This window comes from Anastrepha ludens, chromosome 5 (genome assembly GCF_028408465.1).
Source record: "Anastrepha ludens isolate Willacy chromosome 5, idAnaLude1.1, whole genome shotgun sequence".
In the NCBI taxonomy this organism is placed as follows: Eukaryota; Metazoa; Arthropoda; class Insecta; order Diptera; family Tephritidae; genus Anastrepha; species Anastrepha ludens.
In genome coordinates this window covers 108,075,021-108,128,942 of record NC_071501.1, presented here as the reverse complement: position 1 = coordinate 108,128,942, position 53,922 = coordinate 108,075,021, and the positions used below count along the sequence as shown (strand labels likewise).

The following is a 53,922-nucleotide window of genomic DNA, read 5'->3' as shown; positions in this document are numbered from 1 at the left end:
ACTGGCTTCACAAATGATTTGAATATTCACAGTTTAGAGCGTCTGGAGATTTGCGAACTCGCCCTTATAGGGTGATAAAATCTTCTGACATATTGGCAGCACCGGATTAACCATGTCGGATGGCCTAGGTAACGCAATGCTCGGGTCAATTTATCATCTTCTAAAGTAATATGGCCGCCGTAGCCGAATATGTTGGTGCATAACTACTACTCAGTAGTGCATGGGTTCGAAATCTCGGGTACAAAACATCAAATTAAAGAAAAAGTATTTCTAACAGCGGTCGCCACTCGGTAGATAATGGCAAAACACCGAGTGTATTTCTGCCATGAAAAAACTTCACAAACAAAAAACAAAACATTTGCCGTTCGGAGCAGGTAGGAACACAATCAAACAGCCATACAGAAGGTTCCTCTTACTAGTGAACGAAGCTGAAACTCTATATAACAATAATCAGACCTTGCGGTATTTATGCTTCTGGAACCTAGGAGATGCGTAAGGTGGATTAAGAAAAGCTAAACATATTTGAGCGAAAAATCATGCTTGGACGGGTGCAGATAGATCTCGTCCACTATCGTCTACGTTACAACAATCAAAACCTAGCTGAGCTATACGACTTTCAAATCACCGACTTCATCAAATTTCAGCGTGCTAAGGGTGCTAGACATGTTTTGAGAATGGACCCAAACGAAATTGTAAAAAAGATCCACAATAGTAAGCTTTAGATCTGTTTTGCAATTTCAGTTTAGCTGTTTAAAAGGGGTCACCCAAGGAAAACTTGGATTTTTAAAGCTAATGACGACGGCAAGATCTTTGGACTGAAAAACTGGAGGATACCTGTCAGGGTTCGGGAGTTTTGGTCGAAGTTATTGAGGGAGCCAAGGTCCTATCCGAATCGTGATACCAACAATGATAATGAATACGCGCCTTACTGTCTTACTGACAAGAGGAAGCTTTCAGTCTCCCAAATGTATACAAAAAAGTCTTTGATAGGCGATTTGAGAAGAGAAGAAGTGTTGTTCAGGCCTTTTTTGGATTGCCTTCATTCAAATGCTTCAAATTTATTCATTAATTGGACCACTCGGGTGTGTAATTCTCCATCAAACAATACAGCCGTACGAGTATAACCGACAGAAGAAGAAGTTGGTGCTAACTTTAATGCAAGCAGACGACCATGTTTAGCCGTAAGATTCTAAATAGAGATTACCGACTCAGGTCAAAATACCAGCCGTCCAATTAACAAAACATTATAAGATTATGATTTTTATTTCGATTTCGCGCTAGAGCTCAACCATTTCAAAATATTATTAAATATATAAACCATAAGCGGTCTCAGCGAGACACCCCATACACCGTAAATATAAAGTGAAATTATATGTTATCTCATAAATTTATTTCAAGTGAAAAGTCTCCACACAAATACACACACATACTTATCACACAGCAGATATTAGCTTATCATAGTCCAGAGATCATTTACGCTAATAGAGACAGCGAGATTACTATTTGGCGAATTATGTGGCGTAAATGAAAAATCGCATAAGTCTGGTTTGGTTTTGTTTTGCAGCAGATAAATGCTAAATGCAATAGCAAAGCGGGGGTTCCAACGATTTCGATCTAGCAATACGGACGTCGCAGATGTGGCGCCTGAAATTATTATAACGACATCACAACAATACCGGGGTCGTAAAAATCGGAAAAATTTGCATCCCTAGTAAACATTGTTAGGATTTGTTTCAAGTTAGCTATTCTTTTAGGTTAGCTTCGTGCCTTATTAAGCAGTTGAGTGAATTTCGTGGTAGAGTAAGACTGAGAAAATTACTTCTCAAAAAAGGCTACTAAGAAAGAGGGAGATAATCTATTTCTTATAATTCGGAAGAACTTATCGAGCTATTCCATAGACTTGGAAATAAGAAATTTCACTATCCAATGTATCATTCAATGTCATAAATCGACGTCAGAGTACAAATTTAAAGAAAATTGACCAACAAAGAGAAATTTAAAGAAAATTGACAAGCGAAAAGAATTTTAAAGAAAATTGTCAAGATTTTCAATAAAGCTGATGCCCCTCGGACATCGCAAAAACTAAGCGCACCTAAATTGGTTTATGAAACTGAGTTAAGTAAAATACACTACAGAAACTTTGGACCGAACCCTCAAAACACTAAAAAAAATATAAAAATACTTGTAATTCTAAAGCCAGATATATTAAATATATAAATATAAGAGCGTCGTTTGAAAAGCCCGTGAAAAGTCGGAGAGATGGCACTACTGGCACGTATCGGGGTTATGGTTAGTTAGTAGCATCTCGTGGAAGATAACACACAAAGCTTCAGCCAGATCGGTCTTTTTTTTGTGTTTGGCATTCATCCTCGATTCTAAGTCGGAAGTCGGAGTGATTTTCAAATAAAATCCTTCCCATCACGACTACGTACCAGTTCACTTCTCAACAGATGTGGTCCCAAAATTATTGGAGAAAGGCTTCCAACTCGTTTCACATACCCTCTATTCTTCAGACATGGCTTCCGTGGATCCCGCGGACTATTATTTACTTGTACTTATATCAGCTCCAAGACACCGAGGTGTTCATGGAAATGAAACTACCGGTGAATTGCTAACTGCACAACGAATCAGCGGTAACCGAATGGGTTGGTGCGTGATTACCAATCAGAATTCACAGAGAGAACGTAGGTTTGAATCTCGGTGAAACATCAAAATTAAGAAAAACATTTTTCTAATAGCGGTCGCCCCTCGGCAGGCAATGGCAAACCTCCGAGTGTATTTCTGCCATGAAAAAACTCTTCATAACAAATATCTGCCGTTCGGAGTCGGCTTGAAACTGTAGGTCCCTCCATTTGTGGAACAACATCAAGACGCACAACTCAATTAGGAGCAGGAGTTCGGCCAAACACCCAAAAAGGGTGTAAACGCGCCAATTATATATATATACATATGTAAACTGGAGGAAACTTTTTCGATTTATCGAAGCATCTGGAAAATTCTCACAGGTCTAGCTACCTCCATGTCTCTATTTTGTCCTACAACTTCTTCTCTGTCATTTCTCTTCTTTTCTTCTTGACAATCTACCCGTTTACTTGCCAGAGATTCGAATAGAATGGACTTTTTAGCTAGAGTGTTTTATGAGTTGCCGTGTTTTTTGGCTCGCCTTTTTCAAATTTCAAATTTAATTTTTCTCTTTGTTACCAATTTGAAGAAATGAATGGCGGGAAAAAGATTTCATTCAAACGAGAAGATGATTGCATAACCGAATGACTATTTTTCAGATCGATACAAATCCTATTTTTCGAAAGAAATAAAGAATCTAGAACAACATTGAACGAAGTGTATAGGCCTAAAAGGAAGCTATGTTGAAAAATAAAACAGGTTTATAGCAAACAATTAAGCTTTTTTTTTATTTTTGCACGGACTTTTTAAAAGAGCCTCATAGTGCCGCTTAGAAAGAAAATCAACAAAAGAGTTCGAAGTTAAAAATTTTCATTATCAGAAAAACGTCCTTTTTACGGACGAAAGCGAATTTAATATAGAATTTTTGAATGAAAGCAAGGCCCGCACTAGAATTACAGTGAGGCATGCCGAAGAATCAGTTAGGCCCGAATTAGGCAGGCCTTACTGAGGCACGCCTCACTATTACCTTACCAGGCCCACGTTAGGCAAGGCAAAGATTGGAATACCAGAACAATACCAAATTTGGTTGGCGATACCTTTCGGGTCTTGGGCCTAGTTTGGCTGCTTTATGAGGCGCAATTTTGGAATGCGGTCTGCCTTATTTGCGCCTAATCACCGCCTTACCAAAATTTCTAGTCGGGGCATATTGAGATGTGGAAAAAACTACACCAAGAAGTCGATTTAAAAAAAAAAACAAACCATGTCTGCCTCAGAAATTGCGAATTTGCATTTCATGCAGGGAAATATGGATTAAAGTTGTACTTCGATATTTTCAAAGTAGTATTTATGGGAGTTCTGCTAGTTTGAGAATTCGGGATCAGCTTCACTTTTACCAGACCAATGATCCCAAGCATTTCGTCCATGTCGTGCCAGAGTAGCTATGAATTATTTTCCAAAGCTGGAGCAAACGTTACCTCCAGCACTTAATGCTCAAGAGAACTTGTGGCATATTAAAAAAAAAAATATTTGAAAACAACAAATATTTCTTGACTAACAAAAATCTTTAAATTTGCTATCGTCGAGAAAGAGGCAATAATTAGTTGCGCGGCAAGCTTTGCCGATTCACTCTGAATATCAGGGTGAATAAAAGAGAAAGAGATTTGTTAACATAGGGCTTGTTCGAGGCACGTAATAAAAGCGGCAATGCTGCTGCACCTATGACAATTTACAACACTGTTGCAACTACTCAACTGATACTTTTCTGATGTTCGGCGTTTGTTTTGCATAGATTGATAGTTGTTGATAAAAAAAATAAAAAGTAAAGGAATTTTCTGTAAATGTTTCGCTAGATAGTTTCGAAACGGACAGAAATTTTCTTATGATAATGACAAAGAAAAGAATGAAGCGCACAAGGAAAACAATTTGGATGAGTAAGGAATTGTGTACCAAATGGCTCGCTTTTTTAAAACTATTAAATTATATTCAGAATACGTTTATTTTAGACATTATTTTACTATAAACAAATATTTTACTCACTTTCCCTCTTCCATTGTTGTTGTTGTTGTTGAAGTGGTTGAGTATGACCACTGAAATAATCCTAATTAATGACCGGCACCATTTTACAACCGACGTCCTCGTATAATGATGTATGAGATCTCATTAATTTGCTGCAGGAAAGGCTTACCAAAGGAGCGGAGTCCTGGAGCCCTGGACATTCACATAAGTAGTTAAAAATACTTTTCTTTGCTCCTTCCACTTGACAGCTTCTGCAAATTGGATTGAAGGGTAGATTGAGTCTAGCTGCATGATCCCTACTTTCCAATGGCCTGTAACAGTTCATTCGTCCATTGGATTTTGTATGACGGTCATGTGTTTTTTGGTTGTAATACATGTAGTTAGTTGCTTCCATATTCTTTCGGCTAAAGCAAGATAGTATGAAGCAATGGATGCTTTTAGTGTGTTCAGTGGGGTGTAGACTGCCACCGCCTCTGCTATGTCTAGTGTCGAGCCTTTTCTTGCTAGCTCATCCGCTATCGCATTACCCCGTATGTTTCTGTGACCGGGAACTCATATCAGAGTGATTTCAAGCCAATGACTAAGCATTTCCAGCTCCTCTCTACACTGTAAGACTAGTTTGGATGAAATGGAGTTGGAGCCCAAGGCCTTTATAGCTGCTTGACTGTCTGAGAAGATAGTTACTCTTGCACCAACTTCCTTGTAGAGTTTTAGTGATTTGCATGCTTCTATGATCGCTAACAGTTCTGCCTGGAACACGCTGGCATAGTCAGGAGGACGAATTGACTGGGATAGGTTCAGTGGCTTCGAATGGAAGCCAGCTCCCACACCACAGTTCATCTTAGAACCATCGGTATAGGTTTCGATATCGTGTCTTCCAATCACCTCTCCTTTGCTCCACTCGGCTCTCGGTGGAAAACGTACCGTAAAGTTTTTCTTGAAGTTGAGGTCGGGGACTGAGTAGTCTGATCTGTTTTTGAGCAGCGAAGGTCCCTGTAGGAGGATCTTACTGTGACCGTACAACCTTGTTGTCCAGCTCCCTATGTCTCTGAGTCTCACAGCGCTGCAAGTAGCTATTGTTTTAATGTGTAAATCTAATGGCAATAGATGTGTTAGTACATTGAGCGCTTCAGTAGGACTGGTGCTAAGCGCTCCTGTAGTCAAGATACACGCTGTTCTTTGTATCTTGTTCAGCTTAGTTTTGTTGTATTTCTTTTCTGTTGCAGGCCACCGTAATAGTGCCGCATATGTTAGTATTGGCCTTACAATGGCTGTATAGGACCAATTGGTTAGTTTTGGTTGGATACCCCATTTTTTACCCAACATTCTCTTACACGTGTAAAGCGCTTATTCGCTTTCTTTACTCTGTACTCTACGTTGGACTTCCAGCTGAGTTTGGGGTCTAGGGTATCACCTAGGTATTTTGCCTGTTGGGTTAGCGTGACACTGACGCCGTTTAGTTTTGGGAGATTCCATTGTAATCGAGCAAACAAAAAATTTTTGATGCCGATTTATTTGTATTCGCGCGGAACATTTACCGAATTTTTTACGAACGCAATACTTTCACAAATCATGCAACACTCCGGTTGTGATTGAAGCTCGAACAAGCCCATACTCATAACCACTTTATTTGTATGTTATTTACTAAATGAACTAATTTCAATCTCTACTAAAGAAATATAATTTCCACAAACAAAAAACCAAACGTTACCTGCAAAGCTTGAAGCCTTGGAATAAAATTTTTCATTTACAATTACATTTCTCTCCACCCCCTTGAAGACTTCTTTATTACAAACTCATTCTTAATGCAATACGTTCGATAATACATATTTGAAATTGCGATAAAATCATTCGCTAAATATTTCAATTATGACTGTAGCTGGTACGAGTATATATAAATATATATAGGCAAGTTTATAGTAGTTACAATTCCGACAGTTAAATTATTCAGAGCACTCCTCGCTAGCACCTAAATTCTTCTTTATGTGCAGAAGAGTCACAAGATAATTCGAAGTCAATTTCTAGTTACTTTGATACTTTTGAATATTAAAAAAAAAAAATACTTTTGACTATTTTAAAATGTATGCATAAGCATATTTAAAACCATTATTTTTATTCATTATAGAATTACGTCCACTTTTTAGAGTTTTCCAAATATTTACCTAATGAAGTCTCAACATTTTATACCTGTAAATGAGTAAATTCTAAAGTTAGATATTTAGATATTCGGTAAAACATACACACAAATGTATGTATGTATGTACTTAAATATATAAAATCTAATTTTGTTGACAAATCTTTGACTTTGATGTAGAAATGTTGTAAGAAGCTCTACAAATTTAGCTTGAGTTAATTTTATATTTAAATTAATAATTTTATATTTGATTTATTATTTTTTATTTTATTTTACTTCATTTTATTTTATTATTTTATATTTTATTTTATTTTATTTTATTTTATTTTATTTTATTTTATTTTATTTTATTTTATTTTATTTTATTTTATTTTATTTTATTTTATTTTATTTTGTTTTATTTGATTTTTTTTTTTTATTTTACTTTATTTTATTTTATTTTATTTTGGTTGGTTTAAGGGTGACCCCGCATCGGAGTGCCACATAGACCGCAAGTTGGGTCCGTTGTGTTGCCCTAGAGCTCATTATCTTGTATGATTTCCCCACCTAACCGAGATTTTTATTATATTGTAGATTTTGGTCAAAGATATTAATTCGTTTCGAGAATTTTATGAGAGATTCGATTTTCAGGTCCGAGAGTACTGAAAGATTGTCAATTGTTGGAGAGCCTAGAAAAGCGAGTCGACTTCTGGTTACACCGGGACAATTGCACAGCAAATGCCTGCTCGATACTTCCTCATCTTCGTCCTCGCAGTATCTGCACAGGTCGTTTTGAGGAACCCCGAGCCGACGTGCGTGAGTGCCCAAAAGGCAGTGGCCGGTGATATCGGCGGATATCCTCTAGTGATATTATCTTTTCTAAGATAGTTTTCGCAGCATACCAGATAGCGCATACTTCCGCTTGGAATACACTACAGTAGTCGGGTAATCTAAATGATAGACTGATGTGAGGGGAATTGGAAAAGATTTCAAATCCCAATTTACCGTCTTGTTTTGAGCCATCTGTATATATAATCAGAGGGCCATCGATTTCGGTAAGATTTGTCTTCCATTCTTCCCTAGTTGGGGGTGAACAGGAAAATAGCAAGGATGGTGATGGAAGACTTACATGAGAGTCTATGTCGGAAGAGATAACAGTGTTCCTGTTCATTATGGCCGAATGGCCAATATACCTTTTCCATTTCGATATGGCATTCATGCGTGTCGCTGCTTTCGCTGCAATCGCTTTGCCAGCCAAATCGATAGGGAATAAGTGAAGCAACGTATTTAGAGCCTTAGTAGGTGTTGTATTTAGGCATCCTGTTATCAGGAGGCAAGCTGTTCTTTGGTCTCGATCAATTGTGGCTACTCTACACCGTTTTTCGAGTGTTGTCCACCATACAACCACACCGTAGAAGAGTATCGGTTTAATGATCGAGGTATATATCCATTATTTCATTTTACTTCATTTTATTTTATTTCATTTTATTTTTTTTTTTATTTTATTTTAGTTTAGTTTAGTTTAGTTTAGTTTAGTTTAGATTAGTTTAGTTTAGTTTAGTTTAGTTTAGTTTAGTTTAGTTTAGTTTAGTTTAGTTTAGTTTAGTTTAGTTTAGTTTAGTTTAGTTTATTTTAATTTTTTAAATTTTATTTTATTTTATTTTATTATTTTTTATTTTATTTTATTATTTTTTATTTTATTTTAATTTTTTATTTTATTTTAGTTTATTTTATTTTATTTTAGTTTATTTTATTATTTTTTATTTTATTTTATTTTATTTTATTTAATTTATTTTATATTTATTTATTAAATTCTTTTAATTTAATTTTTAAATGTTCTAATTTTGTATTTCATTTTATTGTATTTTATTGTATTTTATTTCAGTTAGCTTCGTTTTGTAAAAAAAATACGCCAATCTCCTTCGTCTAGTTGCAGGCAAGCCAAGCAAGCAGCATTTGCGGAGACTACAGCGATGGCAATGGCTACGGCTACGGCAACGGCACAACATTTCTTTTAAAGTACATCATTTGATAGGTACGCAGTTATTTGATCATGCAGATCTCATGTACTCAACTGTATTTATTTGCTTTTGTCTTTATCTCTTTTCTATTCACTCCAAAAGTCGTCATCATCATCGTTTTTATCCTCTTTAAAGTCGCACAAATTCAAGTCTTCATTGAAAAGATCTTCGCTTTCCGAGGAATCTGGTTGTCATCTACTTGATAAGCTTACACGTGTGGGTATGGTTACGAATGTCTTGGGCGGCCGTGGTATACGTATTGTTGTTGCCTTCGTCGCTGTCTTTGCCGAAACGCTCGGTATTAGTTGTTCTTGTATATTGCCGCCGCTATACTCGAAACAACCACAACACCAATTATCACAGCGCATCACCAAAATTAGGCCAGCAATTAGCCAAAAGAGTATGGCCGGCCAAGAATAGTATGAGCAAGCGACGAACAGCATTGAAGCCATCATAACAGAGGCAGAGCAAAGAACCGGACTCACACTGATGACGGTGGTGTGGTAGCTGGGAAAGACTGACATCATAGAACTTACGATTATGGCACCTGAAATTGTAGGGGAGAGATCAATAATTTTAGTCACTGCTACTCAACATTCCAAATTAAATTTGTAAATCTGTAAGGGCTTCCAACACTCCATCAGACTCTGCCAATTTCATTCCCAACTAAACACGATAAGATACTCACCACAAAAGTAAATGAACACCGTATTCGTGTGATGCAATACAAAGGCTATGCTGCATAAAATTGATCCAGAAACAATCATAAAAATAGAGAGCATGGCAAATCGCCATGTCAGCAGAGTCGGTAAGCGCCCAGTGCGTTCCATTGGACCAGCCGTTGTGACCTTAGATATAAGAAAAAAATTAAGACATATTTTAGATTTGTTTTTTAGCTTGAAGCCACCTTGATTTTCTGTCGATATTCATCAACTATCGCGTCAATATCGGTTGAGGTATCTGAATCGCTCTTCTCAAATTTCTCTGGGAATTCGAAATCGGAAGGCTTCAATAGAAGACACCATAATTTATTTATTACATCTTCCGTCTGTATGAAGAACTTTAATATTTCATTTGTATGCTGCTTACCGGTGGCTCACGATCCGATAGTATTGCAGATTCTACGTCTTTTGGCTCGCGCACGGGACAAGGAGATGTGGGCTCACCCAGCAAAAGCCATTCCTTCTCCAACTCCTTCTTGGGTTTCTTTTTCGTCTTTGGCTTCTTGATGGCACTTTTCTTGGCTAGGCTTGCATTCAGTAAGCTGCGTTTACTTTTACTATTCGAAGAAGAACTCTTTTCAGGAACTGGTGCAGTGGAGAGACGACTATACGAGAGTGATGAATTGAAATCTAAAATTAGATAATAAAATGAACTTCTGGTTTCACAATTGAACATAAAACATATGACTTACTACTGCGTTGTATATACTTTGGACGGAATGGCAAGTACAGCAAGTAGAATGATCTGAGAAAGCCCGCAAATAGGTGACTAGACGCCATTATATAGCTGAGATGTTGCATGGGGCAGGCAAACGCTAACATAGCGCAGAGGCTTCCTACAATTTTAAAATCAGCTTAATAAAGAGCTTCTCCACACAAGCGTCAAACTTAGTTACCGCTTATGAAAATAGCCAGCACGGGATTGCCGCTGTCGGGACTCTCATAACTTATTTGCTTGGAAAACACCTTCCATTCGGCGGTCGCAAAGCGTACTATGTAGCCGTAGAGTTCTTGGAAAAGCTCCAAGTATGCGGCCGAGCAGGTTAACATTAAAAGACAAGCTATGGCTGGTACGAAATTGTGAAAATTCAGATCGTTCACAAAAGTGAAGATTGGAATGGCATTGTACTCCGCAGCAGGTCTTGAATAGAAGTGCAAGAAATTTGAGTGTAGGGAGAGAATTGTATGTACGGGTATTTTTAAGTTGAATTGTATTTGTATTTCTTAGAATCTACACTGGTGAGCATGACTGAAAGGGTGGCAAATTTTTTTAAATATTTAAAATAAAAATTGAGCTATAATTTTTAATTTTTTGTTTAACCAAAACCATGTAAATCAAACTTTCAAACTTTACAAGAACTTTACAAAAAATCACAAACTTTTCATTAAAATATTAAAAATTAATTTTAAATTTTGAACTTTTTAACCGAGTTTTCAGAAAATTTTCGGATATGTAGTAACATGGCTTATAAATTTTAGTAGAATTAGCGTAAGTTTCAATTGGCTGAAACATCGCGTTGATTTTTAAGATTTTTTTTTTATTTTGGCCCCCCAATGTATGGCCCCCGGATAGTCTTAGTCGCTAGTTATTTTATTGTAATTTATAAAATTACATACATATAGGTATGTCTATACTATGCCTATGCCTCCCCAGAAGGAGAAGTTAGTGGTCACACTACTCAACGCACTTTGAATGTTGAACCATCGAACCACCGAAAAAACAAAAAAATTATTACATAGAAAATATTACAAAAAACAAAACAAATAATTGTAAAACGATAATGGCCGTAACCGATTAACCAAATTCTACCGGATTTTCATTAACAAATAAAGGAAATTTATAAACCGCTTAAAGAATACTTTTTAACTTGGAAATACGACTATTACTCTACAGATGGAGCTGGTATGGGAATGTCTCTAAAAATCCCACTTTGGATCGAATTCGGCTTATATTCAAACCTTATAATGAGAGTAACACAAAGATAAGGTTAGCACAAATTGATAAGCTTTTATTTATTTTTTTTTTTTTGCAACATAATTTTAAATTTTTAGTTAATTTAATTTTTTAGTTTTTTTCATAAAAATATGTTATTCCATAATAAAAACCACGTAAATCCAATTGCCAAACTTTGTACAAGATTTAAAAAAATTCAAAAAATATTCATCGAAATTCCAGCCATTTTAATCAAAATTTAGAAAGAAAATTTGACTACGTGGTTGTATGGCACCTAAAATTTATAAAAAAGTGTAAAGTTTAAGTGACTCAAAATTTTTTTGTATTTAAAAAAATATCGTGAATTCGTCAATGAAAAAATGTAACAAAAATTAAAGTGAATTTTTAAACTTTTCAAACTTAATTAATTAAAAAAAAAAAACACAAACAAATATATTCAAAACTTATCAATATGTGGTGATCTTATATTATTTCCGGCACTTCACTGGCTTTTCCAAAAAAAGTCGCCCGTCGCTTTTCTGATCCATATCAGTTAGATTTAGATATCTATGAAATGAGACTTTCAGCTATTAGTCCATAGATGTCGCTAGGAGTATTTTTAAACCTTCGCAAATGTCTTGTTTTTTTCGTCTGTCATCTGTCAACAATATTCAGTTCATTGTTTGTTACGTTTCATACAACAATGCATTTTTGTCGCTCTTAAAAATGTCTAATCTCGTGCCTTCAAACTACGATTTGCGGACATCGTTGATTTTCTGTTATCAATTGAAGAAAAACGCTTCTCAAGCTCATCAAATGCTTATAGAAGCTTACGGTGGGCATGCTCTAAGTAGAGGACAGTGCTTCAGGTGGTTTGAAAAATTCCGAAGTGGTGTTTTTAGCGTGGAGAACGAGGACCGTGGCCGGCCACCGAAAAAGTTTGAGGACGCCGAATTGCAAGCATTGTTGGATGACGATGATGGTCACACGCAAGAAATGATGGCAGAGCAGTTGGGAGTGACCCAAAAAACCATTTCCAAACGTTTGAAAGACCTGAGCATGATTTTAAATGTCGGAAGATGGGTGCCGCATAAACTGACTGAAAGGCAGCAAGAGAACCGAAAAACCACTTGTGAAATGCTGATCTCCCGGTTCAAAAGGAAGTCTTTTTTGCATAGAATTTCGAATCGTTACGGGTGATGAAAAATGGGTGTATTTCTCCAATCCCAAGCATTAACGATCGTATGGTCCGCCCGGCCACAAGCCAAAAACAACGGCCAAACCAAATCCCTTCGGCCGCAAGGGTTTTCTGGGATCAGCGTGGTATGATTTGGTACGAGCTATTAAAACCAGGTGAAACAGTGGACGGTGCACGCTACCAACGACAATTGACCGAATTGAATAGCGCTATACACCGAAAACGCCCAGAATATGCCGATCGGCGTCACAAAGTAATTTTTCTTGATGACAATGCACCGCCACATCGAACAAGAGCCACCCGGGAATTGGTGGAGACGTACAATTGGGAACCGCTGGTGCATGCGGCTTACTCACCAAACTTGGCGCCTTTGCACCGATGGGCCTCGCACTTTCCGAGCAGCTCTTCAATTCTCACGAAGAAGCCAAAAAACGGCTCGATGATTGGTTTGCGGCCAAAGACGGCCAATTTTTTTGGCGCGGCATCCAGAAATTGCCTGAGAGTTGGGAAAAATGTGTCGCTACCGATTGCTATTATTTTGAAGATTAAATTTGTTACCATTTTTTGTTAATAAACGTTTGAAATTAAAAAAAGCCTCATTTCAAAAAGCCTCATCTACCTGTTTGTCACACCGAAAAATACACGAAAATTGTATGGTTCCGAAATGGGTGATTTTAGCCTATTTTTATAAAGACGAAGAATCCAAAATTGCAGGTAAAAAATATACAAAGCATCTACAATTTAATATCCAACAAATCCGGCCTCGCTCCTTTTCATGCATTTTTTCCACGTTTTTCAGAATGTCATGGCTTGTCCAAAAAGCGATATTTTCATCTTTGTCCATATTAATCTGTTATTATGTCACTCAAATCAGAAAAAACTGGTGTACATGTAGCCAATTACAAAGGGTGGTTAAATTTGAAGAGCCGATGTTAAATGTGAACTACACCTAAACGTCAAATTTTTTTCTACATTTCATTTGATATTTTTCAATTTCAGACTAACTCAATTTGAACCATGGAAAGATGCACAAAAGAGCAACGCGTTAAAGTTATTCAGGCTTATTATGAAAACCGGCGTTCAAATCAAAATGCATATCGCGCACTTCATCTTCAGTGATGAGGCACATTTTCACCTCAGTGGATTCGTCAATAAACAGAATTACCGCATCTGGGTGAATGATAGTTCAAGAGTGATTGCCGAAAAACCAATGCACCCACAAAGAGTGACTGTTTGGTGCGGTTTTGGGCCGGCGGCATCATTGGGCCGTATTTTTTCCAAAATGAGGCCGGTCAGGCAGTTACTGTGAATAGTGTTCGCTATGGTGAGATGATAACGAACTTTTTATGGCCCGAATTGGAAGATATGGATGTGGACGATATGTGGTTTCAACAGCACGGTGCCACATGTCACACAGCTAACGAAACAATGGCTTTTTTGCGCGAAAAATTTGATGGCCGAATAATCTCACGTCGCGGCGATGTCAATTGACCGCCAATATTACATTTTCTTCCAAAAATTAAAAATTTTTGTTTTCAAAGAGTAACTCCAATTGCTCTGTACTGACATCGATCAATTCTGTATTGTTATACCCACTGCGGCGATACTTGTAACGCTAATTGCGTTGTTAACCTTCAATAATTAGTTGCTGCTCATCACACGATATAAATATTCGTTAATTTTGTATTCCTAAAAATTTCTGTAGTGGATTTTTACAAATTCTACGCTATGCGCGCCTTGCGAAAATCTCAATATTCACACACTGATGCTGCTAAATTCAAAATGGGCAATCGCATTGGAAAAGTACCTAGTTATCGTAACCTTAGTCATAATATTATTCTCCTTATTAAGATACCTTATTTTAGTCCTTTTCTTGCTTTTAGTTCAAATGTCAAGTTACACTTATCTTAACTACAGACTGACGTTCTTTTTTCTCACTTTTTAGTTTTATAGTAAATTTTAATTTTACCATGAATATTTCAATTTAAAATCAGTTGTTTTCTTTTCAACTTACTTGTAGTTCATTAATAATGAAAAACCCAGTGCTTTAAGCATTATGGAACAAAAGGTTCTAAGTATGTAAATAATTCCTGTCATACGGTCAAGAAACGAATTTTTCGATGGATAGTCTTTCGGATATGCGAAGGTGAGTAGTCCCGCTGCCGTGAGAAACTGTGAAGCGAAGAAGAGAAAATTATTAAAATATCATATATTATATATAAATTAAGTATGTATGGGTACATATATATGTATGTATTGAACGAGTACTATTTAAGTCCTGCATAAGTAGAGAAAATATTTATTATTTCTTAACAAAGAATACTAAAAAATAGGAAATCGTTTTTGTGTAGCTCTCAGAGGGAACATGTTTTTCATAATTATTTTTGTTTGGTTGGTTTATTTAGTCAATTTTCCAATAATAAAGCAACACTTTGACTACATTTTCCTAAAGTTTCGTTGCAAAATATCGAAAATTGAGCGAGACACAATGAATCTCCAGAGGCCACTTGAAAAGTAGTTTCACGGCGTATATCATAACTCGCATGTCGGCGAAGATGTTTCTGAAGGTATTCCTGGGGAATGTTTTTCCGGCATTTAATTTTTTCGTAATACTTCGGAGCCGAAAACCTCTCTTTCGCTAAATAATCGGTTCTAAATAATAGTTCTGTGATAACTAAAACCAAAAGAAACAGCTGATTAAAATGTTTGCTCAGCTTTTGTTAGAGAAATCAATATTCAAATAAAATATAACTCTTGTATACATATAAACTTAGTTCGGATTATCCGTATGTTCGCCTTAAGCGAGATGGTCTTAAGCGACGAAATGTAGGTCCGAGTATTTTCTCGAAATTCCATCGGTACTTTTTAGTTTTTGCGCCTTAACTGGAGTTCGGTTTAAATGGAAAGTACTGTACTTATATATATACATACAGTGCCGCTCAACTGAACAGGTTTGAAAATTATTTCTTCTATTTTTTCTTCTCTCTTTGTTCCTATGGCATTTTTTCCTTCTTTCTTTTTGTTTTGAACCTTCATTGCAACGGTAAATCAGAGTATTTCTTTAATCGTGAAATTCGCATCTGATTAGATTTGACCACTTGGACTTCTCTTTTTACTTAACTGAGTGTTTGAAAACATATTATTTCTTTGGTCTACTTAAATTTAAAGTAATTGCTACCATTTTTTTTAATATGGGTCGGGGAAAATCTGGCCTAAAACATAATGAAATATGAAAGAAGATTGGTCGAAGCCAAAACGTGGTAAGCAATTTTCTTCGTAATGAAGCCGATTACGGGAAAAAATGAAAGGAGAAAAAAAATATGCTACAACGGCGTCAGAGATGCGACTAATCCTTCGAACTGCTTCGAGTTCCCACCTCTCTGCCAGTAAAATCAGGGATGAAAAAACCTCCTCTCAATGATGCACGGAAGGAAGCGCGACTTCGATTTGCGGGGGATCACATGACATGGAACAAGGAGTGGAAGGCTGTGGTTTCTCCGACAAAAAAAAGTTCAATCTCGACGGACCGGATGGCTACAACTATTATTTTCACGATATGCGAAAAGAGGAATGCTTTTTGAGTCGTCATCACTCCTGTACAGGAGGCGTAATGGTTTGGGGAGCCATATGGTTTTATGGAACTTGCGACCTGCAGTTTGTTTCATCAAAGATGGATGCACATGTCTACAAGACTGTGCTCCAAAAGGCTTTTCCCCAGTTTTCCGAAATTTTTGGACCTATTCAAGGGACGTACCAACAAGACAACGCCCCCATCCATACAGTTCGGGTTACAAAACAGTAGATTAAGGAACATAATGTCAACTTGCTCGAGTGGCCGCCATACTCCCCAGACATAAACATTATCGAGAACATTTGGGGATTTTTATCCAGGACAGTGTATGAAGGGGGAAGACAATTTCAAGACTTGGCGACCCTGGTTGAAGCGATTAAAAAAGCCTGGTCAACTATTTCACTGAAATTGAAAAATATTACGATTCCTTATCAACTCGAATGTTTGAAATAATTAAGAATAAGGGGGGGGGGGCATACCAAATATTAAATAATGCAGAAATAGTGTCTTTTATTATTTAAGTTACCAAGTGCCATGAAATATTGCTGTGAATAATTTTTTTTATAGTTTTGTTGGTCAAACCTATTCACTTGACAGCGCGAAGACGAATATGAGTTATGTTATTCCACAGGAAAGGTGGTGCAAAATTAATCATCTTATCGGAAAATATATAATTTCTGCAAATGGCTATACTTTTACAAAAGCATAAAAGAAATTATGCACAAGGTGGCACAAAATTTATCATATTTGACACTTTTGAAATAGACAGGTTCAGTATAAAAAATACAAGAAATGAAGCGCGACGGGAAACATATTGGAGTCTTTACTGACAATCAGGCTGCACAAAGGGTTCTTCAGAATGCAAAGCAAACCTCAAAGGTTGTTCAAAAATGTAAGAAGAAGCTTAACTCTGTTGCAAGACAGAATAGGCTCGTACTTGCGTGTATTCCAGTACACTGCGGTGTTCAAGGAAATGAAATTGCCGATGAATCGGCCAGCTGTGAATCAGCGCTTACCCCGCAGGTATTAGAGCCCAGGCGAATGACCACAGGGAACCAGTACTCAATTTTATAAAGACGCACAAGGTTATCTTCCCATCTAGGGAAGAGGCGAACACTAACCCAACATGGATAAATGATGACTCATAAAAATGGTACACAGATGGTTCCAAAACGCTCCAAGGAGTAGGAGCAGTAATAGTGGGACCTAGAGCACACAAATCCCTAACACTAAGTACAAATACCACAATTTACCATGCGGAGCTCTTCGCCTTAATGGAAACAGTGGAAATCATATCCAAAAGAGGGTTCGATAAAATAAAAATTAAAACACTTTCGTACAGCCAATCGGTTCTCATCCAATAGGTAGCTCATGAACTCATTCAAGTCAAAAGTCCTAATAGAGTGTAACAATGCGCTCAACAAACTGTCCACTCATAATCAGGTCTCACTGATTTGGGTACCAGGACATGAGGAACACGAAGGAAACGAGAAGGCAGACTTGTATGCCAAAAAAGGGGCAGAAGGGCTATTTATTGGACCAACCCCGACTTTTTCGACATTAACAAAAATAATATAAAAGATGAAACCGAAAAATGGATTAAAAAAAGTCAGAGAACACTGGAACGGCACAAGCGGGCTTAATCACTCCAAAAAGTGGTTGAGCTTCAATGCCAACAGAGCAATGCCATCTGCTCTAAACCGAGATAAAAAGGGCCTCAGATTACTCTGTGGAGCACTTACAGGTCACTTTGCAATAAACACTTTAACACAATGGGGTTATCTAGAGGAGTCTATGGAACATTTAATCACCAACTGTGAAGCATTAGGCCACAGCAGACACAGAATCCTGGCCTCGTACCTACTAGAGGAGGAAGATCTACAATTGCTCCCTCCTAAGGAGCTGGTTCCATTCCTTGATATACTAAATAATTATAATTAAATATTTGGGGGCACAGAATAGATCAATCTGGTCGCAGTGCATAAAGGCCTTAGCCTAACCCGTACAACCATTACCGTTACCATTACCATTGCAAGATTTCTCTTATTAATTGTAGTTATCACTCCGCAAATGGCTTGGCTCCATCAACAGTTAAATTCACTTAATCCGTACACATTGCGTACACCCTTAATAACTGAAGCATTCTTATTTAATATATTTGTTTTGCATACACCGGTAATTGGTCATTATGCAACTGGTACAATTCTACTCCCACTCGAACTAGTATGGCTCTCTTAAAAACGTGCTGATGATCTGGAATATTTACTGAGTGCTTTGGCTGGTCACTGTAGGATACATATAAACTTGTAATATATATATGTGTATGTATGTGTATATATGTATGTATGTATATATGTACATATATATAATACATCTGTGTGTGCATACATAAGTTGGTGTGCCAGTTAACAAGTTTGCATGCGCTCGCATTTCTAAATGCATTGCATTTCATTCATTAAAGCTCACCATAATTTATATGCAACCCACGCGAACTCAGCTCGCTGAGAGATTTGCAAACAGTAAACCACAGGAAATCAAAATAATTACTACAAATGGTCGTAACTCAAAGCCTGACGCGCATTTACATGACCATTTGTCGGATCACCACCAAAAGGGCAAAGGCGTCAGTGTATAAAATCAATATTAGCCGTTAAATAGGGCAGAAACGAATGTGGCGTTGTGGTGCATGGATATACAAATATAGAAGATACGAGCACAAATAACATCTCTCCGTTCCAGTTCCGGTAAAGGGTTGCATTTTATGAAATTAAAATGATTTTAAATACTTAATTATGTAAAATAGTAAAAATGCTAACTACAGGGAATCCCAAAAAAACTTAAAAAGCTCATTGTGCATAAGACACTCGTTCAGCTCTAATTTACACACTGCATTGTGACGGCTGAACTATTTATGTATTTATTAATATATATTTGTTTTTCTTTTGATTTTTTTTTTCTTTTTTTTCTTCCTTTTTTAATTTCATTTTTCATATATTATATTTTTTTTATTTTATTTTCTGTGTTTTTTGAACATACAAGACATTTGAATGGGTTTTCCATCAAACCAACTATTCTAGTAAAGGTCCATCCTTCTCTTTTTTTTCAGTATACTCTACTAAATCACCATAAAAATGGTAAATTACTATAGCAAGCGGATCAATGTTTACAAATTGCGAAAATTTATTTCCAAAATTTACACTCTGTGCTGCAAAATTGCTTAAGCACTTCGCCCAAGTTCCGCACAGTAGTCCTTCTGAATCCAATCTCATGATGCGATTTATGGCTGGCAACATTCATGGTTAAGAAAATATTCATCCAAAATAACTTCATACTCAGCCTACCGAGGAAGATATGGTCGCTGTAAAAATGAATCGAAATTCTTTTGCCCTTAACAACTCAACCTCTATCTCTTCATTGCATGGAAGAATCTGGGAACAGATTTTGGCTTGCGTCTATATGCGCATATGATCCAATTGACACAGGAATTGTAGCAACTAAACGTACGCAACATCCAATAAACTAAAGTCTGAAGAAGCATTGGACCCCTCAAAAGTTAACTTTATGATTAAATATTATATAAAGAATGGACACGAAAAATATTGATCGGGCGAAAATCATTATAACATAAAATGTGTATAAGCTATCAAAACGATTTTTATTTTATTTTCTTCTTCTTAAGCGTACTATGTTAAACAAAAAACTCATATAAATGCTCTTTGTTATAAACAAAATGACACAATTTAGTTTTGACTTCTCGCTTAGGTTTTTTACTGTATCTATCGCTTTTTAATTCCTTTTTTAGTTTTAGCAATTGCCCAATATTTTTCAATGAGTCACAATTGTTTTAACAGTTTGGTGAGTTGTGGTCCTTTTGATCAATATTTACGCTGTGATTTTCATACCAGTTCATAGCAAGACGGCTATAAAGACACGATGCTAAATGGCGTCAAAACAGAACTGCAAATATACAGGTATTTCTTGATTTCTTGTAATGAACGGTTTGCTTTTCATACCACACTGGCAGGTGGCTTCCCAAGCCAAATACTTTTAAGGGAGGGTAGGTAGGTAAAATGGCAAGAGTGCCACAGGCACACTTCAAGTAGCACTTACGTGCCGTTTTGATACCATAATGTGGACCATTACCGGTGCAAGGAAAAATTATTGGGAAGAGAAAACCTTCTACAGCCATCCAGTGCTGTTGATGTAGTGGAGAAGAGAAAAGTGATCTAGGCTGGAGAATTTCTTCAAGTCATCCCCAAAGGGCACGCTAAGGAATCTCAAGCGCCTAGCCGCCAGAGCCGGACATTTGCAAAGAAAGTCTCTTTCTATGTAGGATCCCCATAGCATCTGCAAAGGGGTTGTACGGAATTCCAAGCTTCTCCGCATGAGTACCGATCACCCAGTACCCAGTGAACACCGTAATGAGTTTGGAAATTGAATGGCGGGGGATTCCCATCACCTTAAGCGTTCTGTTTCTATCGTATTGGGGCCATAGTGTTTTCGAAAAAGCACACATCTGCCTTGCGCTTGTCTTAGAAAGAAATTGTGTAGTTTCCCTTTAACAACGGACAAAGGGACACCGATGTCTGAGAGAGGGACAGCTGCAACCGGTTCTGTCGACCCCTTCCTGGCAATCTCATCGGCAATTTCATTTCCCTTTATATTCCTGTGCCCAGGAGCAATGAAAAGGGAGATGTTTCCCGCTCGATCGAGATGTTTGAGTTCCTCCTTACAGGAGTTCACCAGAAGAGAGCTGCAGTACGGCGACGACAGTGCCTTGATCGCAGCTTTTAAGGGAACTTGTCTAACATTTTTAGCTTAAAGGCACCTGTACCTCCTCCTCTCTACTTTGAAGTCTGTTTCATCGTCCATAACCACACAGCCACAGGCATGAATGTCTTGACTGTATAATTTTCATGCACGTGCTTTTAGCACTCTTATTTGGTTTATCTTTTAGATTAGGTGCTACAATCTTTTTATATAATCGTATATCTTCACTTTTGCGCGCTTTTTGGACGTAACCTTTCGAGCTCTATAGACCTGTTTTGTAGCATCTCGAAGTGAAAGGCAAGTTTTTTTCGAAATAATGGCACCACTTCTTTGGCTGTGACTGCCACACAAATCCTTTTTTTTCCTTCCACTTTCAACCGACAAGATTGCATTAAACTTTTTTATCACATAAGTTACGGTACATTTCGGACTACTTAAAGTTTTTACTATGCCATTGGGCGACAATTTACCATTTTCTTGCTTTTTGCGCACGATTTTTTCCGCAAGTTGGCACTTAAGCGAATACATTTTGGTGAATGCTTGTTTTTTTCGTGTCCATTCTTCAGTCTACGAATTTCATTCAAATTTAATATTGAGTGAAGACCGACTACAAAATTGAGCCTGTAAAGTTTATTAATCATAAGCGCTTTATATTGGCATCCTTACCGCAAACCAGGTTTCGTGATTTGCCGTTCTCCAGACGACTTCAATCAAACTCTGTAGACTAAAGTCTAACAAGTTGTAGATTTTATAAGTTAATTACAGATACATCCATGAAATCTCCCACTGTGTGACTTATTGATCTTCATAGGACGCAGTTCTGGAGCTACACTCTATGTCCGAAGTTATTTATTAGCACTAAAAGCCCTAAAAATTTGAATCTAATAATGCAGATTACACACGAGACAATCTTAGAAGTTCATTCGAACGATAAAGTTACTTTCCAGCTGACATTCGAATCAATTGAGGTCGTGTATCTATTCAGCGTATATAGTCAAGTATAAATATCAACATTTGCTTTATTATTATTTTTTTTGCCTCTAAAAACCATTCCCTAGGGTAAGTGCACAGCAGTAGAATTGTTCAAATAAATTTGCAGTTCGATTGGTATTTTGGTATAAGTTACGTGATTTCTTTACTTACGAGTATTCAAATTTACTTACACTATTAATGCCATTTGGTCGAAAAAGATAGCGTTTCCATTCCTGTGAATCAGCTTTCCAAAGAGTCACGGCGCTTACCAAGACGCCCAGGATAACCATTCCAGTCAACATGATCATGCAAAAGACTTTGGAATTCTGTTGTGTTAAAAAATGTAATAAAAAAAAAAGCGTTTTGAAAATTTGTATTTATTTTAAATAGTTGATTTTTATTCTTAAAATTTTAAGGGAGTAAATTCACATGGAATAGAAATATTAAATGAAGTAAAAAGCTCTGAGCATTTCGCGCTGGGTGTCTTTAGTGAGACATATCTCATGATATATGTACATATAAATTGCATTAAGTCACTCTATAGGGTGATTGAGAGGCCGCATTATGGAGCTTTGACAGTTCTGTAGCTAAGCCAGTTATGTGCTGCCGCGCTCCAAATGGGAGGCGAAAAAAGAAAAAACTGGGTCTGGGTAAGACACTGTGATATTTAAAGGGCGAAAAATGCAGTTGAAGTTCAAACCTCAAAGATAATCGAATCTAATCTAATCGACCCAATAAAATATCAAATACAACTGAGATTAAGCAGGCTCTGGTTGGCCAATAAAATTAGAGAAAAGGGCACAGGAAATGAAGGTTGACTAAACAAGTTCACCTACAATTTTAATTTACAATTTTTTGTAATTTAATTAATTTATAAATCGAATAAATCTCACAACTCATGGTTGCAATAGAGTGGAAAAAACGCTCAGAAGAGGAGACCAATAATAACAGGCTCACAATAAATACAATTTGTTGTTTTGCTACCATTTAATTTTTCTTCTTTTCCTTTTTCTTTTTCTCATTTATCACTAAAAGACATTTTTGTGTGAGAAATTTTATGATTAACGACTGTGAGCAATGCAACCTTGACGCAAAGTGAAGAGCAACCGAAGTTAGTTATGAAAAAGTTTTCGTTGAAAATGTTAGTTAGTAGCTTTTATTGTAGAGCAGAGTAATTACAAGATGAAAATGCAAATAAGTGAAAAAAGAAATGAAGTAAACTAAAGAGTAAAAGCAATAAAACTCTTCTTGGGTTGGCGGAGCAGCTCGCCATCAGACTTAAATTAAGATTACCGAACCACTGCAGTGTGTTACAAGCAAAGGTAGCAGCTGATTGGCTACTCACATGTGTATTAACTGTTTAGAAAGTAAATATTTACTCTGTTAGCCAAGTGACGATTAGGGGCCTCAGTTCAATGATGGTACATTCAAAACTGGTCAGAGAATCCCTGATTTCCTGGTCACACAGACCTTTTTGTAAACTGTGAGGCATATGACCTGGCGAGGGCAGGGGCATGTGAGGTGATTTCCCCACGAAGGAAGAGAATTGGAACCCCTTCTTATATATTTATTCATATATTTTTGTATATTAGAATTAATATATTTTTGTAATAATTTTCTTTTTGTTAGAATTTCTAACATTTCACCACACCATCTAAAGATTTTTTTCACTAAAGCTTAACTCAATACTTTTTATCGGATATCCATATTCAGTATTCAAGTAAAATTTGTAAAAAAATGCTGTTTCGTAATAAAAATCATGTGGCAACACCCAATAAATATAATTTTTATTAAAGCTTTTTTAAACTCTTTTCGTCTGCTACTCAAACACTATTTGCGATAAGTCACTATTTTTCAAAAAAAAAAAAAAATCAAGTGGCAACGCTGTAATTTTTTTTTGCTAAAATCATGTATTCAAATAAATTTTGTCAAAAAATGCTGTTTCCTAATAAAAATCAAGTGGCAACACCAAATAGATATACTTTTTATTAAAGATTTTTTAAGCACTTTTCATCTGCTATTCAAGCAATATTTGCGATAAGTCACTATTTAAAAAAAAAATCAGGTGGCAACGCTGTACTTTTTTTTGCAAAATTTATGAATTCAATTAAAATTTGTCACAAATTGCTGTTTCATAATAAAAATTATGTGGCAACACCAAATAAATATAATTTTTATTAAAGCTTCTGTAAACACTTTTCATCTGCAATTCAAGTAATATTTGCGATAAGTCACTATTTTTTTTTTTTAATAAAAACCAGGTGGCAACGCTGTAAAGAAAAATGTTTTTTGGATATTTTTTTCTTGAAAAACTTTCATACCCAATATCTCTATTTTCTAAATCAATTATTGTTTTTTTTTTTTGGATGCAAACAGGTGACAACACCCAGCTGAAATGAGTATTACAAACCGTCTATGATGCATAGGGCTTCTCACGGCGTAAAAACTGTTAAAATCGGGACAGAAACTTTCGACCTTGTTGTGTACATACTATATATGTAAATGTGTATGCATGTATATGTCGAAATTTTTCTCCCATATGAAATGCAAATTTTTCCAGGAAAAAAAATTAAAAAGTTAAAAATTAAAAAATAAAAAATTAAATCTTTAAAATTTAGGAATTTAAGAATTTAAAATTCTCGAAAAGCGAATAAAAATGTTTATTAAATAGTCATATAATAGCTCATATTCGATGTTAGCTTTTATCCGCCGAAACTGACAAGCCTTCGCGAGGACTCACAAATTTAAATCTCGGTATTATGCATTGGATATGTCCAGATTGGCGGTCACCCCTCGGCAGGCAATGCCAAACTTCCGAGTGTATTTCTGCCATGAAAAAGCTCTTCATAAAAAACCATTTGTTTTACGGAGTTAAAACTGCAAGTCCCTTCATTTGTGGAACAAAACCAAGACGCACCCCACAAATACGAGGAGAAACTCGGTCAAACACATAACCAAAGTGTGCAAACCAGTTATTTATTTGTTATACTTTTGTAAAGGTCAAAACTGCAGTATGCAGGAGGCCTTAAATAAAAATTCTATCCAACCCCTTTGAGCGAGTTAAACATTTTTTTCGAAAATTGCTCTCCGCTCACTAATTTCTTCTCTCTCACCACCTTCTTACTATTTCCGTTGTCAACTAAGGGGTTAAGGGTAGTCAGAATTTTCAAAAAATTTAATTTTTTTCTTGCATTTTCTTAAAGTATAATATCTTAAAAAAAATGTGTGAAAATTTGAAGTGAGTCTGACAAATACTTTTCGATTTATTCAGCAATTAACAAAAGGCGCTCGGGCGCTCCGGAATCGATAGTAAAACTTTAAATGCATTTTTCGCAAAATTGTGCTTTTTGAATTGGTGATCAGTGTGACTTAAAAACCGCTGGATAGATTTCAATAAAATTTATACTGCTTTTGTAAAACATAAAAAATTCGTGCCTGATCGAAGGATTTTTTTCAAAAAATTTTGATTTTTATTAAACAATTAATTGTCGGTTGTTTTCTCGAAAATCTGAAAAATATTTCGCCATATTGTTAATTTTGAAAAAAAAACTTCCATCAAGCGCAATCTATTATCTATTAAAAAAAAATAATTACGCTTATCCGATTGATTTTATATGAATCTCCAAGGACTTGTGATGATCACCGCAAGAGACTTCTGGAGAAGCGGGCTCCACACAAACAGCGATACTTTTTACAATTACTATTTTTTTGTTTTTTTGAGTTTTGTTAAAGTCAAGTCGAAACATGCTGTATTCATGTTATGTTTTTATTTTTGTAAAATAAAGCAACTGACTTAGCAAAAAAAAAAAAATTATTGAAAATCATTATTTTTCGGGCCTCTGACTAGGGGTAGCCTTTTTTTAGCCTTTTTACACTTGCGAACACAGGAACCATTTTGGTGTGCTAATTTGTCTTTAAAATCATAAGTGGCTCTATTGACTGTCCCGCTCGTTTAGAAAATATTGCTTTTAATACTCCCTCTAGAATTCTTCACCAATCGGAATTCTTTAAAATTGCTTTTTCTAGAAGTAACCAGGGCGTCAGCGCTCCCATATCTAGAATTTGTGCTGAACTCAACTTAGTCTTCAAGGCTTTAGATTTTGAATTCACGCAATAATAGCTAAGTATTTGTAATTTTTTTTCTGCGGCATAGATAATAGAATTAAAACGAAAGCCTAAGCTGCATTAATTTTTATACTTCAAATGTTTATCTGCTGAAGTTTACTTGGATTCTCTTACATTTAAAACCAAATATAAAATAGAAGATCAATTCGAAACGTAAAAAATGAGTAAAAAATTTATAAATCAAATTAAAGTCTCAACAAATAAATCCAAAAACTGTGTATAAGTTTTGCGAGTTATTTAAATTTTATATCAAAAAATGATTATGCAGAAATTTGCGTCCCTTTCTTAAATGTCCTGGTTATTTTTTGTTACTGTTCAGAACTTTTTACTTCATCGAATAGTATTAATGGCCCATAGCTAAAATGACTTTAGAATGAAAACTATTTTTCTTAAAAAGAGCAAAAAATCTATACTCATTAAGTTCAGCAAGACAAAAATATTATTATAATTATGATAATTTTCTACTTGCCTATGCGCACCCGAATTATGTAAAAAAAACATTATTTTAAGTTATTCAACAGTAAACAACTGCATACCTCCAAGCCCAGCATAAACATGCCAGTAATTAGAAGAACCACCGCAACACCCACAACATCCGGCCATGGCTCATTCGCTGATGAATTGCGGCCTAAAATTATGCAACAAAAATTATGTTATTAATACTACTTAATCACATTGCTACTACCTACAGTGCTGCTTAAAAGTAAGTAAATAAAATTTTAACACAATTTCGTACACATTCACCTACCCAAAATGAGAATATGCGCCATGCCACCTGTCATCGCATCCAAGCAGGTGCTCATTGTACGCGCCAAAGCTGCACAGGCACACAGTACCGCCAACACATCCATCCATGTTGCGAGAAAGAGGCAGGTGAAGTCAAATTTGTTGGTAGCGCGAATGTAGGGCATTTGTAGGGAGCGTAGACTAGACTTGCAGAATGCTGTGAGGATACGAAAAGCATTAAAGAAAGGCGGAAATAAGGTAAATAAAATGTTAAAAGGAATTGGTAGGGTACGTTTTTACACAGGAGATTTTATTTCAGATTTGATTGAATATGTGAATTCAGTGGTTGAGTTTAATTAGATTATGCGCTAGCGATTTTTTGTAGCTTCATATGTATATGTATATGTAAGTATAACTCCCATGACTCACCTGCTATTAATCCATAAATGCAAGCCAAAAAGTTGGCGAGCACAATAGCTGGCGCGCAAGCCTCATTGTAGACGAGTAGATAAACAAGGATGGCGGACCCAACCACCATACGAGCTCCACTGCCATCGAAGAGAACGTTGTGACTGAAATAAGATCAAAATAGTTATTTTAGCAAAATTCTAAGTACTCATAATAAAATATTTTTTTAATAGTTGTGCCATGGCACTGCTTCATTGATGCAATTTAGATAATTTTCAGAACAAAATGTGTTATGAGCCTAATGTTCTTCAAGTAAAGGTAGCTACAAATAAGAAAACAGTCGATTGGCTGATCAGTGCTATGCCAAGCTACAAACATTGTTTTAGAATAAAAATTCATTTTGTTGTTAAAGATTTTTGTGGCGAAAAATTTGTTTGCCGTGTTTGGAAAATATTCTTAGATGTTAACTTTTTTTCAAAAAATAGCTGAGATAATTTTTTTATTCTTACAAAAAAATTTTCTTTCAAAATTAAATTTTTAATTTTAGAAAAAAGTAAAATTTTTCTGAGAAAAATTTTTGTTTTTTGGTTTTTGAAAAACATTTCCATTTGGTGGAACAAAATTTTTAAACTTACAACAATTTTTTTAGAATAACACTGAATTTACAAAGAAATTTTAGAAAAAACACAAATTTTTTTATTCAAAATTTTTGTGGGAAATTTTTTTTGTCATGTCTGGAAAAAAACTCCTCTAAGATTTTATCTTATTTTTTAATTAATAAAGATTTTTATTTTTAGAAAAAAGTTAAATTTTTTGTGTAAAAAAACATTTTTTTTTTGTGGGAAAATTTTTTTTGTCATGTCTGGAAAAAAATTCCTCTAAGATTTTTTCTTTTTTTCAAAAAATAGCTGAGATAATTTTTTATTCTTACAAAAAAAATTTTTTTGTCATGTCTGGAAAAAAATTCCCCTTAGATTTTACCTTTTTTTTCAAAAAAATTACTCAGATAATTTTTTTTATTCTTACAACAAATTTTTTTGCAAAAAAACTATTTTTTTCGAAACAATTTAATTGATTTGTTGGAAAAAAATATTTATGGTTTTTGAAAAACATTTCCATTTGGTGGAAAAAAATTGTTTGTCATGTTTGAAAAACATTTCTCCTGTTTTTCAAAAAATAGCTCACATACGTTTTTTTAGTATATTTGTATTTATTTTTTTTAAACTTACAACAATTTTTGTTAGAAAAAACATTGAATTTAGAAAAAACATAAATTTTTTTATTCAACATATTTGTGGGAAAATTTTTTTTGTCATGTCTAGAAAACAATTCCCATTAGATTTTACGTTTCGTTTCAAAACATTACTCAGATAATTTTTTTTTTCTTCTTTAAAAAAAAAAATTATTTTCTGAACAAAGTTAAATTTTTGGGAGAAAAAATATTTTTTTTTTTTTGTTGTAGGAAAATTTTTTTTGTCATGTCTGGAAAAAAATTCCCTTTAGATTTTACCTTTTTTTCAAAAAATTAGTCAGATAATTTTTTTTCCTTGAGAAAAAAACTATTTATTTTTCGAAGAAATTTAATTGATTTGCTGGAAAAAAATCTTTGTGGTTTTTGAAAAACATTTCCATTTGGTGGAAAAAAATTTGTTTGTCATGTTTGAAAAATATTTCTCCTTAGGCTTCTCTTTTTTTTCGAAAAATAGCTCGCATAATTTTTTCTTAGTATATGTACTTTTTTCAAACCCACAATGATTTGTTTAAAATAACACTAAATTTAGAAAAAAAAATTTCCAAAAAACTTAAATTTTCTTATTAAAAATTTTTGGAGGAAAATTTTTCTTGTCGTGTATGGGAAAAGTTTCCGCTTAGATTTTATCGTTTTTTTCAAAAAATAGCTCAGATAATTTTTTTTTATTCTTACAAAAAAATTTTTAGAAAAAAAAAACTATTGAAGTAATTTAATTGACTTGTTGGAAAAATTTTGTTTGTGGTTTTTGAAAATCATTTCCATTTTGTGGGGTAATATTTTTTCGTCGTGAATTTCCACTTGGATTTTTTCTTTTGTTTTTTTAAGCATTCTTACAAAAATTTACAAAAAAAAGAACATTTCAGAAAAAAGTTTAGTTTTTTTTGTGGGTACATTTTTTTTGATTTTTTTGAAAAACATTTCTCCTTAGACTTTTTTCTTATTTTTTTCATTAAAAGCCTAGACTTTTATCAGTAATCTCTGAAAATTTAATAGTGCTATTCCCATAAGTTTTCGAGTTATGGGAACCAGTGAAAAATCAGTGTAAATCAGTTTTAAGTGCGTGTAGTTATTACGTACGTTGTCCAATCAATGGAAGCATCGCTAAAGTTATAAAAAAAGTTGTTCTTAATTTAATTAAAACGCACTTAATTTAAAGAATAATGGTTTGTATTAAATTAAAAAAAAAGAGCTGCATTATTTACCAAAACATCACATCTCTCATTTTTTTAAAACTGTAGTTATATGAAAATTTTCGATTTTTACCACTATGAATATCAGTCGGCCCTTTACCAAAAGTGTGTTTACTGAGTGTCGTTGAAATACCACAGAATGCGCTAAGACTTTTTCTCCTGCCATTCTGCTCATTTTACCATACATCTGTACGACTATCTTGGCACTCCTAGACCGTTATAAATACTGTTATAATAACAGACGCTTGCTGAACATAGTAATCACTGAAACAATTTCTTGCTTAATATTTGCAGCTGATAGTCGCTAATGGCATATATTTCATCATTCATTACTTAGCAAAGCGTGAATTTATAGACCATCGCATTGAGCGGAAACCTCCTCAGAAGGCGTGCACGGCATTCATTCAAAGGCGTAAAATTCAATGTCAGCCCAGTAGTTTGTTTTCGTTATTAAACACTGCATGCCGCTAATTTGCACTCTCACAGCTACATACACATGCACCTACAGGATTATATATCCTTCGTACTTTAACCTTTCCGCTGTCGACAATTTTTCACAACATCCTTACGGATTTCCCTAATGACTTTTACTAACTCAGTAAAGGCTTCATAATGAATGCCAACGCATACCAGCATCGCCCCCATTCAAGTTGCTCATACGACGTGGACGACAACCTCATGAACGCAATAAATGTGCAATGTGTGTGTGAGTAAAAGGGTGAGTAACCACATAACGAGCGTAGTGTGAGTAAATACTATGTTTGTGTTTCATATTTTATTTTCATTTCTTTGGCTTTTGCTATGGCATCTTTTAGTAGGTTTTTAATTTTAATTACTTGCTTTGTTATATGCCGTTTTTTTAATTAAAATTTAAATTAATTTTTTATTTAAAAATTTAAGTGAATGCAACAAACCTAATTTTAATAAATTCGAAGAAATGGGGATTTATAGGCCTAGCAGTAATTTTAGTAAACAAAATTTAGAGGCTGCTGACTTGGTAAATTATTTACGAAGAAATGATTCACTAAAAAAATCGTGCCATTTCGCGCTACAACAAAGAAAATATCGAGGCTTATCATTAAGAGTCTCATCGACTTTTACACAGCACACTTTCTGTCTTATGTGAACGATTAAATGTAATAGAATACAAAATTAAAATTCAATTTTTTCAAAAAACTAAAAATCAATTATTGAATATTTCTGTAGTTGGTGATTTTTGCTTAAAGTGAATGATGCGCATGTGTAGAGCTCATATTTTGTATTATTTTTATTTACGCTTTTTTCATTTTTATTCTGTAAAATTTTAAATTTTTTTGTAAAGAAGTTATTTAAAAAAAATTTTTTTTTTTAATTTATGTAGACATTTTTTTTTCGTTATTGAAAAACTTTTACCCCTTGATTTGTTTTTTTTTTTATTTAAAAAATTTTTAATTTATATAAAATTTTTTATTTTATTTTTTATTTACTTTTCTTAAATTCTTAACCTCATCATGTTGGTCTCCTTTTCGCGGGGATGAGGCTTAAGTGTTGGTTTGACCCCCATATCATGGGGACCTACCCAACACGAACTAAGAGGGAAGTTCCATATGAGGATTGGCTAGCCATCCACCCGCTTCATGGAAAAATTGGTGGCCATCCAATCATCATATGAAGATCACCGTACCGACGTACCTGTTAATCCTTAACCCTCATCATCGCATCATCTCCTCTCCTCGCCCGCCCCCTAACCCAAGGTGTCATGCGACCCGTGCCTATTGGGTGGTTTGCAGTCAGGGGGTTTTCTGTCCGACTGTATTTCTACGGAGCTACCTCGATACCGGGTCACCTCGGGGTATAACCATGACCTTGCCGTGGTATGGGGCGCTGCCACGGTCGACCATCATGTTCCCCCTTCCTTTTTATAAGATCACCATGTCTGCCACGGTGGACGGTGATCGTAAGAAACAGATGGAGTCTTTCAATTAAAAAACCTCAATGGACAAGCAGTCCTTAAATGCAAAGGAAGCTATAGCTTCCACCCCCAAATCTGGATCAAACCAGATTTCTTTTAGTACGACGGAAGCTGGGATAACTAAACCTAGTGGAAGTGTAAGTACATCCAAGCCCTTCACGGCTAGCCCATTTCGTACGGCGGAAGCTGGTGCTGAGGACAAACCTGGCAACAGCAGAAGCGGCGGTACTTACAATAAACCTACGGCCAAGAAGTCAATTTCCTCTACCACCAATACCGGGACTAGCCCTGGTAAAGGTGGTAAAGCTGAGTCTGAAACGACTGTTACCTCCGCAGTAGCAGAGCCTGCACGGCATGGCTACAAGGAGAGACGTGCTGCCTTCAGGCTACTGGAGCGCTTGAAAACGATTCCAGAGGGGGAGTGGTCTGTTAAACAGAAGCACTCATTTAGCTTGGCGACAAGGGTAACGGAGGAGTCCCCTCGGGGTTCTGAACCGCACCCAAAACGTCAGTTGTCGGACGACCCACCCAGCAACCCCAGCACGTTGAAGAAGCCCCGAAACAATAAGACTTCTCCAGCTACATACAGCGAAGCTGTCAAAGGCTAACAGCTATGGGCGGTGGTTGATAAAAGCAACCCTGACGGCACTATTTCGACTGACAATTGGAAGAAAGTGGAAGCCAGGCTTCCCGAGTTTACCGAGTTTAAGAGGTAGGGCCTGGTTACCAGCGGAGCCATCAGACCCTCAACCTTGAAATGCTTCGGGTATGCAATCCGGAGCTTCCTACATCGTCTTGGAAGGTCACAAAGCTGGACGATCCCAAGGGCGAGTACCGAAGCGCTACTTTCGTAGTCTGCAAGGACTCGGTGGACCCACTGGCGCGATCTGACGGTGTAGTAAGCTATGGGTTTTCGTCCATAACTCTGAGGGTCTACAATAAGGACAAGGCGCCTAATTTAAATCACCCGGTTGGAGCTGAGATAGGCCCCACGGCAGAATCTGGCTCCGGTCCTAACACTGCTAAAGCGCTACGGAAGGCATCTACTGACGGCAGTATCTCTTCCTTGTTAGATAGAGTACTTGATACTACTCTCACTGATGAGGAAGAGCTACTGGCGTCGGATTCAGATGAGCTAACAAAACGGTGGTGGAGAGGAAGCCCAGAAACCATGATGTTACGGGTTCTTCAAACTAACCTTCGCCACTCAAAGGTTGCGTCCGCCAACCTCATAGTCCACCTGGCCAAGGGTGGACATCATATTGTCCTGATTCAAGAACCATGGGTATCACTTGGACTTGTGTGCGGACTAAGGACTCAAAAATATAAACTGATGTATGCTCGCAACAAAGGTAATCCTAGAGCGTGCGTACTAATAAGAAAATGGATAAATGCTTTCATGCTCTTTAATTACAGCGACACCGATCAATTGACCATTAGCCTGGGGAAATGAACGGATGTGGCTATCTTCCTGTTACCTCGCACATGACCACGAGGAGCTACCGAGATTAATATTCAAAGATCTGGTAGCGCAGGCGCAGAAGCTTGGCGCAAAGCTAATTATTGGTGCGGATGTAAATGCGCATCACGAGATATGGGGCAGTACTGATACTAACGCTAGAGGTGAGTGTCTCTTTGATTATCTGATAGGAACTAAACTACAGGGGCGGCCGCCGTAGCCGAATGGGTTGGTGCGTGATTACCATTCGGAATTCACCGAGAGGTCGTTGGTTCGAATCTCGGTGAAAGCAAAATTAATAAAAACATTTTTCTAATAGCGGTCGCCCCTCGGCAGGCAATGGCAAACCTCCGAGTGTATTTCTGCCATGAAAAAGCTCCTCATAAAAATATCTGCCGTTCGGAGTCGGCTTGAAACTGTAGGTCCCTCCATTTTGTGGAACAACATCAAGACGCACACCACAAATAGGAGGAGGAGCTCGGCCAAACACCTAACAGAAGTGTACGCGCCAATTATTTATTTTTTTTTTTTTTTTAACTAAACTACAGGTTTGCAATAAAGGTAATAAACCTACTTTTGTCATTAGTAATAGACAGGAAGTGTTAGACGCTACTTTTGCTTTTGACTCCGTTATTAACAGAATTAGGAACTGGAAAGTTTTGGAAGAACATTCCTTCTCTGATCATAGATATATCTCGTTTGAGGTTAGTAAAAATCTACCGAAACCGAAGCCTGGTAGAAATATCAGGAAAACAGACTGGGAAAGGTATATAGATTGTATCGGGGTTACCCTAAGAACATGTCCATCAGTGGTACCACAAAGCATAGAAGGACTAGAAAATTTGGTTTACAAGATTACCTACAACATGAATGCTGCCTTGGCGGAAGCCTGTCCATAAGAAGACTGAGGGGTAAACCCAAGCCTAAGTGGTGGACGGTTGAGCTAAGCAAGCTTCAAAAAACAAGCAGAAGCGCTTTTAATGAGGCAAAGAAAACACGTCTCGATGAAGATTGGAAAGGCTATAAAGATGCTCTGAGAATCTACAAGAAGGAAATCAGAAATGCCCAAAGGCAATCTTGGAAATCCTTTTGTGAAGAGGTTGAGGGAACAACTGAGGCCTCCAGACTTCGTAAGATTTTAGCGGGAAGCCCTCAAAATTGGTAACTGCTACAGAAAAGTGATGGTACTTTCACTACAACCAGTAAAGAGTCTCTAGAACTTTTACTCGACACTCATTTTCCAGGCTGCTCAGACATTACTGGGCATGACATGGAAGATACAGTACACTGTCGTGAAGTCAGAATAGATGCTATATCTGAGGATCGGCTCTTATGGGCGATTGAAAGTTTCAAACCTTTTAAATCACCGGGCCCAGATGGTATTTACCCGGTGGAACTGCAAAAGGCCGCCGGATATCTAGCGCACGGGCTACTAGCAATCTTCAAAGGTTGCTTTCTCTACGGTCATATACCTCTTAAGTGGAGACAAGTCAAAATTGTTTTCATTCCAAAAGCGGGTAGAAACTCACATACCCATCCAAAAGACTTAAGACCGATATCTCTTTCTTCCTTCCTATTGAAAACTTTGGAGAGGTTGATAGAATTTCACTTAAGCCTAACTATAGATAGAAATCTTATGTCTACGTCACAACATGCCTACACGAAAGGGAAATCGGTAGAGACAGCTCTACATAACCTTATTTATACGGCAGAGAGTTCACTGCACAAACAGGAATTTACTTTAGCCGCTTTCCTTGATATTGAAGGGGCCTTTAACAATGTTGAAGGGGGGGGGCAATTACTGCAGCACTCACTGATCTTAGGGTAGAACCGGGCTTGGTAGGCTTCATTGGCAAAATGCTAAATAGCAGAATCATTGAAGCGGAACTAGGAGAATCGGTGCTCAGGAGATTGGTAAGTAGAGGTGCACCGCAAGGTGGAGTCCTCTCACCGTTTTTATGGAACGCAGTTGTAAATAAACTTCTGTTAATACTGGAATCGGTGGGCTGTAAGGTGATAGCTTACGCCGACTACAGCTTATTGCTGTCTCTGGTAAATTTGTATCTACATTAAGAGACCTAATACAAAATGCTCTAGATATACTTTCTAGGTGGGCAGGAAAGTGTGGTCTAGGAGTCAACCCAGACAAAACACAACTCATATTGTTCACTAGGAAACACAGAATCCCTCAGCTAAGTCCAATTATGCTCAAAGCGGAAGCTCTTGTGATTTCGGAAGAAACCAAGTACTTGGGACTAAACATAGATAAGAAACTGACTTGGAAGTCAAACACCTTAGAAAGATTCAGGAAAGCGAACCTAGCTTTTTATGCCTGTAAGAGAGCTTTAGGTAAGACCTGGGGAATTAAACCTAAGGTTGCTCATTGGCTCTACACTGCTGTCGTCAGACCCATTCTTCTATATGGAAATGTTGTCTGGTGGTGTGCTATGCAGAAAAAAACCTATTCTAATTTATTGAATAAGGTGCAGAGATCAGCGGAACTAGCAATATGTGGCGCCATGAAAACCACGCCATCCATGGCTTTGGACATCATGCTACATCTGCCACCCCTAGATCTCTTCTGCAAATACTCAGCGGCCTGCGCCGCTTTAAGGCTCAAAGCGAGCTCACAATGGAGAACTGTCACACATGGACATTCAACCATTTTAGACTCCTACACGGATATACCCAGTGACTGTGATTATCACCCTCTTTCTCTTTGCTTCGAAAGTAATTTCTTAATGAAAATCCCTTCTAGACTGGAATGGCTTGAAGAAGATCCAACACCCAACACACCCGTTAAGATCTACACGGACGGATCCAAAATGGACACCGGTGTAGGATCAGGGTTATTTTGCGAAGAGCTTTCTATTAGTGAATCCTTTAAATTACCGGATCACTGTAGCGTTTTTCAAACGGAAATAAACGCTATTCATGAAGCCTTAAAATGGTTAAAGATAAACAGAATATCATCAACGGATATCTGCATTCTATCAGACAGCCAAACTGCCCTACGAGGCCTGGATGCATTCCAAACAACATCAAGGAGTGTCTTACGTTGTCGCTAATCTCTAAATGAGATGGCCAAAAAATATCGTATAATATTATGCTGGGTCCCAGACCACAGAGATATACCAGGGAACTGTAGGGCAGACCAACTTGCAAGAGAAGGTACCTGTATGCCAGACAAGTAATTTTATGGAGATACCTCACGCAACTTGTAAGCTTCTCATTAAGGACGCGCTAATCAATTCTGCAAATCAGAGATGGATTAGTGCTAACACCTAGAAAATTGCTAGGCAAACATGGCCAAGGCTAAATTTACGTCTGTCCAAGAGTATTATAAAACTGAGTAGACTTCAATCCAGGACCTTAGTAGGGGCCCTCACAGGACATTGTCTCATAGGAAATCATGCAAGGAGATTAGGCGTATACACGCATGATTTCTGTCGTAGCTGCAGAAATGAGGAGGAATTGGAAACAATTCAACACCTTTTTTGCACCATACGATATCAGGGGTATGATAAGAGCCTTATGAAGTGTTAGTTTTGTTCGTCGAGAGAGGGCTTTCGTACCCAATTGCCTACTCAGTCCAAACTAGCGCTTGTTGGCAAGAGCTGTCTTGCGGGCAGCTTGTTGCGCTTTTGAGAATCACTAACATAGAAGGTTTAACTAAATCGGCACTGTTCTCCTTTCGCACCAGGCTTAACCGCTTTTGGCTCCACCTTGGATGTTAGTGTTGCTGCCAAGAATAAGGAGATATGGCTTATTGTAGACATCTAACAGAAAACAAGAAGAACACAGAAGACACCTAACAGAAACGTAAATGAAACATCGAAATTTTTGCTCGAGCTATTTTGCTCATAGCAGCACTTAAGAACGAATAGACGAACAAACCGACATATCGAAATCAACTTATTTCATCACCTTGAACGCTCTGCCATACGAGCACGAATAACGCGAACAACAAAAAGTTACATATACTTGCCCATTAGGTCGAAGAGAAACGAACATTTGTAGTGGTTGCTAAAATCAAAAATCAATTTATCGATTGCCTATTGAAAACGCTAAGTTGTAGGCATTCAAATACCGAAACGTAAATGGCAGTTAAATGCTAATTAAAAGTAAGTACCCAATCGTCGAGAGCACCAGCGATAATGGCCACAGCCACAGATAAGCGGTGGGGCGCATGAAATGGAAATTGCATAGTTTTGCATAAATTGACAGCTGAATCACAAGTGGCAGGCCAGCAACGCATCTAAGCATCTGAACGCCAACGATGAAAAGGGGGGTGAAAAAAGATGATGGCGTTTACCATACGAATACTGAGGTTGACTGGTATTCATGCGGCATATCCTTAATATGCATATGTAAGTAAGCAAGCGACGTCTTTTGCCTGCCACACTTGAGTGGCACGCGCTAACATGGCGCTCCTGTACAACCACCACCCTCGCCGCTTTACTCACCTCACCGTACCCATTGGTCCGTTGTATATTGTATTTGCTAGTTTACTTGTGTATTTAATTGTTGGTTTGGTTTGCATTCTTTGCTTTGGAGCTAGCTAGGCCCTTGGCGGCTGCGATTTCTTTTTTGCACCTTTTGCTGTTTTGTTTGGATGGCAGACTGCCAAATATTAGGGCTTTTTGTGGTTATGCGCACGAGCAGGTTTTTTGAATTTTCTGTATTATTTTCACAGTTTTGCTTAATGCAGGCTAAATTTTTTTCAACACACACACATACATACTTGCACATACATATACTTATATACAATTTTTATTTGAACTTTTCTGTTTCAATTGATTTTTTCTTTCTTTGTTTAAAATTCAACCCCAATTCGAAGTGTGCGTAAATACACACTTTGCAGTTTTTTCGTTCACTTCACTTTCTTGTTAGCTCTGCTAAAACTACTCAGCTGCATTAAATTGGCTAATTCAGGTATATTTTACTCTGCGCTTATTTTTAGCCAGCCATTAGTTATAGCCAATTATTGTCGCTCATTTGCACTTGGCTTTCGAATTTTTTAAATATTTTTTAATTTTGTTTTAATCACTTTTTTTCTATTACTCCACAGCCCACACCCCTCTCACACTCCACACACTCGCTCGTCCACCCGTTGCGTACAACAACTATTGCATAGAAAATTCGCAGCGCTGCCTGCCGAACGTAAAAGTGCCGTTGGTTGTTTCTTTATGAAGCTCACAAAACGAACTAAATTTCCGGGGTAGCGATTTGTTGCACGATTTGCGTTGCTTTTCCTTGTCACTACTTTCTTTTGCTAATTTTCAGGGAGAAAATTGCATTTTGTGGCCTCTTTGGCAACACTGCGACAAGCAGCTATTTTTTCCGCCCATCGTCATCACCCTCTCTCAACGTGCTCTCTTTTCTCTCGCATCTCGCTATGGGCCACATATTTTTCACATTCACGTTGTAAACAATCGGCTTTGCACCACTCGTAGTATTTTTCGTTCATTATTGTTCAACCCCATTTCTCTCACCTACCCACCGAAACTATTTAGACCAACGCAGAACAGCTGTCACATTTTATGTTCTTCTCAATCACGCTTTGCCGGCACATGAGCACTTGCACGCGCACAAATATTCTGCATAACAGTGAAAACAGTGATTCACACAACTCAGCACCTAGTAAAATTTCACTTTTATATTTAAAAAATTGTATTTGAAGGTAAGCTATCTTAGTAATATGACTTTATGAGCAAATCTTTATATATAAAAATCAATGTTTGTCTGTATGTCATCGATGAACTCAAAAACTACTGGACCGATTATTATAAAAATTGGTATACATATGTATTTTTCCACGGAGAGGGTTTGTAGAATATACCCATAGATGTAACTCGCCATCAGGTGGCGCTGCAGAGTAGCAACTACTGCCCCGTTCAACCGATTGTCATGAAAATCAGTATGACCATGTATTTTTACAATGTCTCACAAGAACGCATTGGAAGCGCTTGGTCGTACACTGCGAGATTTGAGAGGAAACAGACGGATCTTCGGTGGCGCACTCATTTTATTGTCTGGTGATTTTCGACAAACACTGCCCATTATACAACGTTCAACATCCGCTGATGAACTTAATGCATGTCTTAAATCATCAGTTCTATGGCGTCATTTACAGAAATTGACTTTGAAAACTAACAAGTACAACGCGATGCATCGACTGGAAATTTTGCAAAACAATTATTGGATATTGGAAATGGGCGAATGCAAATTGATGAATCTACACAATGTATCACCCTGCCAGCAAAGTTCTCTAAGATCACAGAAATCATGGACGAATTGGTGCAAAAAGTTTTCCCAAACATTGCACAAAACTACAAAAACCATCCGTGGCTTAGTACGCGTGCTATATTAGCAGCCAAAAACATCGATGTCAATACCATCAACTTCTCCATTCAGCATGGAATACCCAGTGAAACGACAACATATAAGTCCATCGATACTGTGTAGAATCAAGACGAGGCTGTCAACTATCCAATTAAATTCTTGAATTCGTTTGATTTGCTAGGCATGCCGCCGCACTTTCTTACATTGAAAATTGGTTTACCCATCATTCTTCTGCGAAACATAAATCCACCACGACTTTGCAACTGAACAAGACTCTCAGTCAAGAAAATGATGAACAGTGTTATCGAGGCAACAACTTTGACAGGAAAATTCAAAGGTGAGGACGTACTGTAGCCGCGTATCCCAATGTTCCCGACAGATATGCCATTCGAATTCAAACGTTTACTGTTCCCGGTGCGACTCGACTATTAACAAAGCACAAGGACAATCGTTCCAAGTGTGTGGATTAAATTTGGAGAATCCATGCTTCTCACAAGGACAGTTCTATGTGGCTTGCTCATGTGTCGGAAAACCTTCTGTGTTATTCGTCTACGCACCAGATGGAAAAACAAGAAATATTGTGTATCCCACAGCACTTCTATAAACACCGAATTGAAACTAAACTCTGTATAGTCACAATTTTTTCGAAATAAACAAAATCAATAAAATGGTTTAGAATTAATTGAATATTTGTGTACTGATTTGTCTTTAATTTATTTTAGTTGTTGGCGTAGCAGCGCGCGTAATTAATAAAAAAAAGCTTGAAGCTCCACATGAACACAAAAAATATTAAAATAGAAACAATGAATTTGAAGCTATTCTGCAGATTATTTTAAAACTAGTACGGCCTTTTAGCTATTCCAAAACCGGTAACACTTGAATTAAAAAAGTAACCCATTGGTGGATTGCGATCTCAACTAGTGGTGGAGAATATATCATAGGAAAGAAAAAATTGCAAAACTACGTGACTAAAATAACAAATAATAATAATTTAAACTTTCTTATTGTTTCTAATTCGTTTTCAGGTTCGAAACCCTAGACATGGAAACCAAATGTTATAAAAATCATTTTTTAATAGCGGTCACCATCTGCCGTTCGAAGTACAGGGTTGCCAATATTCGACGGACTCATCTGGCAACCCAGTATTTTTTGACAGTACATGCCACGCGAGCGCTCCCAAATTGTTGAAATTTACATTCAACAAAAGAAGTCAATTGTGAAAACTCAACGTGCGTATAAAAAATTAAATAATGTGAAACGTGCGACTTCTAAGAACACCATTTTCGACTGGTGATGCTCTTTCTAATCCAAAGAGGCCAAATCAAAACCGACCAAGGCGATCGGATGAGAATATTGCTCTTGTACGGGCCAGTGTTGAGACGTCGCCAAGGACATCCCAAAACCGCCGTTCTCAGCAGTTGGGCATTGCTCGGACCAATTTACAACGAATTATCCGCGTTGATTTGCATTTATTCCAGTAAAAGATTTAATTGACGCAAAGATTGTTGCCTGCGGACAAGCCGCGTCGATTGGAATGGGCCCAAAAAATACATGGGTCCGTCGAATATGGGCAATCCTGTAGTCATGAAACAGTAGATTCCTTCACTTGTGGAAAGACGTATATCATAAATTGCAGGAGGATCACGGTTGAACCCCCAATAATAATAATACTATAATTCATGACATGACCGCCCCTATTCTTATTCCTATTCCTATTCTTATTCCTATTATTATTCCTATTCCTATTCCCTCTTATCAACATGACCACCACAAATTTTCAGTTTTTTCTGTACATTTTTTTTAAATAATTTTTTTTTTCATATATACTTCTTAGATACTTAACATGTAGTGTTTGGAATGGATGTTTCTATTTAAGAAGTCTATTCAATTATATTATCTTTGGAATACTATACCTTCTTGGATATAAGGCGTTTTTCAATAGGTGCGCTTCAACTTTTTTCCGATAGGGAGGGCGAACGACGCAATATTTTTTATTTTTCGCTTGTCATTTGTAAACTTCATTAGTATACATTTCATCATGGAACGCTACACACTTGAGCAACGATTGCAAATCGTGCAAATTTTTTATGAAAATAATCGTGCAAATTTTTTATGAAAATTTATAAATTTTCAAAAAAATCATCTTCAGTGATGAAGCTCTCTTTTGGCTCAATGGCTTTGTCAGAAGCAAAATATGCGTTACTGGGCAGAAAGCAGTCCACACGTGATTCATGAGGCAACGTTGCATCCCGAAAAAATCACTGTTTGGTGCGGTTTACATGCCGGCGGCGTAATTGGCCCATATTTTTTCGTTGACGAGAACGATCGCCACGTTATTGTGAATGGAAATCGATACCGCGACATGATAAACGATTATTTTTGGCCGCAATTGAATGGTATGGACTTAGACGACATGTGGTTTCAACAGGACGTGACCACAAGCCACACAGCACACGCTACAATTGATTTGTTGAAGAGTAAGTTCGATGAGCGCATTGTTTCCAGAAATGGACCGGTCCAATGGCCGCCGCGCTCGTGTGTTTTGACGCCTCTAGACTATTTTCTTTGGGGTTATGTGAAGTCATTGGTCTACAGTAACAAGCCGGCGACGATTTGTGAGCTCAGAGCCAATATTGAACGCGAAATGACTGGAATTTCGGCCGATTTATGCAAAAGAGAGGTCGAAAATTGGGTTCAACGATTGGACTTCGTAAAACGTGCACGCGGTGGTCATGCAAAAGAAATCGAATTTCGAAAATAAAAAAACAATTAGTTAAAAAAGTCAAACCGTTTGTGTTTTATTAAAAAAAAAAGTTGAAGCGCTCTTACTGAAAAACGTTTTATAAAAAAAAATACTTACTTACTTACTCCTATCCTTTTCTCTCAGTGGAGCATAGGGCGTCGAGCATGGTCATACTAGGTTTTAAAATAATATGCAGGATCGTTCCCACACAACATTCGTTGAATGATGTGAAGTAGGAAACACTTAGTGAAAAATCATTAATTCAAAACTTTTTAAATAGCCGTTTTTAGTTGTAAGGGCTTGCTTGAAATCTTAATGATGATTTTTAATTGTATATTATAATATAAATAACACCCTTTAATTCATAGCAGCAAACATCCAACCCTTGCACTAATATTAAAAAAAAATCAATATCCAAGCAAAAATATTTTTTTTAAATAGTCTTTCTAGTCGAGTACCTTGAATTTGACTAAATTTTGAACATCATCCCGTTTAACCAAATTAATCAAAAATAACCCAAATAATAATGAATGTATTTATAATTATAATATAATAAAATTATATAGTAATAAAATTTTTAATGTATGTTCACGACTTTCCCGGTAACCTGGTTTAAGAAATCTACTTTCCATAAAATTTTCACTGGAACGCTCTACCTTTCATTCATTGTTTGTATAAGCTCAATAAAGTATAAGTCCGATAAACTAGGCCTAAGTTTAAAGTGCACTTTAAATAATTTTCGTTCTCTCGACAGCCTGATAAAGACACATTTCTTTCAATATACATATAATAACCCTTGAACACCGGGTGGAGCATAGGGCCAAGTTTCTAATTTCATGGCTGATAAATCCGGCATGCAAAACAATTGCTCTTCATTTCCAACCACATCAATTAATTTCACTTCATCCCACTTTACTTTACTTCAAACTCAACTACAAATTTTAAGGTGCACCTCAAATAACCTTTAATTATGATATAACGGGTCGCGAGTTTAACAAGAGTTTAAGATAACAAAAATGCTCTCATAAGTATTAGAGAAATTAGCTGAAATACATACAGGACAGGGACTGATTGGTAAGTTTTGACAAGTTTTTACTTTCTCTCATTTCATTCTAATATTTTTTATGAAAATATTGTTCCTTCTACTACAAAAACAATATAAATTCGAGTTTTGTTGCGCAAATTAAAAAAAAAAAATGTCGACAAAATTTCATATTCAATATTCATAAAATATCAGATTAGAAAGTGTGAAATTCCGATCAACATGTTTTCATTTTTTTTTTAATTTATACAAAGTTTTAAGCTTGGATTTATGTAGAAGATTTTTTTGCAATTTGTACTTATATACTAACGTATTTTTAAACCTACCCGAATGCTTTATTTTTTTGGTCTGTCATCTGTCAACAATATTCAGTTCATTGTTTGTTACGTTTCATACAACAATGCATTTTTGTTGCTCTTAAAAATGTCAAATTTCGTGCCTTCAAACTACGATTTGCGGACATCGAAAAACCACTTGTGAAATGCTGCTTTCCCGGTTCAAAAGGAAATCTTTTTTGCATCGAATCGTTACGGGTGATGAAAAATGGGTGTGTTTCTCCAATTCCAAGCGTGAACGATCGTATGGTCCGCCCGGCCGCAAGCCAAAAACAACGGCCAAACCAAATCACTTCGCCGCAAGGCAATGCTGTGTGTTCTATGGGATGATTTGGTACGAGCTATTAAAACCAGGTGAAACAATTGATGGTGCACGCTATCAACAACAATTGGCCGATTTGATCAGCGCTATACACCGAAAACGCCCAGAATATGCCGAACGGCGTCACAAAGTAATTTTTCTTGATGACAATGCACCGCCACATTGAACAAGAGCGACTCGGGAATTGGTGGAGACGTACGCTGGTGCTTGCGGCTTACTCACCAGAATTGGCGCCTTCCGATTATCATTTGTTTGCATCGATGGGCCACGCACTTACCGAGCAGCGCTTCAATTCTCACGAAGAAGCCAAAAAATGGCTCGATGGCTATTATTTTGAAAATTAAATTTGTAACCAGTTTTTGGTATTAAACGAAATTGAAAAAATGCTCATTTCATAGGTATATACCTGGTATGTCTGATGGAAAGTTTGTAAAATTTTTCATTTTTCTAATCTTTATATAAATTTGAATTTTGGATTCATATGATTTTTTTAGACAATGAGCTAAAGCTTTGTAAAAAAAAAAAATACGAAAAAGAAAAATATTCAAAACTAGCCAAAATGTTGATGTTCCTTTGTTTTGTCGCGGGCTGTATGTGAGTATCGGCTTACAAATTTTCTGGGTATCATTTTATACCTAAACATATTTTTCATTTTCTTTCAGCCGAAGATTGTAACCTTTTTCATTGTTCAAACTTTCTAAATTCATGATTGATATATCCAATATATTGAAATAAAACAAACAAAACAAAAGCAGATAAAATAATATTTTATTATCATCGCTACTTTTTACTTTTGAGCAAAACAACAAAAAACAATGCACTACTAATATTTGTTGTCTATCCGAAGATGCATTCAGGGTTGGTTTTTAGAAAGAACATTTGTATGTTAAGTTTTATAGAACACTGTCAGTTGTTCATCTTCATCCCCGGAATGATTTATACCCTTATAAGTGTTGGTGTTTTCCACCCCCACATACACAAATACCAGAGAACGTAAATTCATAGAGAAGGCTCAGGAACGAATGAGCAGGTTAAATGTCAAATGCTAACAAAACGCGGGTAAGAAATAATTATTATTTCACCACGGCCGCGGAAAAGTTGACAGAAGAGAGTTAACATAGCGGAGCGTAGTCAACAGAATTAAATATAGCGTTTGCATTGAAATGTAAAATGCCATGATTTGGTGTTAGGCAAAATAAAATAACAGTAGACTTGTACATTGCTTATTTGCCGTCGGTAGTTTGCATGCACAAATGAATTATTTCTTGTGAGATGAATAAATTAATTCCAAGTATATGCATGCATGAATGTGAAATTGTAAGTATCTAATTAACTGAATTATGTTGATATTAAGTGTATTATCAAAATTATTTTAACATACTTACATAAAAAATTAACTTTGTAAACCATTCATTTACATCAAGGGTTAGTATTCAACAATATGTTGTACTCTTTAAATTATTATTAAATTATGTAACATCTACCATCCAAATTTATGTGGGCAGAAAAAATCTTGACCTGCCTCATAACACAGCTCATGTGCATTCTACATTACCATTAGCAATTTCATATAAGTGAAAAATATATCTACTGTACTTTAAACGCCAAGGCAATTCATTTGTATGCTTACGAGTATAATGTGGCTGCTCTGAAAAAAGTACTAGTGTGAAATTTAGCTTCATTTATTGTGTAGTCGCCATAGCCGAATGAGTAGATGCTTGGCTAAAACTTGAAAATTCATGAGTTCAAATCTCCTTGGATGAAACACCGAACTGGTGTGTAAAAGTTTTTTAATGAAAACAAAAAAAAAAATATAAATTTTATAATTTCTAAATAAAACATTTTAACGAAACTCCTCAGTCTGATTACTTTTTAACGGAAATGAGGAGTTTGCGCTGATTACTTTTTGATCACGAAAATTAGTAGTTTGGCCGATCAGTGCTGATTACTTATTGAGAACAAAAATGAGAAGTTGCCTTGCTTTTAGAACATAGTAGATATATTTTTCAGTTATAAGAAATTCCTATTGGTAAAAGAGAGATAGAATATCACACCGACAAGGGGAAACTATCAGAACTTTCCCATGGCTAGAACAAAAATGTGTAGTTGGATGAGGGTAGTGAAGATCATAATATGAGTGCTTATATGATGGTCAGCTGTCTTGTAGGGTATATACACGCGCATATAAGTACATATAAATTCACATATTTGTATTTGCATTTGCCATCTTCCTGTGTGCCTGAATCATTTCTCTATGAGGATTATTAATTGGATATGCTTGAAGTTAAGCTTAAAATAAAGCCAATGATCATCATCATCCTTACCGAATTTATAATTAGTGATGCCAAGTTGTTAATAATACCTGTTGTTTTAATGTTATTATTATTAATTTTTTTATTATATATGAAGGAAAAAATGTATGGTAATATTTACCATATACCTTATAAGATATGTGGTATACTATTATATGTATATAAACATGCATATACATATACAATTTCGCGCTATTGTCATAAAAACACCAAAAAGAACAAATCTATATGTAAAGATGCATACAAATTATACGGACATAACAAATAAAGAAAGCTATTCTGTACGCAAGCAAATGTAAGCTAATGTAAACTACATTTTTTCGCACTTGCGTGCCACTCTCTCCCCCTCATTTCTATCCGGCAGCCATATTAATTGATTTCCTACTGTTAACTTGTGGTGAAGTAATTTCTGAGTGTTTTGTTAGAGGCCAAAATGAGGAACGGGCCGGGACTGCAAATATGATACATGAACAGGGTGAACCAAATACGAGTATATCTTTAATAATGAAATGAAATGAAAAAAATCAGTTTTTTTGGTAATATGAATAGAATATAATAAGAATATTTTGAAAGGCTTCACACCTAAGTCCTTTTGCAAAATTTTCCACGTTGTTGAGTAACAGAGGCCCAATTGCTGCGAACGGCGACGAATCGATAATTGATGGTCATCATTAACACTGGCCGATACAGCTGCGATATTTTCTTTAGTTCGCACTCTACGTAAGCGGGTTGGTGGTTTGATGTCCAATAATGTAAATTTGGTTCTAAATTTAGTCACAATAGCTCGAATAGCCGCTTCAGTGGGTGGCTTAAGCTGACCGTAAAATGGAAGAAGCGCGCGATAAACTTTCTTAACAGAACACGCCTTTTTATAATAAAATTCAATGATTTGCAAGCGTTGTTCTTTTGTAAGACGATTCATGGTTAAACTATAGACCAAACTGAAGATGTTTGACAGTGAAACAAAACTCGAAACGTGCGTCAGCTGTTTAAACCAACTTTTTAAAAAGATAATAGCTAAAAAACCACCCATTATATACAATTGGTGCGTACACCCTTTCTGGGTGTTTGGCCCGCGCTCCTCCTCCTATTTGTGGTGTGCGTCTTGATGTTGTTCCACAAATGGAAGGACCTACAGTTTCAAGTCGGTTCCGAAAGGCAGATATTTTTTTATGAGGAAATTTTTCATGACAGAAATACACTCGGAGGTTTGTCATTGCCTGCCGTGGGGTGGCCGCTATTAGAAAAAACGTTTTCTTCATTTTGCTGTTACACCGAGATACGAACCTGCGTTCTTCTCTAAATTCCGATGGTAGTCACGCACCAACCTATTCGGCTACGACGACTGTAGAGATATCCATTCATTGTGATCCACTAGGGTATCGCGTTAAAAATGGAATGTTGGGGCGGAATAACACTTCAGGTTAGAGGCATTTTAAGCTAGATTTCAATATTTGTAATATTTATATGGTGGATGGGCGTCAAGCTTTACGCTTATTTATAAGTATCTACTTAAACTCTGACTCTGCCCGCCTCTATCCCGAACAGAGTGCAAGTCGTCTAGTTTTATTGAAATGTCTACCTGTGCATTTGACATCCTCATAGCCGATGGTTGAAATTGATAACCTCCTCCTTTATTCTTGCGAGATGTTAGCAAAAATAACAGCGATTTGCATAGAAAATTTAGAACAGCCCTGGAGAGAAAGCTGCAACGCGAGGTATGTGAACAGTAGGTGTGCTAGGTGAAAACAAATGATTAGTGCAAGGGAACACTCATACATCATGCGAACAGCGGATATGAAAAGAGTCAAATTAAAGTGCCAGACAAACAGGCAGACAGACCAAAAAATAGCAGTAACTGTATTGATGTATGTTTAATTGTGGGTTCATACTTACATTAGAAAAAGATGCATACAAGGTGAAGTCCAAAATAAACAAGACTGGCGTCATATGTTTTTGATGGTGCCATCTCTTCAATGAGTTAGAGCGTTGGAAGTTACATCTCTAGCTGACTTCCAGTGAAAGCTTGGTGGCATTCGGTTCAGTGGAAGCGAAGTTATTGCGTCTAAAGTGGCATCGGTACACAAATGAGTTTCGAACAAAGAGCTAATATCAAATTTGGTTTTACAATCGGTAAAACGTTTACCGAAACATTTGAATTGATGAAAAAAGTTTATGGCCATGATTGTCTATCTCGTGCCAGAGTTTATGAATGGTTTACACGTTTCAGAGATGGTTGTGAGGACATAAATGGCAATGAACATTAGGCCGGGTCGATTTGTGGGGAGGCAAAAAAATCGCCCATTGCTCTGTGAAAATCATATTCTAGGGATCAAAATAAAAACTTTGCCGAAGGAACCATACCTCTAAAACGAATTGTGATGCCCCCCAATTTGGATCCAACTTTTTAGCTTCTTTTCTATAACACACTTAAATTAATTTTTTCATGTACATATGTTCTGACTAAATAAATTTCTTAAGAGAAAAAATATATTAGATATTATCATAAATAAATAAAAATAAAGAAAAAACATAGCCATTTAGCTGATTTTTTCATGTAAAGGCCAAAAATTGTGATATTTTTAAATTGGGGGACATCAGAATTCGTTTTAGAGGTATAGTTCCTTCGGCAAAGTTTCTTATTTTGATCCCTAGAATACGATTTTCGCAGAGCAATGAGTGATTTTTAAATCGACCCGCCCTAATGAACATACGGGCCGCCCAAAATCAGTAATCACCGAAAACTTCATCGAAATTGTTCGTAGATTTATCAAAAATGACCCGAAATCATCGTTGAAATTCATGGAATCGGAGTTGAATATCTCTGAAACATCGATTTATCGCATTTTAACTGATCATTTGGGGTTACGAAAGGTCTGTGCACGCTTCATTCCGCCCAAGTTAACTGAGGACCAAAAATTGCTCAGAGTTCAACATTCGAAAGATCTCATTAAAGAGGCGAGAGCTTCTTTTACAACATTGTAACTGGTGATGAAAAGTGGTGTTCCATAACAAAGCTGAAACTAAGCCTCAAAGTGCCGAATGGAAGGTCCCAGAAGAGCCACCACCCAAAAATCGCGTTTGGAGAAGTCAAAAATCAAATCAATGCTCACTTGTTTTTACGATTCCAAAGGAGTTGTCCACAAGAAGTTCGTAACAACGGGCCAAGCCGTCAATGCAATTTTCTATCTTGGCGCTTTGTAGCGTTTGTTGAATCCCATTCGTCGAATTCGCCCTGAATACCGCGAAGGAGGAAATTGTGACTGATTTTTTTGACTAGAAATCGCGTTTTAACCATCCATCACTCACTGTCTATCCAAAAGGCTTGTACCCACATTCTGAAGGACTTTCCGGTGAATGACCTGAAACACTTTTTCGAAAAGAGAACAAGGATCCCGTCGTTTATATTTTAGTTCAGTCTTCTTTATTTTGGACTTCACCTGCCTAATAGAGATGACAATTTTTTCGATATTTTAAATCTCGGGATTTTCGGGATTTAATTACTTCAATACTGGAATTTAGTAAAACAAATTTGTAAATTACTACCCGTCGTGGGCAACAAATTTTGCAAGCTGATTCTAGTCCAGAATTTGTAAAACGAGCACCTAAACCTAAGCTAACTACATGACTAAAATAGGACAGATTGACATTTGCATAATAAAGGGTGGTTAAGTTTCAAGGGCCGGTGTTGATTTTGAATAAAATACAATTTTTTTAGAAAATTATTGTCATTTCCTCTATCTCATCCTTTAGCTCTTGAATTGTTGCTGGCTTATCAACGTACACCTTTTCTTTCAAATAACCCCAAAGAAAGAAGTCCAACAGTGTCAAATCACATGATCTTGGCGACCAATTGACATCGCCGCGACGGGAGATTGTTCGGCCATCAAATTTTTCGCGCAAAAGAGCCATTGTTTCGTTAGCTGTGTGACAAGTGGCACCGTCCTGTTGAAACCACATATCGTCCACATCCATATCTTCCAATTCGGGCCACAAAATGTTCGTTATCATCTCACGATAGCGAACATATTCACAGTAACTGCCTGACCGACCTCATTTAGGAAAAAATACGGCCCAATGATGCCGCCGGCCCATAAACCGCACCAAACTCCAGTCACTCTTTGTGGGTGCATTGGTTTTTCGGCAATCACTCTTGGATTATCATTCGCCGAAATGCGGCAATTCTGCTTATTGACGAATCCACCGAGGTGAAAATGTGCCTCATCACTGAAGATGATTTTCCTCGAAATACATTTTGATTTGAACGCCCGTTTTCATAATAAGCCTGAATAACTTTAACGCGTTGCTCGATTGTGTATCTTTCCATGTTTCAAATTGAATTAGTCTGAAATTGAAAAATGTTGAATTAAATGCAGAAAAAACTTGACGTTTAGGTGTTGTTTACATCCAACATCGGCCTTTGAAATTTAACCACACTATAGTACCAATTTTGGGAGATGAATGGGAAAAAGTAATTTGATCCGTTAAAAAAAAAAAATTCAACCTAGTTGGACCAGACGGTTCACAAACGTATTGGAATGAGAGACGGAAGAATGAAAAATGCCATGGTTTAGGCGGCCATTAGTGACAAAGACAAAACATAATGGTGTTCATATCCACAAAAATGAATAGCGTAAAGCATATCGAACTTCTAGACGAAGTATCTACTTATTACTTTTTTTGTAATATTCAAATCGATGAGTGGTGGATTGCCCATCGTAGCCGTTCATGCTTTCAAAGCAAAAAAAGAGTTTTTGGCGGCGAAAACAAAATCTATTTTAGAAATTAATTGAATTTTAAGCCCTGACCTTAACTCAATGGAAAATCGACACAGACAGTTTGATAGCACTAAACCCCTTAGAAGTACGATTAATATCGAATGGTCAACAATTGATCAAAATATTAAAAACAAACTTAAATAAATCGATGCTTTCAACCAGTTATAATCAAAAGAGGCTCAGCATAAATTACTAAGCTCCAAATTATAAACTAACATCAATAATTCTATTTCTTTTTATGTTTTTAATATATTGGGTATAGGAATAGGTATCCACCCTTGTAAAAGAAGCGTCGTTGCTGATACTATTTTTGTTTTCACTACAGTAATATACTGGTGATTTGAAGGTTTACATATATGTGTGGTCTCGATCGCAGTAGTTGACATTCGTTTGAAGCGTAATGGTCTTTTTTATCTGAGGTCCCGAAAAAATCAACATTTTTAAAGAAAAGTGCAGCTAAAACGTGTCGTATATTGATCAATATTTATGGTAATCACGCACCAAATACAACTTATAAAGATTGGTATCGACCCTTCCAAAGTGGCAATTTCGACGTGAGTGATAAAGATCGAAGATACCCAAGTACAACAATTATTGGATGAAGAGACATGTCAAACCATTGATATTATGTCTAAAGAGTTCGATGTTGACAGATCAACCCTCGGTAAGCGTTTTCATGGGATGGGAATGGTCCAGAAAACAGGGAACTGTGGCACCCAGGCATCAATTGAATGGCGGGATATCGATGGACGTTTGGTGACATGTGAAAGAAAAGGTTTTCAGCATCGCTTCGTCACTGGCGATGAAAAATGGTTTTATTAAATAACCCTAAGCGTCGAAAATTCTACCAGATAGTTCGGCGGCTTACAGAAGGTTTCCAGACCGGGGCGTTTTCCTGTAAGAACAAAGACGGCGATCTGGTGACTGACGTACAGAGCAATCTTAAATTATGGAGGGAACACTTCTCGAACCGTTAAACAGTGATAGCTGCGCATGTCACAGAGAATGTGAAGATGCCGATACCCCAATCGTCGACGTCGGAATTGACGTTCCGCTAACCGACCATGACGAGGTGAGAATAGCGATAAGGTGGCTAAAGAACAACAAAACCGTGGTCGCCGACGGACTGCCGGTTGAGCTATTCAATCATGGCGGCGAGGAGTTGGTAAGTTGCATGCATCAGCTTCTATGCAAAATATGGTCGGACGAAAGCATGCCTGCCGATTGGAACTTAAGTGTGCTCTGCCCAATCCATAAGAAGGGTGATCCTGTAATCTGTGCCAATTACCGCGGGATTAGTCTTCTAAATATCACCTATAAGGTTCTAGCGAGCGTATTGTGTGAAAGGCTGAAGCAGTCAACCAACTGATTGGACCTTATAAAGTCTACCATTGATCAAATATTCACAATACGCCAAATTCTGGAAAAGACCCATGAAAAGAAAATCGACCCCCCCCATCTTTTCGTCGATTTCAAAGCTGCATTCGATAGTACGGAAAGGAGTTACTTGCATGCCGCGATGTCTGTATTTGGTATCCCCGCAAAACTAATACGGCTATGCAAGATGACGTTGCTTAACACCAGCAGCACCATCAGAATTGGGAAGGACCTCTCCGAGTCGTTTAATACCAAACGAGGTTTCAGACAGGGTGACTCGCTGTCATGTGACTTCTTTATCCTGATGTTGGAGAGCAACAATTCCTGGCGTATGCCGATGATATTGACATCATTGGCTTTAACAACCGCGCTGTTAATCCTGCCTTCTCCAAACTGGATAAAGAGGCAAAGCGAATGGGTCTGGTGCTGAACGAGGACAAAACGAAGTACCTCCTGTCTTCAAACAAACAGTCGGCGCACTCGCGTAACCGCACTCACATCACTGTTGACAGTTAGAATTTCGAGGTTGTAAAATACTTCGTTTATTTAGGAATCAGCATTAACACCGATAACAATGTCAGCCTTGAAATCCAACCTAGAATCTCTCTTGCCAACAAGTGCTACTTTGGACTAAGTAGGCAACTGAGCTGTAAAGTCCTCTCTCCACGAACGCTCTACAAGGCTCTCATCATGCCCGTCCTAACGTATGGAGCAGAAGCTTGGACGATGACAACATCCGATGAAGCGACGCTTGGAGTGTTCAAGAGAAAGATTCTGCGTAAGATTTTTGGACCTTTGCACGTTGGCAAAGGCGCATATCGCAGACAATGGAACGATGACCTGTATGAGCTTTACGACGACATAGACATAGCGCAGCGAATAAAGATCCAGCGGCTACGTTGGCTGGGTCATGTCGTCCGAATGGATACAAACGCTCCGGCTTTGAAAGTATTCGATGCGGTACCAGCTGGTGGTAGCAGAGGAAGAGGAAGACCTCCTTCGCGTTAGAAAGATCAGGTGAAGAAGGACTTGGCTCCACTTGGTGTGTCCAATTGGCGCCGGTTAGCACGAGAAAGAAACGACTGGCGCGCTTTGTTAAACTCGGCCAAAATCGCGTAAGCGGTTATCGCTCCAGTTAAGAAGAAGAAGCGTCGAAAAAGTTAGAGCCTATCAGGTGAACCAGGTCCATCGACAGCGAAAGAAAAAAAAATATTCATACTTCGAAGGTTATGTTACGCATCTGGTGGCAAAAGAAGGGTGTTATCTATTCTGAACTCCTTGAACCATCTGAAACCATCACTAGCGATCGTTGCCGACTGCAGCTAATGCGTTTAAATTGAGCTCTCAGCGAAAAGCGGACAGAATGGGACGACAGACATGACAATTGCAAATTCCGAAATTGTTGTCAAATAATCCCGAAATATTTGTCTTCAATTCAAATGCGAACAGATTTAGTTTATTTCTTCTTTATTATTCTTTTTCTTAATTAACATTAACATTAACATTAACATTAACATTAACATTAACATTAACATTAACATTAACATTAACATTAACATTAACATTAACATTAACATTAACATTAACATTAACATTAACATTAACATTAACATTAACAT

The 53,922-nt window shown here is 36.8% G+C and overlaps 1 protein-coding gene across 2 annotated transcripts; it reads right to left on the bottom strand.

Annotated features, from left to right (window-relative positions):
- Nucleotides 1-5,441: 5,441 nt before the first annotated feature.
- On the bottom strand, nt 5,442-38,248 carry LOC128863787 (probable cationic amino acid transporter). 2 transcript variants are annotated; one of them, XR_008454627.1, is made up of 13 exons: nt 37,516-38,248; nt 27,219-27,361; nt 26,812-27,006; nt 26,600-26,691; nt 22,130-22,264; nt 14,640-14,797; nt 10,391-10,635; nt 10,187-10,330; nt 9,862-10,124; nt 9,680-9,778; nt 9,461-9,620; nt 8,827-9,319; nt 5,442-6,825 (listed from the first exon to the last, which is right to left on the bottom strand). XR_008454627.1 is itself a non-coding variant. In XM_054103130.1 (12 exons), the coding sequence occupies exons 1-12, from the start codon at nt 37,590-37,592 to the stop codon at nt 8,964-8,966; spliced, it is 2,067 nt and encodes a 688-aa protein (XP_053959105.1). In that variant the 5' UTR covers nt 37,593-38,248; the 3' UTR covers nt 8,575-8,963. The 2 variants fall into 2 exon arrangements, 1 of the variants encoding a protein (XP_053959105.1); XM_054103130.1 differs by lacking the exon at nt 5,442-6,825 and having other exon boundaries at nt 8,575-9,319.
- Between the last annotated feature and the right edge of the window lie 15,674 nt (nt 38,249-53,922).

Excerpts from the sequence above, each read along its gene's own strand:
- LOC128863787 (XM_054103130.1), bottom strand. The coding sequence starts at position 37,592 with ATGCAAACCAAACCAACAATTAAATACACAAGTAAACTAGCAAATACA. Across the intron at positions 27,007-27,218 it reads CATTTATGGATTAATAGCAG|CATTCTGCAAGTCTAGTCTA; the intron begins GTGAGTCATGGG and ends GTATCCTCACAG. Across the intron at positions 10,636-14,639 it reads TCATTATTAATGAACTACAA|ACCTGCTGCGGAGTACAATG; the intron begins GTAAGTTGAAAA and ends CTTCTATTCAAG.